The 55,194-nt window shown below is 34.0% G+C and overlaps 7 protein-coding genes and 1 long non-coding RNA gene across 12 annotated transcripts in view; 3 read left to right on the top strand and 5 right to left on the bottom strand.

Annotated features, from left to right (window-relative positions):
* LOC133793558 (protein FAR1-RELATED SEQUENCE 5-like) overlaps positions 1 to 508 on the bottom strand; it is a 1,197-nt gene extending 689 nt beyond the window's left edge. Inside the window, exon 1 of the mRNA XM_062230883.1 lies at positions 1 to 508. This exon is cut by the window's left edge and continues 689 nt beyond it. Within this exon, the coding sequence (XP_062086867.1) occupies positions 1 to 508 (508 nt within the window).
* A 2,379-nt stretch (positions 509 to 2,887) lies between these two features.
* LOC133793556 (uncharacterized) lies at positions 2,888 to 5,123 on the top strand. Its single transcript, XM_062230881.1, has 3 exons — positions 2,888 to 2,914; positions 3,806 to 4,326; positions 5,031 to 5,123. Exons 1-3 carry the CDS (start codon positions 2,911 to 2,913, stop codon positions 5,121 to 5,123), a joined length of 618 nt encoding a protein of 205 aa, XP_062086865.1. The 5' UTR covers positions 2,888 to 2,910.
* An 85-nt stretch (positions 5,124 to 5,208) lies between these two features.
* Positions 5,209 to 6,495, top strand: LOC133798769 (uncharacterized). Its single transcript, XM_062237244.1, has 2 exons — positions 5,209 to 5,660; positions 5,744 to 6,495. Exons 1-2 carry the CDS (start codon positions 5,242 to 5,244, stop codon positions 6,204 to 6,206), a joined length of 882 nt encoding a protein of 293 aa, XP_062093228.1. The 5' UTR covers positions 5,209 to 5,241; the 3' UTR covers positions 6,207 to 6,495.
* Positions 6,496 to 6,641: 146 nt separating this feature from the next.
* On the bottom strand, positions 6,642 to 10,253 carry LOC133793555 (uncharacterized). Its single transcript, XM_062230880.1, has 9 exons — positions 10,233 to 10,253; positions 9,886 to 9,945; positions 9,723 to 9,773; positions 8,216 to 9,112; positions 7,884 to 8,121; positions 7,586 to 7,822; positions 7,277 to 7,521; positions 6,865 to 7,196; positions 6,642 to 6,783 (listed from the first exon to the last, which is right to left on the bottom strand). Exons 1-9 carry the CDS (start codon positions 10,251 to 10,253, stop codon positions 6,642 to 6,644), a joined length of 2,223 nt encoding a protein of 740 aa, XP_062086864.1.
* Positions 10,254 to 17,698: 7,445 nt separating this feature from the next.
* On the top strand, positions 17,699 to 18,163 carry LOC133793554 (uncharacterized). Its single transcript, XM_062230879.1, has one exon. The coding sequence runs from the start codon at positions 17,699 to 17,701 to the stop codon at positions 18,161 to 18,163; it is 465 nt and encodes a 154-aa protein (XP_062086863.1).
* Positions 18,164 to 24,382: 6,219 nt separating this feature from the next.
* LOC133798768 (uncharacterized) lies at positions 24,383 to 25,390 on the bottom strand. The gene is made up of 2 exons (XR_009875994.1): positions 24,875 to 25,390; positions 24,383 to 24,772 (listed from the first exon to the last, which is right to left on the bottom strand). It is a non-coding gene; the product is annotated as an uncharacterized LOC133798768 (long non-coding RNA).
* A 9,499-nt stretch (positions 25,391 to 34,889) lies between these two features.
* LOC133794061 (polycomb group protein EMBRYONIC FLOWER 2) lies at positions 34,890 to 47,285 on the bottom strand. Of its 3 annotated transcripts, none has more exons than XM_062231237.1 (20): positions 46,840 to 47,285; positions 46,698 to 46,753; positions 46,292 to 46,403; positions 45,947 to 46,106; positions 45,785 to 45,853; positions 45,183 to 45,322; positions 44,899 to 44,961; positions 44,640 to 44,761; positions 43,559 to 43,632; positions 42,907 to 42,959; positions 42,728 to 42,781; positions 42,572 to 42,631; positions 41,716 to 41,762; positions 41,497 to 41,618; positions 40,352 to 40,475; positions 39,355 to 39,403; positions 37,833 to 37,916; positions 37,080 to 37,159; positions 35,831 to 35,920; positions 34,890 to 35,342 (listed from the first exon to the last, which is right to left on the bottom strand). In XM_062231237.1, the coding sequence occupies exons 1-20, from the start codon at positions 46,963 to 46,965 to the stop codon at positions 35,210 to 35,212; spliced, it is 1,818 nt and encodes a 605-aa protein (XP_062087221.1). In that variant the 5' UTR covers positions 46,966 to 47,285; the 3' UTR covers positions 34,890 to 35,209. The 3 variants fall into 3 exon arrangements, with proteins under 3 accessions (XP_062087221.1, XP_062087219.1, XP_062087218.1); XM_062231235.1 differs by having other exon boundaries at positions 40,352 to 40,484; positions 43,559 to 43,623; positions 46,840 to 47,283; XM_062231234.1 differs by having other exon boundaries at positions 40,352 to 40,484; positions 46,840 to 47,282.
* An 825-nt stretch (positions 47,286 to 48,110) lies between these two features.
* Positions 48,111 to 53,216, bottom strand: LOC133794060 (large ribosomal subunit protein eL20). Of its 3 annotated transcripts, XM_062231233.1 has the most exons (6): positions 52,874 to 53,216; positions 51,786 to 51,861; positions 51,115 to 51,232; positions 49,593 to 49,708; positions 49,172 to 49,235; positions 48,111 to 48,906 (listed from the first exon to the last, which is right to left on the bottom strand). In XM_062231233.1, exons 1-6 carry the CDS (start codon positions 53,079 to 53,081, stop codon positions 48,565 to 48,567), a joined length of 924 nt encoding a protein of 307 aa, XP_062087217.1. In that variant the 5' UTR covers positions 53,082 to 53,216; the 3' UTR covers positions 48,111 to 48,564. The 3 variants fall into 3 exon arrangements, with proteins under 3 accessions (XP_062087217.1, XP_062087215.1, XP_062087216.1); XM_062231231.1 differs by lacking the exons at positions 51,115 to 51,232; positions 51,786 to 51,861; positions 52,874 to 53,216 and adding an exon at positions 49,988 to 50,821; XM_062231232.1 differs by lacking the exons at positions 48,111 to 48,906; positions 49,172 to 49,235; positions 49,593 to 49,708 and adding an exon at positions 50,546 to 50,897 and having other exon boundaries at positions 52,874 to 53,203.
* Between the last annotated feature and the right edge of the window lie 1,978 nt (positions 53,217 to 55,194).

Genomic DNA, 55,194 nt, shown 5'->3' with positions numbered 1-55,194 from the left:
AGAACTCCTTGCAACTCCATTTACCACTACACTTAATCAGATTAACCCGGAATGCAACCTTACAATGGACTCTGGTAATTTTCTTCGGTTCCGTTTTTTTATCCTGCCTATTTAAATTTGCCTCTAACCTAGACCCTTCCCTAGAGCACACCCACTCTCGCTCACGAATCTGGCCAGCGCTATTCTTCCTCATGTGACCTTTTCGAATGCTAAATCCAATCACTCTTCCATATGCATATATAAATTCCTCTGCAAGTTCCAGTGTCTCAAAAACATGGCCTATTAGGGTGTTCTTACTCAATTCTAGTGGGTTTTCAAAGATTCTGTACTTTGAAAAAATTCCCTCTCCTTCCTCATCCAACACAGTTGGGTCCTCATAATCTGCCAAATCCGGTCCTGCAAACGTTCGTGGTTCAAAATTATTTTGTCCATATAGTTGTTCTATTTCTTCCATTTCACTGATCTGCAATTCCCCATCCACATTCTCTTCTCCATTATAAAAAACCATTTCACTTCCCGCTCTTTTAAATATAACCAAAATAAAGGATTTCAGTGTTAAAGAGTGTATAAATAAATCAACTCCTACTATGAGTTTATCTCAGGAGGTATACTTTCACATAGGTATCAATATAAAACAATCGTATCACATTTATAATTAGCAAGATTTATCATTTCTTTTCAACTAACTTCACTCATATGCTAACATATTGTAACTCAGTATAAACTTTACCAATTTTTAAATTTTATGTTTACCTTTGGTTAATGTGAAACGTTCAACAACTCTAGAGGATTCCATTTTTTAAAGATAAAGCATGCATTGAATTGTTTAATCAATTCCACATAAAAATTGGTAATGAGGTTAAAAGTTACAATGAATATCAACGTTTTACACAATCTTGAAGAGTATATGGTGTGTGTAAAGGTTAATTACATTGTAATTTTATAGATAAGGTGGGAGGCATATAACCTAGGATGGAGTCCCTGAGAGTGATTTTCAATGGCCCTCTTTTTGCCGATTAACTCCAGATTGCTTCACAGAGGACTTGGCCTGAATCCATGCAACATTGTTTGAATTATTAAAGTTGTTTGGTTTTTTCAGGTATGAGGAAGACAAACACGAATTACTTGTGCCTTTGTTAATGTTTGGGTTAGAGTGTAGGATAAAACAATTAATGAACACTAAAAATATTTATTTTCTTTTAACTACTCCTATGGTCATTATGACCTGTGAAACATGACCGGTATATCCAAAAGAATATCACTCTTTTCATTTATATTAAACCAACCTGTGAACATTTAATGTGAACATAACTCATATCTAGTACATCATCACCACCTGTCTAATTTCCCAATACTAAACCATGTCTACCCAATAGTAATCCGCCACATCAATTAAAATTTTATTACTAGTATAATTGTGTTTGTGATCCTTTATTTTTAATTTTGTTACCGGTGGTATTTATTTTGTGTGGGCTTTTAAATTTTTTTTTTAATAAAAATTATAAAAACTTTGTCAGTTAGAAATTGTAAAGTAAGCTATTGTCAATCTTAATTAATGCTTTGTTGTTATATAACACAACAGGATTTTGTATCAATAATAAACAGTGTGAGTGCAGATAATTATTTTGTGAGAAATGCGGTAAAATTTTATGGCGACCCAATATAGCAGTAGACTTGCTAATATTAAAACGTGACACACCTAAAAAAGTGTGACATTTAATACGTTTAGTTTTAACTGAATCCAAATAAAAAAATTAAAACTACATATTATTTAATATTAAAAAAGTTTACAACTGTAACAAACTTTAATATAAAAAAATAAATTAATAAAAAATAAACTTAATAAATGTCAGACGTTGTAAGATGTGAGAATTTGTCTTTTTATAGTATTTGTATTTTTTGGGAGCCTGCCTTGCATGCATAGTCAATTTTTGCGGCTCAATAGGCATGTGCCAATTCGGCCATACTTGGATCTCTACAAATTTAGCTACATATTCAAAATGTGTATGTGTTAAAGGTAATAAAGCTAGCTATCTTTTTTTTTTTTTTTTTGTATATACCGAAAATTTTTATATATATTATATCACATGTGAGTCTGACACGCTTGTTTTATTTCTATTAAATTATAATATTTTGTCTAAAATCTCAGCACATCTAATAACCTAAAATTAATTTATAATATTTTGTCTAAAGGTAATTAATTTATTTTATTTTATTTTTTGAAACTAAAATTAAAATAATAACTAAAAATAATTTTGAGTAAAAAGTGCCATATAAGATTTTTTTTTTTAAATATTGGATTAAAATTAACAAAAAACAAACGTAGAACTTATTGAATTTTTGTTGTTGTTGAGCAAATCAAGTAATAGATTAATTTTGGTAGATTTTATCAAATAAATAATCACGTAAAACAAAAATAGTAATTTTTAATTTATTATTTTAACAAAATTTTAATTTATTATATTTGACAATTTAAAATATATAAGATATTCACTTCTTTTAACCACAGTTTAATTTTCACGTGTCTTTTGAATAGAGCACACACAGTAGTCTTGAGTAGTGGTTTGTATCAAATATTGTGATGAGATTTCTTGAACCAACTACAATAGTTTTTAAGCTATTAGATGTGCTGAGACTTTAGAAAAAATATTATAATGAGAAAAGCTAAAGGGAAATTTTACCCTTTATGCATCATAATATATTTAATTTTTTTTAAATGACAACATAAAAATTCTCCCCATATTATGCCCCCTCTTATATTTTGGACACAAATACCCTCCTCCCCTCCTCACTCAAATTTAACACTTCACTCTCTCTATCTCTATCTCTCATCCCTCATTTACAGCCATTTTTCACAGCTCGGAGGTGGAACGGATTGGATGTTTCTTGGCGTTTTTAAGAGAAAAAATCATGGGTAATTATCATTTCATTAATTTACTTATGAATATGAAATGCCATAGTTAGAAATTAGATTTGAACTGTTCCGCAGTTGAGTTTGTATTTTTTTCTGCAACTTTTGAACTGTTCTTCGGATCTGAGATTTCCAAAATCGATAGTACATCGATGCTCCATCGATTCCCAATCGATTCCATGTCGATGCTAATGCGAACATCTAAATTAGATGATATTTTCGATGTAATATCGATGGTGTATCGATGTTGCATCGATGTCATATATGTTGATTTGGTTCAGCGTCGATATGGACTCGATATGGAATCGATGTGGCATCGATATTACATCGAAATTGAATCGCATACATAGGGCAACCATCAGCATCGATTCCACATCGATTCTACATCGATTCCATATCGATACTGAGGCAAATTTCGACGTTAGTATCGATGTAATATCGATGGTGTATCGAAATGCCATCGATGCCATATATGTTTATTTGGTTCAGCGTCGATGTAGCATCGATGTGGCATCGATGTAACATCGACGCTGAACCAAATAAACATATATGGCATCGATGGCATTTCGATACACCATCGATATTACATCGATACTGAGGCAAATATATAATTTCGATGTTGGTATCGATGATGTATCGATGGTGGTATCGATGTTGAATCGATGCCATATATGTTTATTTGGTTCAGCGTCGGTAAGGCATCGATGTGGCATCGAAATGGTATCGCATCGAAATGGCAACCATCAGCATCGATGATGCATCGAAATGTCATCGATGTGGCATCGATTTTGAACTACAATACAGATTTTCATAGGCATCGATTTACCATCGATTCTTCATAGATTACACTTTATTTTTATAATTTTCTTATGTTTTTTTTTTGTAAATTTGCAGGTTCCAGAGTTAATATAATTGTTTCTTACAACGGTGTTTGGGAACAGAAAGGAGAAAAATGGAATTTCAAAGCTGGTTCGAACACTATAATACATGTACCAATTGATGTTGGTTACATAGAATTATTGGAGAAGTTGTATTCAAAGTTGAAAGTGGATAGGTCATTGTTTGACTTAAAGTTGGAAGTGCCGTTTACATGCAATGATTTTAGTGTAGATCCCATTGAAATCACAGATGATGAAGGAGTTAGTGCTCTTATTCTTGAAAATTCAAAGTCCTTAAAACATCGGGTTCCTTTATGCGTTAGTTCGATTGCAAAGAACATTGCTCTTATTGATCCATCTCCTAGAGCGAGTGTTAATATGGAAAATCATAATCAATCATGCACGGCTATTCCACAAACAGCTACTGGGCCAAGTGTATGCATGGGAGGTCCTAGTCATAATGAAACTTTTTTTCCCTCAACAAATCTCCCGCATGATGATGGGTATGAGTATGAGCCTTATGTCAATGACGATCCAGTTGCCCTTTTTGGTGATGATGATGAAAGAGTTGAGGGGTGCAGTAGTTCTGATGATAACTCAGAGGATCAGTTGTCGATGCTACATGTGGTTCAAGTAGATAATTTAAATGTACGACCATTGCCAAGTCGTCAAGAAAGCCAAGGACGGAGGACTGCTGGATCAGAGAGCAGTCGTCCAACTACACAAGATGATGGAAATAGATGGAGTTCTCCAGCGTATACTGCTGAAGATATCCCATGCCCCTCTTATGTTATCCCCACGTTATCTGGGGTGAGTTGTGGAGTAATAGAAGTTGGGAAAGTTTTTGAGAACAAGTTAGAGTTGAAGACGAAGGCACACTTGTATGCAATGAAGCAGAACTTCGAGTTTGTGGTGAAGAAGTCAGGTACTGAAGTTTGGTATATCACTTGCAAGGATCCTGATTGTGGGTGGAGATTGAGGGGGAAGAGAATTCCTAAATCTGATATGTTCGAGATAACTCGTTTCACCAACAAACACACTTGCTCACTTGACCTCCGACATAAAGGCCATCGCCAAGCTGCACCTTGGGTTATTGGTCATTGCATAAAGAAAAAATATCAGACTGGATCGAATGCGTACATGGCAAACAACATAAGAGAGGACATTAAGAATGATTATGGCATTGAGTTATCATATGGAAAAGCTTGGAGATGCCGAGAGAAGGCTCTTTCTTATGTCAGAGGGACACTGGAAGCATCCTACCAGAAGTTACCATCGTACCTGTTCATGCTTCAACAGAAAAATCCCGGGACGTTGACAGATTTTGTCACTGAGGAAGATCGATTCAAATATTGCTTTTTCTCACTCGGAGTTAGTAGAAGAGGGTTTCGTACATGTCGTTTTGTGTTATGTGTGGACGGTACCTTTTTAAAGACAAAATACGGTGGGCAGATGTTATGTGCAGTCGCACTGGATGCAAATAACCATCTATATCCAGTTGCATTTGGTATTGTGGATAGTGAGAATCATGATTCTTGGAAGTATTTCATGTCAAAGCTAAAAGAAGGGATTGGGGAAGTCGAGGACCTGGCGTTTGTATCTGACAGGCATGCAAGTATTACACATGCCTTGGAAACTATTTTCCCCGATGCCTATCACGGTGCTTGCTACCACCACATTAGTATGAATGTGGTTGCTAAATTCAAGACTGATCATTGTCATGTGTTGATGTATAATGCGGCATATGCTTTTAGGAAATTCGAGTTCCACGCTAACTTCGAAAAAATCAAATCAAAAGACCCAGCCATTGCTCAATACCTAGAAGGAATGGGTTTTGATAAGTGGTCCCGTGCTTACTTTCCTGGAAATAGGTATGTCATTGTCAATTGTATTTTAATTTTTGAAATCTTCTAAATGTATGTTACTATTAAATTTTAGTTTTCCTGGATACTAGGTATAATATAATGACAAGCAATTACGCTGAAAGTTTCAACAATAAGACCCGGGACGCTAGGAGCTTTCCAATAACTACATTCGTCGAATTTATTCGCTTCACACTACAGTCCTGGTTCTGTAATAGGAGAGAAACTAGCGAGAAGACAACTACCACTCTTGCACCGACCTATGAGAAAAATTTGGTGGATATGGCTGAGAAAGCTCGATTCTTGATTCCTTATGCAATAGGGAGGCATGAGTTCCATGTGTTAGATGGTGAGCTGAATGGTGAAGTCGACCTCCTGAATAAGACATGCACATGCGGCGTGTTTCAGATTATTGGTATCCCATGTGCTCATGCACTATCTGGATCCCTTAAGCGAGGGGTGAACTTTTATTCGTTGTGTTCAGATTACTATAAAATTGAGACATGGAGGTCCTCTTACACAGAATCTATATATCCTACTGGTAACGAGGAATAGTGGATTGTTCCACATGACATTATGACAATAACAGTGAGAACACCTGCGCAGAAAAACCCGGTTGGTCGTCCAAAGAAGAAACAAGGTAGGCCTAAGACGAAACGCCATCCTTCCAATGGAGATAAATTGGTTGTTCCACGCAAGTGCAGCACTTGTGGAGGTCTAGGCCATAATAGGGCAACTTGTAAAGTTCGTGTTTGAAATTTATGGCATCAATGTTAAACTTTTTATTTGGGTACTAATGGTCTTTGTTACTCTTTTTATTTGTGTATTGATGGACTTTGTTACTCTTTTTATGTGTGTATTAATGGACTTTGTTACTCTTTATATTTGTGTATTAATGGACTTTGTTAATCGAAACGACATTTTTTATATACAATACTAAGGAGAAATATACTATTGTGTGTCATCGAAATCAAAATAAATGTTCTAACATCAAGGGTACACATTCTCATAAAAAATGTCGATGCATAATTTATCCCTGAAGTACTGAATGTTGTCCTCGATGGCATATGATAAGGGAATGTCTCCAAGAATGAACTCCAAGTGTTTGATGGCGAATACACCGCAATCTCCGCTGAAACCAAGAAATCTTTATTGTGAGTGTATTGAAAATTAAAGGAGAACATTATTGAAAATATGAATTTAGTACGTCTACCTAGTTCTAGACTGTGGGACAATATCAGTGGACATGCACCGCCAATCAAAGTTTGGAACGGTGATCTTCGGTCTAGCTATTTTTAACTTGGGGTGTCCTTTAAACATACCAGAAGCGTTGAGTAAAGATGGAAGTATCCTAGTCCAAGGCTCCATCAACTCAGACAACTTATTATGGCTAAAGTTAGAATGATCTGAGCCAAATACAGTGATCATCCAATCAGCGAAATTTATTTCGCAAAGGACCCAGTGCCGATTTTCCATGCACCAGTGGAAGTAGACCTCGTTGCAATCACCCCAAGGCTTCTTGTACTTTTTGGCAGCGTCGAGATGCTGCAAATAAATAGAGTAACATTAAGGAAGAGTGGATTGTTAAAATGAGATAAATGTTCTAACAAACATAAGAGACTTACAGTTTCTGCCAACCATTCTTTTGCCACCTTCAACTTCAAGAACCAAACAGGGGTCTCATCACAACATTCCAACTTCCTCGGTCTGCTGTTATCAATCTCACCGAGTACCCATCGGTTAAAAGTTGTCAACATTTCTTGATCCAACACCTTTAAAGGAAGGATCGTAACTGGGTCCTTGAACTTTGGTTTCTTGGCTGCTGGAGTATAGTCCTCGTACCTTACTGGTCTCTGTCTAGTACGCTTACCTGTAAAGGAGCAATTAGTATCTAATCTTTTTAAAACAAAAAAAAACTCATGGATTAGTCGTACCTAAGTCCGTCTGCACTGGCTGAGAAGGTGTGACTTCTCCAACAGAAGGCTCGTAACATGAGGGGAGAATGTCATACTCTACATCATCTGTTGGAGTGGGTGCATGAGTATGTGCAGGAGTAGGTGCAGGAGTAGGTATACTACCTAGTGTTGCCAGCTTCTCTAATATGACTTCTTGATTTTTAAGGACGATACCTAGAGTGGCCTTAACATCGTCCACTGCACCTGATAGTCTGGCTATCTCACCCAACACCTCCTCATAAGCCCCAGGAGCAGGAGCAGGAGCAAAAGTAGGTACTAGTATCTGGAGCAGACTCTGTCGGGGCATCCTCCACAAATATGCCAGCCTCAACGGCTATCTCAGCCACCGCAACAGCCTCTGCCTCAGGATCGTAAGGTCTTCCATCCTCTGGTGCAGGCTGGATCATATTCTGCAGCATCGCATACCTAGGAGCATCCCCCTCTGTCCTCTGATATACGGCATCAAAGAAGTCTCGCTCATTTGGTCGAGGCCTTAGGATAGAAATGCATGACAACTGTAATGGAAACACAACAATCAAATTAGAAATGACATAAGTTGATTAGTATAATTCAAAATTTCTTGAATTATTTAAATGTTTTATAACTTACATGTCTCCTCACAAGTACATCCTTCAAATGCAAATGCTTCGGCTGGCCTATGCTCTCCCACTGTAGCATCCTAGGGAACTTGAATCCACAGGGCTTGGCGTGTTCCTTCTGTAAATCAAGAATCGTCTCGTACGCCCAATATTGCAAGGCTGGTGGATACCCCTTGCAAGTGTACTTTGCCTCCACCTTAAAACCCTTAGAAGACTCCGCCTCAATGATCTTCTTCGCCTTCTTACCTGGTATTGTACCACCAATCGCTTTCATATCTCTATTGAATTGTTTCACAGTTGTATCGAATGAAAGGGATCCCCATGGATACTTCTCAAAATAATCTAAATCCTCGACCATCGACAATGAATCTCGCCAAATAGCATTGTCGTTCTCAGCGTCCAATAGTATCCCCTCCACAAAGTAAACCAAACCGAGCTTGTACAAATCATCAGGTACATCGCACATACTAAAAGCTCGTTCCAAGATACTGAACCGAATGTCTTTTTCGGGTTCCACACTGAAATATGTATCAACTAGGCGGGAGGAAGTAATGTGAGGTTCAATGTCAACGGCAAGTGGTGGACAGGAGCAGCTCAGGCCGGTGATAATGGCGAACTCGTGCACCCCAAACTTACATAAGTTTGGGCCCATCAAGAAGTGCACCTCATCGCCACGCGGAGACTTGACCTTTCGCAAAAGTAGTGTGTGAACCAATGCTCCAGAGAACGAAAAGGGAGGGGCTGTGAAGAATGGTCCAAAAACAGACTCATTCACCCTCCCCAACAATCCATGCTCCTCAAATCTTTTCTTCAATTTTGTTAACCTCCCGGAACCCCTATAGGTCATACGACCGACATAATGATCCTCCATAGGGATCTCAAGTGGTGGGATACGTTTGGGTGGCATCTGCAAAATATCAAAAAAAAAAAAAAGAATTAGTTGAATTTATAAAAAATATTCAATCTTTTGTTCAGCATCGAAATGGGCTCGATGTACCATCGAAATAGCATCGATGGAGCATGGAATCGATGCCATATATGTTCAGCATCAATATGGCATCAATGTGGCATCGATAAACCATCGTTTGCCATCGATTATGCATCGGTATCGACATGGCATCGATGTAGAATCGATGTAGCATCGATGTAGCATCGATGCACCATCGATGGCCTTTCGATGGTACATCGATGCAGCCTTTCGAGTTCACATCGATGCTCCATCGATGCCATGTCGATGCTGATGCGAACATCCAATTGAGATGTTATTTTCGATGGTGTATCGATGTCGAATCGATGCCATATATGTTCAGCATCGATATGGACTCGATGTGGCATCGATGTGGCATCGATTATACTTCAGTATCAATTATGCATCGATTATGAAAGAATCGACATGGCATCGATATACCATCGATGGAGAATCGATGGAGCATCGACTACTCACTGTATGTCATCGATGGAGCATCGATGGAGAATCGATGGAGCATCGATGTGGAATCGAAAGAACATCGACCCACAAAATTTTTGCAGAATTTGCAGAATGCACATAGAATCAAACCCATTTTAAGCTACATTTTTTGCAAAATAAAGATTAACAATCAAACCCATTTCATCGATTTATACATTACGATTCAATTTTTTTTTTTTAAAAACACATGAAAACCGAATGTCTTATCTTACCGTGGCCGGAGATGGAGAAGACGGTGGCGACGACGACTGTGGGGAGAGAGAGAGCTTCACCTGAGATGGTGAGAATGTGACCCGAGAGAAAATAATGAGATAGAAATGAGAGAGTTTGGCTGGGAAGAGGGAAGAATATGGTTTGGCTGGGAAGAGGAAAGAGTTCGGTTTGGCTGGGAAGAGAGAAGGTGAGGGGTCCTGATGGGTATTTTTGTCCAAAATTTTAAAATGGCATATATATGAGAGATTATTTTATGGTGGCATTTAAAAAAAATTAAGTATGTTATTACACATACTGTCTAAAATTTCCCAAGCTAAATATCACGGTAGAATTCTAACCCAAGTACATGTGGCATCACAGTTGTCATATTTTAATTATTTATTTAATAGTAATGAAATAAACAAAATGTACTGGGTATTTAGTCTCCCAAAATTTTGTCCTTTCATTTTTTTTTTCTTGGAAAACCTCACCGTTTCTCCCAAAACAACTCATCGGTTTCTACCAAACAGAAAAAGAAAAAACTGAGTACTTGAAAATGAAATGAAAATAAAAGAAGACTATGTTGTAATATACAAATATGTTAGTATATGTATGGAATTGTAATGCTTGTTTCTTTTTTCCAGAAGTTGTAATGCTTGTTTATATATTTTGATTCTGTATGGAATTGATTTGTATGATTTTTTTCATAATTATTTAGTTGCCATTTTAATACTCAAATTTTTTTTCTTTTCTTTACCTGAGTCCCATCCCCAAGAATTCTTTTTTTTCCCTCTTTTTTAGTTCTCTCTCGAATATGAACTAATTTTTTTTGTACTCAAATGCAAAAACATTTTTTTATTCATTTTTCTTTCCTTTCCTTTCTACAATGATATGAAACTTTCTTTAACGGGAGAGAAAATTTAGAAACAAAATAGAGATTAACGGCAAATAATAAATTTGATTTGCAAAATTTGTATTAAAGAGATAAAAACAAATATTATATATATGTCATGTGCAAAGTTTTTACTTTCTTGTGAAAGATTACTCTAATTATAAAAAAATAAATATAAAAATACTATAGACCCAAATCTTTTAACATTCTTCTGTTGTTCTTTGGTCATCTTTTTCAACCAAGAACCTCTATGAAATTAATAGATACTATAAAATTTGGTGGTTGTAAATAGTTATTTTATTTAATTTTTCCTGTAAAAAAAAATTGTGCCGAAATTCTAGATTAAATGTCAATATAAAATGGAATAGGAGACATAATAGATCAGTTGAAAAAGAAGAAGAAATTGAACAGTGCATTTGTGGGTCCCAACATGATTTGCAGGAAAATAAATCAATTTTCAAAATTTTTATTTCACGTGTCAATTATAGCAGGTTGACATTTGGATTGTTAAAAATATATTTTAATAGAAAGAAAAAAAGCATGTCAGACTCACATGTGATATAATATATATGAAAATTTTCGGTACATACAAAAAAAAAAAAAAAAAAAAGGGTAGATAGCTTGAAATGCCACATGCCTAGTGAGCTGCAAAAATTGACTTTGCATGCATTACTAAAATATTATCTCCTCACCAGTTTGATAACAAGTGGACGTAATACTATATAAAAACAAGACATTAATTATGAGTAAAACAAATTCATGTTATTTACATTTTACCCCATATTTATCTCAGTAGTTTTGGTGGTCACATTGTAGAGTCCAAGAACTTTACTTAGCTAATTGTTTAGTAGTATTATAGTATGTTTAGTGTTATCTTTGTTACTATGGATTTTTGGTTCAGACCGGGAATTATTTGGACACTCGTAGTAGTACTTATAGATTTTCTAAGTTTAACCTATAGTTAAGAATATTAAGTATAACCTAAGGTTTGATTAATGTGACTGATATTAAGGAATATATTTATTATATTATAAGGTTTAGACATCAACCAATAGGATTTTAAGCACATGTTATGAATGGTGATTAAGGATTAAAGATTTTTGAGGATTAAATATAATAAGGAGTAAAGTTTGAATGTTATAGGGTCAGTCAGCAGCTTTGAGTACGTTGAGGGCTTAGTCAAGGCTGTTTACTCCATTCAAACTTAGCTAAAAATGTGTAATTTCGTGTTTAAATATTCAGCGTGTGCCGATATAACGCAGCTATAGGGGGCGATATGTCGCAGCACGTAAATACGGAAAACACGAAACGATGCACGGTCGCCTCGGGCATACTGGCCCAGGCGATATATCGCCTACATGGGGCGATATATCGCCTCCTTCAGCATGGATTCAAACTCTTTTGAATTCATTTCCTTTCAGCCATTCAAACTCCTTCAACAGTCCAGCATCTTCTGAACGAGTCTTCAGCCTCTGCTGGACGATTATTCAAATGATTTTCACCTAAAAAGCCATTATCTTTATTCAAGTAAAATCAAGATATTTTCATTCCCAAACTCTATAAATAGGACCTAGTACCCAGCCATAATTCACCATTTGCTCTAAGTTCAGAAGCTGCTAGTGTTAAGTGAGTGTGAGAGTGTAAACACTTGGTTTGGGGAAAAACTATAAGCTTAAACATCATAAGCTTATCAAACACTTTGGGAAGTGAGTTCTATAGTATTTTGGTGGAGGTTAGATTGATCTTGCAATCTTTGAGGTAAACCCAAAACTCTAGTTCATTTCTGTATTTTATGTTATTTCCTTTCTCAAAACCTTCTACTCAGTCCCCTAACCTTATTCTTATTTTGGTTAGGGAATCCAAGCTCTTAAGCATATAAGTCGGTAAGTATGTTTTTTTTTGGTTTAGTCTTTCCATCTCTTTCATTTCATCTCCTTTCTTTAGACTCACTCTGTCTTATGGTTTTAGGAGTGTTCCAAAAAGTCCCAACTCAGTCCATTTTATCCCGGTAACTTTGGTAAGGAAAATAGGCTAGAATCTATATGTTTATGTTTATGCTATTTTATGTGTTATGTTTTCATATGTTATGAATATGTTATTGATGTGTATGTTGTAGGCTTGGGCATATGCCCTATTTGACTAACAAGACCCCAAAAAGATTGTGGGCATAAGCCTATTTAGCTGGTAGGACCCCACTAATCTCATGGGCATAAGCTTGTTTAGTCTATGGGACCCCAAGTAATAATGGCCATTATAATAAGTGAATTATGTGTTATGATATGTCTTTACGTTATTATGAAATTATGTTTATGTTTATGACTATGTGTTAGATTTTCCTTGCTGGGCATTAGGCTCACTCCTTTCTGTTTATGTGCAGGAAAATAAGCTTTAGAGGCGGTAAGATTCGTGACGCTTGGAGGATGTGTATCGATGGTGAATGGAGTCAAGGGGCCGAGCGTTGTTCGATTCGAGGATGTAGTTTCGGTTTTATGTCTTTTTACATGTATATAATAAGTTTTTTTATAATTGTATTTGTTGGGGTTTTATGCCCTAATTAAAACTCAAAATTCTTTGTAATCTCATTTTATTATCAATAAAAGAATAGAAATCATTTTTTGACTTGGTCAATCACTTTGCTCACATGTTTTATTTTCATGATTATTTATTTAATATAAACTTCTATTAAATCCCGAGCATATAGCTAATCTTATTTATAGTGACGTAATCACAGTGGAATATAAATATGATTATATGTTCAAAAATAAGTTAGTCCTAAGATTAGTCAGTGCACCGGATTTACACTGACTTGCCAATCTACGATATGATCTACTTACACATTACAGTGTTATGTTCTTTCCAGAACATTAGCAAAGTAGATAAGATCGGATGTATTTGTTACATCGGACAGGACCGATATTGACAGTTGATAAGATAAGTAAACATACCGTTATTATCTATTCTAGTCATATCATATAGTTGACCATAGGTCAATTCAATCTCAATTCTGAGTGGTTAGTATTCTAACTGATTGTATTATTTGAGTTCTTTGACTTGTTCGTTACCAGCTTACCCTACGGACTAGCCCATACTTACATCTTGGGAACTCGGTAGTATAATTGAGTGGGAGTGTTAATCATAGATATGAACATCTATAGCTTCTGATGAAGAAGTGAAACGATGGTTTCCTTTTAGTTTGGTTCAAGGTGTTAAATGATAGAGATCTCATTTCAGTAATTAAATTAGTTTACTGAAATATCATTTACAAGGAACTAAGTGTTTTAAGGATAAAATACAATGAGGGGTAAAACGGTATTTTAGTCTTATCTCATTGTAGACCGTCTATAGAGGATTGAGTGACAATTATGATTGTAACAATGGATAATTAATAGCGTATCTATATTTGTTATAGAGCGTTCTATGAATTCAAGAGTGCAATTCCAAGTCTATAGTGGAGTCACGAGGAATTAATAAGTTAGTAAATTTATTTGTTAGATTTATGATAACTTATTGGAGCTTGATTTCATAGGCCCATGGTCCCCATTGTACCTTGGATAAAATCATCTAGATAGTCTCAATTAATTGATTTAATCATCAATTAGAATTATCAAAGTTGACCAGGTCAATTTTGGATAGTTTCACAGAGTTGTGTAATTTTGAGAAGAAAAGAGAAATTATGGCAGATTTATTAATTAAGATAAATTGGTATCTAAATTAATAAATAAATTTAAATCAAGGTTCAAATTATAAATAATTAATTTGATAAAGGATTTAAATAATTATTTAATTAATTAAATCAATAAAAAATAATACAGGCCTTGATTTTAAGTCCAATTGGCTTATAATCAAATGGGAAATTTCACGGGCCTATAGCCCATGATAATTTCGACCTAGGGCTTCAAAATGGCTGTTATTTTATTGATTTTTTAATTAAATTAAATGGCCTAATTGAGTCTATAAAAGGAGTGCTTATAGAGAAGTCAAAAAAAGGGTTTTTGATAAGTCAGATTTTCTGATAGTTTTATATTCTCTCTAAACACAAGTCATTTTCTAAGCCTCTTTGTATTTTCTCTTCTTCTCTCTATATCTATCTCATGTGTTGAGAATTGCCCACACTAGTCTAGGTGGTTCTAAGGATACATTGGAAGATCGTGAAGAAAATAGAAGATCGGTTCAGTTTCTTGATAATACTCTGCGACAGAGAGGATACAAGAGTTAGAGAAACTGAAGGAAGGACTCTTAATTCCGCTGCGTATACTGTAAGTATTCTATTTTTGTTTCTCTTTGAATTCAATTTTAGAAACATGTTTTAGGCTATCTCGTATTAATTTGTTTAATATTAGATATACATGAAAATAAATAAAGATCCTGTATAAGTTTTTTCCAACAGTATTAGCCTTTATTTGACCATTCAAATCCCACCATAATAACAGAGTTTTCCTTCACTCACATAATAAAAGGTTCGGTTTCTTTTATTATTGTATTACACGATCATAATAGAGAATGCGGTCACCCACACAATAAAAGGTTCAGTTTTTTTTATTATTGTATTACTCTTTATTTGACCATTCAAATCTCATTGTAATAATAGAGTTTTCCTTCACCATATACCATACAACTCACTGGGACCCACAGAGAAGACTGTTCATCCACCATCCCACTTACTCTTATTTATTCTATAAATAACTAAAATTTTCTCCAATATTATCCCACTGCAATATGTTCAAAGTCCCGAGGAAATTTAGAGAAAAGTTGGAGTGTACCTTATACCCCATCTACACACATCATTTCAATATGTAAGAAGCTTCTAAATAAGAGATGAAGGAGACGTGGACGCCTGAAGAATTTCAATGCACAAAATGTTTCCGGCTTAACCATTTTCAAATTGGTAAAGTAAGATTTCCAACTATGTTACACATTTCTATTTCAATCCTAACGTCTGCTTTATACAGGCAAACCAATCGACCTATAGGGGTCACTAACAATTATGAAGGTTATTCAAGTAGATTTACTTTCCCACATTTCTTTAGCATCTAAACAAATAAACTTATATAATGTGGCCTCGGCCACACCGCGTCCCAATCAGCACAAACATTCACCTACCCGGCAAGCCTATAAGAATTAGTAGGTGGTGGTATAGGTCGTCTTGGTGCTGAAATTGATTATCTTTATCAAGGCCGTGGAGTATCTGCATCTCATCAGTCTTGTAATTTCAATAATATGTTTAATATGCAACCTTTAGTATCAAATACGGTAATCTTTATATGTAGTATTTTATTTTATTTTTGTAAAAGTATTTCTATTAAGCATTACCTCCATGCATTATCATATGAGAATGCAAATTAATAGTTGTACATGTTTTCTTATCTATGGATAAGAGGTATAAAATGTTTGTACAATGTAAACGTTTGTAATATTCAAAATTCCCAAAATAATGAATAAAAGTATATGGAGAACAAGATTTTTGAACTTTATTTTAGATGATATAATTTGTTAGATATTTTCCAAAACCTACAAGAGGTTTGATACCATTTATATTTCTTAAGCACTTCCTTAGCTAATATTTAAATGATATAGAGAAAAAAAAAATTTAATGTATGGTACAATGTAAAATTCATAGGTAAAATAGAAAAATGTGTTTCTTGTGGAGGTATTTTAAAAGATGAAGTAGAGCACCGGATCAGAGTGCTCTTACATACTAACTTAACCCAAAATCTTTGTCTCACTTTATAGTTAATCATATATTAAAGATTACTAAAGATATAAATATGGATATAGAAACATGTGAAACTGCTCTCATGCACTGTTCATTAACAGTACGAGAGTTTTCAGTACATGGGTGTACATATTAGTAAGTTATTTTATATTTGTTATTCAGGCCCATGTGTGGTTGAAACACGTGTAAAAAATAAAATCCATACACCATCCCATCAGTGCTACTAATATACTATACTTCCAATTAAGTATCACTACCTACATTATCTTCTAATAAACCACTGAAGAAAACACACAGATGAAGGTGGAAGCAGTATCCCCGAATCCACATTTCCCACTTGTTGTTTAACTTCTCCTCATCACACAATATGGAGTCGGACTCCTCCATCGATTCATGCAACAGGGAGGTGTTCCCAGAGGAACGAAGACTGCATCGGGGCTCGCCGGATCCAGAGGAGTTCGGACAAATGGACTTTAAAATTGCTCCGGATGATCCTGTGGAAAGTGTGAAGGACCTAATGCAACAGCTCCATGAAAAGGAGTTCCAACTGTCATTGGAGAGGACTATCCGCCGTAACCTGAAAAAAATCAACCTCAGTTTGAGGACAAAGATTGATGCTTTGGAGAAGAAGTTGCAGGAGAGGTCCTCCCACTTAAATATTCATACTGTTCAGGCCTCAATGGACTACAATGATGTCATATTCGACCAGGGGAAGGTAGTCGAGTCATCCTTCCCGGATATAATGCATGACACGGGGGGCGTTAAAAATATTCGACAGGTTCCACGTACTGGGGATCGACTTGTTCCAAGGCAGTAATTTAACAAAACTCCACAACTAACATCATATTGCTGGATGGTAGTAGGTTCGATGGCAATAGTGCAGTCCCAATTAGGTGCCGTATAAATGTAAAAAAATAAATTGATGGTAAGAAGTTATGGTCTTGTAAGTGGAACTATGATGTTTTTGATGCTTCTGTTCTTCATCCATGTAAACAGTATACCCTTTAATATAATGAACTTTGATTCTATCAAAAAAATGTTGGTAACTAATGATTAAATGAATGTAGAATAATATGGAGAAGTTGGTATTGATAATGATCTTCTCCTATGATTATTGGGATCCTATATGTTGTTATAAACTAATTTGAGTAATTGATGCAAAAATAATAGTTGGAACAGACGTGAGTAAAACAGAATAAGTTGAACGGCATTTAAGACTCCCATTGGCATGTCTGCTTATCGGTTGGTTTTTGGTAAGACTTGCCATTTATCGGTGGAATTAGAACATCGAGCATACTGGGCAATGCGAAGGTTGAATATGGATTGGAATGCAGCTGGGAAAAATAGGCTAATGCAATTGAATGAACTTGAAGAGTTTAGGAATGAAGCCTATGAGAATGCTAAGATTTACAAGGAATGCACCAAGAGATGGCATGATAAGAAATTGTCCCGAAAAGAATTTCAACCCGGTCAGCAGGTATTATTGTTCAATTCACGGTTGAAACTTTTTCCAGGAAAATTGAAATCGAGATGGTCGGGTCCGTACACAGTAGTAACAATGTTTCGGTATGAATCGTTGGAGTTAAAAAATCGAAATAATAAAACATTCAAGGTGAACGGTCAACGTGTGAAGCCATATTTGGGTGGTCCTATTGATCAAGCCAAGTCAATTATTTTGTTGAAGCCTCTCTGAAGAGGAGGTCAGCGTCCGGCTAAATGACGTTGACGACAGCACCATTGGGAGGCATCCCAAGTTCATTTAAGTTTTTTCGAAATTTTTGTTGAGACAATTTTTATTTTAATTATTAGTTTTTGGTTTATTTTATTTTTTTGTAAATATTATGGTTTTGTCATCGTCAAATACGTGGAAAAAAAAAGAGAGAAAAAAAAATTTTAAAAAAATAAAGAAAAAAATAATAAAAGAGGAAATTGTGGTTTCTAGAGCTATCCTGCGACCGCAAGAATCATCTTCTGCGGCCGCAGGATCAGAGAGTTGGGCAAAATGGAAGTAATCCTGCGACCACAGAATTTGCATGTTGCGGCCGCAGGTCCAGAGCTGCACGCCGATTGAGTCATATTCTGCGACCGCAGGAATGGGGTCATGCGGCCGCAGGATCAGAGAGATGGGCAAAATGGAAGTAATCCTGCGGCCGCAGAATTTGCATGTTGCGGCCGCAGGTCCAGAGCTGCACGCCGATTTAGTCATAATCTGCGACCGCAGGAATGGGGTCCTGCGGCCGCAGGAACCAGTATTTCTTTAAAAAAAAAACAACAAAAATTTAATAATAATAATAATAATATTAGTATCTGATTTGTTTTCTATCTCTTCATAACCATAGTCTCATTCTCCTTCTCTCCTTCTCTCATTCTTTCCTTATTTCAAATTTTTTTTTCAAGAGGCAATCTTAGGCCAACTCCAAGGTTTTGTAAGTATCACTCTCTTCTAATCATTTTCACTCTCTCTCCATTATCATCTACCATTGTAAGTCCCCTTCCTATTTCTCCTTTTAATTTCTACATTGTGTTCTTAAGAAATTTTTTCATGATAATCTATTCAATCCGCAATTCTGTGTAGTGTTTGATAAATATATCTTATTTCTGGATTTTTAAGATATTATTGAAATAATTTTGCATGTGAGTGGATTTTTATGTGGATTGAGAATCTTTGATTTTGCAATTGGGAAATTTTGACCTAATTTTGGGTCCGAATTTTTCTTTGTGATTTTATGAAATTGAATTGACATTGGTGAAATTGAGAACTATAGTTGTTTATTTTTATGTTCAATTTCATTGGGTCTTCAATTTATTTGGAGAATTTTGTCATTTTCTTATTATAAGGGGTGAATTTGGGGCTTTTGACATTTGAAGGAATTGATCATTGTTTGTGCTTGTTTTGAGTGGGGAATTTTATAAATTAAACTTTGATATCACTTTTGCAATTGGTGCCCTTGAATAAATTGTTGGTGGAGTGTGCATTCTTTTGACTAGTCCTGGTTCTTGAGTCATAATGTCTAACAGTAGAAAACGCACTAACACAGGAAAATCTAAGAAACGTCAACCACCTCCCCCACCCATAGAGAATGAGGAAGACCTAAATTTTGAGGATGTGCCTAGGTTTGTCAACCCAACAGCCAATTCTAGGTACGTTCAAGATAAGGAGCGTAGCCTCATTCGAGAGAGAGGGTTTGCTACCAATTGGAAAGATGAGTTTATTGTCCCTGAGGAGTATACATCAGTGATTAGAGCCCATAAGTGGGAGGTTTTCTGTGCACCTCCAATTGCTGCTATTATCCCTGTTGTCAGAGAATTTTATGCTAATGCTTTTCATCATGATTATACCTGGGAAGCAACTGTTAGGGGCAAAATTGTGAAATTTCACAAAACTGATATCAATAAATTTTTCAAATTGCCTACCTTAGAACATGATGAATATATGGACTTACAGGATCAACTTTGTGAGGAGAGTACTTGGGACACTATCTTGCAAGCCTTAACCCCGCCAGGTACTGAATGGACCTTCAATGGCACTCATCGAGTGGGGTTTCCCTTCAACTTATTGACTAGGGAGAAAAGAGTGTGGTTGTATTTTATTTGTTCAAATCTGACACCCACCGAATCTTTTACCATTGTCACACCTAGTAAAGCCGTATTGCTGTATGCTGTTTTACACAAGAAATCCATAAATGTTGGCAACATTATTGCTTCTAATTTAAATGAGTGTTGTGCCACTGGTTATGTAGGGCTTTATTTTCCTAGCCTCATCACTAGTTTGTGTTTGCAAGCAGGGGTCCCCATTAATGACTTAGAGGAGAAATTGCCCCCTCTAGTTTATGATCTGGTTAAGATTAACAAGGTCAAAACTTTTTCAGCTGATCCTAGTGCAGGTACTTCAAGGCAGGCTGCTCGTCCACCACCAAGACCTCAGAATCCCAACCAAAGGTTGGACGCTTTAGTGTCACAGTTTCAGCAGCACCACTTGTGGAGTGTCGGTGTGGCACAGAACCAATATGCCTACAACCAAGCTTTCGCCACTCATTTTGGCATAGACACAAGTGGATTTCCACCATTTCCACCACCACCTAATTTCGCATATCCTCCACCTGAGGGGGATGACGAGGCCGGCCCTTCAACCTGAGTCGAGTCAGGTAAGTTTCCTTTCCTTAGTTTTTATTTAAACATTGGGGACAATGTTTTTGATAAGTTTGGGGAAGGGGGATTTAGTTATTTGTGTTAATAGTTAGTTGAGTCAAGTAACTGTTTCGTTTGATGTTTTGTGTTTTGTTAAATTATTAATTGTGTTGTGTGTTAGGGTGTCTAGAGAGTCTGTCGAATCAAGATAACAATGATTAGCCGATGAGAATAAGTGAATGACTTGTAATATAATTCGAGAAAAATATGCTTGATTGTAAAAACAATCCGTGTGCATGGTTTGACCACTTCTTTGGATTACTTTAATTCATTGAATCACTGAATATTTGATCATGATTGGTAAATTCTTGCATTTAAATAAATTTACACTTGCTGAATTTTGAATGTGGAAAGAATGTATGAACAAATTCTAGAACTTGCTTGCTTACTATTTGAGGCGAAATCATAGACAATGCTTGTTTAGGAAAATGATTTAGGCAATTTTTTGGAACGTTTGAGCCTTTCAAGCCATCCTTGATTAATCTATCCTTAGTTACCCTTTTCGAGCCTAAAAGTATAACTTTTTACTGTGAACCACTTTTTTTGAGCCTAATTGAACACTTAATTATTTTTTTTCATTCCCTTGATCTATACCATGAGCATATAAACATATAAATGGGGATTGAATTGTAATGGGTGTTATTGTTTGATTTGGTTGTGACAATAGAAAAATAAAAGATTGACAGGAAAATTCAGGAAAAAAAAAAAAACATTGAAAATAAATTACACTTCTTATGTTTGTTCACATTGAAAGACATAAGTTTGGGGAAGTGTAGTTGAAAAAAAAAAGAGAAAAAAAAAAGATACAATTAGTGTGAATTCTTCTCAATCTTGGAAAATAAAGGGTAGGCGCGGGTTGTTTGGATTACAAAGTGGATATCCGGTGTGGTTTGTTTGGATTATATGCTTATGGTATATATGAGCCTAAATGACTATTTCATCTACCGGTACCTAAGCCTCTCAATACAAGCTTTAAAAGACCTCTTGATTCTTGAACATGCATTGATTTTTATTAGTGGAAAATAATAAGTTAGCAAGCATATGGAAATTTGGGATTTGATGGATTGATGGTGAGAGTTCAGCATGTGTAAATTATTTTAAATATGATTTATTTACTGTTCATGATTGAATAGACAAATAGACCAATGGGTTAAGGTAAGTTGAAGAAGTGGTTGGATTGAAAATCTGGATTACGTGTCTGTTATTGTTCGAAAATTATATATGCTTGTCATTCATTAATTTTGAGGCTTTAAAATTTGTGGGTATCTTGATTCATTTGTTTAGTGTTTTTGTTTGTTTGTTTAGTGTTTCTTAAGTTTTGTTTTCTTTGCTCGATGGCGAGCAAATGTTAAGTTTGGGGAAGTTTGATAAATGAGTTTTAGACTCATTTATCTATGTGTTTTTCAAGTAAAGTATTAGGTGTTTTGATTTGTTTTGTTCTATTTTACGTTTGTTTTTGTATGTTTTCAGGTGTCGAAGGACTTAGGTGACTTAGGTGTGGAAACATGGTGGAAAAATCGACAAAATGACAAAAAGTGGTGGAAAATGTGTTTCAGAGTACTTCCTGCGACCGCAGGAAGTGTGTCTTGCGACCGCAGCTTCAGAGGAGTTTTGCATTTATAGACCATTTCTGCGACCGCAGGAATAGTGTCCTGCGACCGCAGGATGTGTCTGAAAAGGAGAAAAACGCAGATTTACTCTTGGATATCTGGACTGAGAGAGAAGGCTAAGGAGGCTGTGGATTGATCATCTACTTTTTCTTTTCTTTTCTTTTTAATTTTAGTCTATGTTAATTTCATGTTTATGGATTTCTTAATGATAAACATGAACTAAATTTCTGTTTAGGTTTTCTAATTGACTCTCTTGAAACTCTATTATGATTTAATGCATTTATTTATTTCTTCTCCATCTGAAATCTATTCCGTTTGTGTTTATTGTTTATGTAATTGATTGATCACATTTTACATATGAATTATGAATTTGAATCAAAATCTGAAAAGTGAGATTTGAATATGCTAAAATTGAATAGACACATATTTCAATTTACAACGAGAGTATCAAATTGGTTTATGTGATTTATGGCTGTATTCATTGCTTCCTATTGTTTGAATTGACCATAGAAATATAGGGGATTCACATTAGGTCCAGTTTTCTCTTTCTTAATTCGAATAGTTAACCCTTTTGTATGCCTATCATTTCAGTCAGAAGAATTTCATTAATAATTAAATTAAAGAATAATAGAGTGGATAGTAGAGAAGATTAGGATTCCTAATTGTTTTACAGTGAATTTAATCCTTGTTCTTGTTATTATTTAATTTCTGCTAGCTTTATTTATTTTTGTCTTTTTGTTTTCAAAATTCACAAATGGGGTTTTTATTAGTCAAATAGAAACTAAAAATTAATTATTTGGTAATTGATAAATCAGTATTCGTGAGACGATACTCGTTCTTATCGAGATTTAATACAAATTGCGATTACGTATACTTGCGTAGCTTCATTTTCGCAACAGTTTTCAGGTTAAGTGTTAGGGGTTTAGTTTAGTTTTGTTCTATTTTACGCTTGTTTTTATGTGTTTCAGGTGTCCAAGGGATTAGGTGACTTAGGTGTGGAAGCATGATGGAAATAATGACAAAAGAACATAAGTTGGGGGAAAACGGTGTTTCATGCTACTATCTGTGCCTGCAGTAAAAGGATTTTGCGGCCTAGACTGGGAGAAAAGGAGGCACTTTTGCAGACCTGGGCTGAGAGAAGAGCAATGGGATCATATTTTGGAGAAGAATTGTTATCAATATGAATATTTTGGAGTGGGATTATATTTACCTTATGATTAATTTTTTGAATATGGATTTCTTAATGATGATCAACTACATTCTGTATTAGGGATTTTAATTGAATCACTGGAAACTATTTTACGAATTAAAGCAAAATTTTATTTTATTTATTCCTCTATTCAAATCTTCTCAGTTTATGTTTCTTGTTTGAGAATTGATTGGCCATCAAATTTCATAACCTACACGATTTTTAATCAAAACTTACAAAGTGAGATTTGGATATGCTATAATTAACTGGACATAAAATTGATCATTCAACTTTCCGAATATGATTATTTATGTGGTTCTTCAGTTATTGTTCTTATTGCCTCCTAATGCTGAATTTATCATAGAAATATAGAAAATGATTCGTAAGGTTGAGTTTTATATTTCGTAACTAAAATATAAATAGATTTTGTTAACTTGCCATCTTAATAAGAATAAAGAATAGAACAAGCATCGATGAATATTAGAGTGGATAGTGGATGAGATTGAATTCCCTAATTTATTTTTCTATTAAATTAATTTCTTGAAGTGTTTCTGTTAGTGTTTTCAATTTATGGTTCTGAGTTTCAATTGTAATTATTTTGTTCATGCAGTAAATTTTCCATTTTACAAATCAAACATTCCATTAACCAATTATAAATTAATTTTCTGGTAATTGCTAAATCAGTCTGTGTGGATGATACCCGAATTTACCGGTTTTATTACGAATTGCGATTACGTATACTTGCCTAACACAAAAACCTCGCAACATTTTCATTTTGTGCTTATTCCCTTTCAAACAAAGATTTAATATGACCGCTGTGATATTTCACATAGGAACCAAATTGAGGTCATTTTCTATGTTCTCCATTCAAGTTGGACAACTAACATTACAAATTTGTCAGGGACAACACGCACACAAGTTAAAATCTCTACAAATGTTAGTCTGTACAACTAAAAAATATCTTCACATGACTGTCCACCATCCATATATTGTGTTATGTGTTAGAAAGAAATATTCAACCGACTTGTAAAAATTTGAAGTAGAGAAAGAGCAAAATGGCCCGGTATCGGTCCCAAAAGATGAAGTACTTGTGCAACCAATTCCATCATATACAGGCGGTCCCAAAAAATAACAACTGTCAAACACTCCCCTGTAAATGCACTTAAAATAACTTCCTATTTAATCCCCCCCTCATTCCCTGGTTCTTCGTCTTCTTCCACACATCGAAACCAAGCTGAACTTTGCCCCAAATTTTGTTGTGCGTAGAAGTCACCAGCCCAAGAGCAATGCGAATCCTCTCATTCGCAGAATTAAACTAACATGAAAATCATTCAATACATATTATAACTCAGTACATCCATATTAAGAAAAATTTTGTAATTAAGGACAAACAAGATTAAAAAGTTATTTAACATACCCCTCTTCGACATATATAAAAGACACTTACAACGGAGTGTTTGAAATAGACCTCGTGACGACCCTCAATCCGGTTAATGACGTGGATGCCACAGTCATATCCATTTAATTGTTGAAGAACTCCAACATTTGTCTGAACCTGAAAACGGGTGAATGAAAAAGAAGGCCCCATTTTGTCGACTATTTGGTCAGCAAGTAAGTAATCAAGCTTCTCCATCTGAAGATCAATTAACAAAATCATCAACTTCTAAATTCATGAATATATTACACTCCCACCTTAACTAGTTCTCTTCCAAATTTAACAATAAAACATTTCATTAAAATACCATTCTTATTTTGCAACTATTAACTTAATCCCACACCAAAATCTAAGTTACACTTACCACCATTTTCACAAGACCACTTCCAGTTGACGACCCATGTTTGTCCAACATCGAGTCACATATTTCTACAATACCATCACCGATGTGTACTATAAAAAGCAACCAGTGTTCTATTTTGTCATTGTGGATTGGAATAAAAATCTGCAACTCATAAACATAACATTACTAATATTAAATATTAGTGCACAAGAGAACAATACAAAGTTTGTAAGGGGAACATACATGCTGACATTTCTTCAAATCACCAAAGTAAAACTTCCGCGCAGAATCATCACGACCATTGTCTGGGAATAAACTGCCAATGCTAATTCCAGCTACCTGTGTTGTGATATAGTCGAATTTAGTATTTATCGGGCCCAAACAACCAAACTAACCAATGAATAGACCAACCTACTGTCAATCTTGTATTCAAATACCAAGCTCTTCCGTCTTCTGCTGACACTAGCAGAGTTGCACGTGTGTTCACCTCGCAAACAACATTCAACACCTACATAAGTAAAATAATATCAAAATAAATTATTAAACCAAAAACATAACATACTTGAATTAAACATTCATGTGCTCCAACTGTTTCTCAAATCTAATTCTCTACTACTAAATGCATATTCAATTTTATGCATGAACCCGACTTTATACAAACAGATGCAAAATTAGTTTATTATAATATTTCAACAAATTAAAAAGGTTAAGTGTTAAACCTCACCTCACCCATCAACTTCATACCCGGACCCAAGCTTCTAATTAAATCTCTACTGAGGAAATTAAAATCCGTCTCCACCAATATTTCACTGCATACAATCAAATTATTTGCTACTTACAATAATTTAGATATATAAACTGTCATTTATTCTCCATAATTATATAAATTTGACTCAAACGAACTTACTCAGGTACAACTGGGTCAAAAAATAAATTCAACCAGTGACGCAATATTAGGATCGTCAAGTATCGGGGCACTTGCATTAAACGGACCAATCATTTTCATCTAAACATCACCCTTTAATAGTGCAGAGCTAAGCGGCAATGACTGAGAACTACTCTCACCCTACATATACATAATATTCGGTACTAAAGACAATAATATTGAACAATTAAAAAAAAATTAATATCATCGTTACCTTTCCAATATGGGAACTACCACCTAATGCACCTGCCCGATGATGGCTTGTTCCCTTAACGTCTGTAAATAATGTCATCGGCTTTATCGTACCTACTCTAGCCTTCTGCATTATCCACAATCAAATATAAATATGTCTTCAAAATAATGCTTTTGTATATACAACAGAAATATAAGAACATTCAAATTCAAATTACTTACTTTCATCGACATCTCACGCTGCAGTAGAGTTTCTCCAAATTGGGATGACATCTTAAAAACTTTATCGTCAAATTTTCCCCTCTTCATTCCCCCACAACTACCCTCCGTCTTATATAACCTTTTCATTTTTCTTACATAAATTAGTAGAACTTAAAGAATCAAATTTAATACCACTCAAACCAGAAGAAGAAGTGGGGTGATTCAACTCCCCGGATTGACTTTTACGCTTCGGTACTTCACCACCATGGATATCTCCAACCTTAGTTTCATACTTATTACCCCCTTCGACGAAACGAACTCGCTGGATATCCAAATCAACCCATTTCCCTTCATCATAAATCATTTGGTTCACGAGTTTCGCATCATCACAATTGCTGCCAAATCTTGTAACCATTTCACATTCATACATTCTTCGCTCATCATCTCTACGTTTCCTAAGATCAATTAATGTCTGCAAATCACCCATTATAATCCGTACACTATCCTTCACCTCCCGATACTCATTCCGTAGGCTTTCCACAGAGTTTAATATGCGATTAAGAAATAACTCTTCCATACTAAGTCTCCTGAATTTTATCAACTTAAATTTCAAATTTCCTTTATCAATTATGTCATCAAAACATAACAAAATCAATAACCACTAATATATAACATTTTATAGTTTTAGACTTTCAAAGAACAACATCTCAACCATTCGATATCAGTTTTACCTCCAAAACTCTATGATACTCACCTTCACTAAATCTATGAATTTCCCTAGAGAAGTTAGATTAATAAACACAAGTTAATGGAAAACTGACACAGTAACAAACATGACAGAAAATCCATTTAGATTAAATTGTCCTGATATGAATGAAAATGGGAAAGAACGAACATCTAAAGTTTCACCTCATATTAATAATACTTAAAACTGCAATAGACACATGGTCCCTTAAAAATGAACAAAAACAGAAACTTAATTATGCAAAACGTTGAACCATTGGGCAAACAAATACAGGTTAATTCTCAGTTTCTCTGTACCATAAGCCTCTCTTGCTCTCTCTCTCTCTATATATATAAATTCTCCTGATAAGTTCCACAAATCCTAATCTATACTGTAAGTAACACACTTGCAAGCAAGAAAACACAACTCAAATAAAAATAAAACCAAGAACAAAACAAACCCATACGGCAAAGTAATTTTTTTTTGCATGTATAACACAAAAGGTCCACACTTTGCAGGGAAAAAATCATAGACAATAATAAGGTGACAGAGTGACACTTTGCAGTGGGAATACCTTGTTTTCTTCGCCTCCCTCAACGAAAACCAGAAAAATTCCCTCTTCTCTCAATACCTGTATAGCTCAAGCTGAGAAGAAGAAAATAAGGGTCAATAGAAAATATGTAGGTATCCAAAAGACCAAAGCACGTTTTCTTATTAATAAACGAAATAAAATAAAAATAGATCGAAAAGAGTTATTTTTATTTTTTCATATATAAACTTCATATAATTAATTAATTAATAGTGATAATAATAAGCTTACTGAGATCTGCGTTTTTCCATGAAGCTGACAGGTTGAGATGTGTAACCAGAAGCAATGAACTCTATGGTTTCTCCAAGAACAGCCCAACCCTTGTTCCCTTTAGGAACTCGATGAAGAAGATGAAGTTTCTTCTTATTATTATTATTATTATGATGATTAGACCAAAACCGCCCTAGCCAAAACGACGTCGCTGCAACAACAATTAGCTAATATCTGACAAAAACATTTATAGCTTCTTCCAGTTGTAATAAATACTATTTGTTATTTTGTCTTCATGTAAACTATATATATATGTTAAACCCATCTAACGTAATGATAACACACATAATAATAAACTAATACAAACCCCCTACAACTAATATATGATAATACAAACCCCCTACAACTAACAGCCTACAAATCTGACTATAAAAATGGTAATGATAACAATAATAATAATAAACTAATACAAACCCTCTAAAATCTGACTAAATCAGAGTAATGATAACAATAATAATAATAAACTAAACAAAACTTAAAATAAACTAATATATAAACTTAAAAACCATAGGTGCGGGCGTTCCGTACGCCCGCACCAAAGAAACCCCCTACTTTTATATACTAATTACATAATATACTATTTTCCCAATCACATCATCACTCTTTCTCTTTCTCTTTCTTCTTCTTCCTCCTCCGTTACATTTTCTCTCATCTTTTTCTTCTTTCTTCCGCTTTACTTTTTCTCTCTTCTTCTTCTTCTTCTTCTTCCCCCATCTCCTCCGTGCCCAAGCTTGCCCTCGTCAATTCCAATCACCAAATCGCCAGTGTGAAAACAACAATGTCAAATTAACTAATTATAATTTGAAACTTGATTTAATATTATTTATTTATATTGATACTAATTTATCAATATTAATAAATTTGTCTAAAGATTCTCTTTTATTCTCTAAATCTTATATCTCTGTAAATTTTCTAAAATTGACCTAGTCAACTTTAAAAATCCTAATTGATAATTAAATCAACTAATTGAGACATTCTAGATGATTTATTCAAATGTGATGTGGGGGCTATGGATCCATGAAATCAAGCTCCAACAAGTTACCGTGAATTAATTTACCAATAATTTCACTACCTTATTAATTCCTCGTGACTCCATTATAGACTCGGAATTGAACTCTTGATTTCATAGAACATATTTTCAAAACCATAAATACGTTATCCATTGTAATAACCATTACATTCAGTCAATCCTCTATCGATGACTTACTAACGAGCTGGGTGCAAATTACTGTTTTATCCCTCATCAGTATTTTATCCTTAACTCCCACTAAGTTCCTTACAATGATATTTCCGTCAACTTAATCACAGAAATGAGATCTCAATCATTTAACATTTTGAACAAAACAATTAAGGAAATCATATTTTCACTTCTCATACAGAAGTTATAGATTTCATATCTATGAATAATACTCTCACTCAATTACACTACTAAATCTCGAAGATGTAAGTATGGGCTAGACCGTAGGGTAAGCTGGTAACGAACAAGTCAAAAGATTTAAATAATATAATTAGCAGAATATTATCACTCAGAATTAAGATCGACTTAACATATGGTCAACGTTGTGACATTGATTAGATTTGATAACAACGATACTTATTTATCAATCAATAATCACTATCAGTCCTAGTCCGATGTAACTAAATAAATCTGATCTTATCTACTTGGTCGATACCTTGGACAAGACATCACACCCCGAATGTGTAAGTAGATTGCTTAATCAGTGAAAATCCAATACACTGATCTAATCTTAGGACTCGTTCTTTTGAACATATAATTACAACTATAATCCAATGTGACCTAGTCACTATAATTGTAACTATCCATATGTTCGGGATTTTATAAATGTTAGTATTATTTCAATAATCATGTAATAAAACAAGCAAGCAACACGGTTGTCAAACTAAATGATTTCTACTACTTTTATTGATAATATGAAATCGTGCTACATTTCCGACATGGTTTTATAAGGGCATAAAACCCAACAATATGTTTGATTATGTGTATTAAATATGTTTAAAGACTTGCTTTTGATAAAAAAAAATATGGTATTCTTATAATTTTGACCTATTGAGGGTATATTTGTAAATTTTATGTGTTATGTGCGTTGTAACCATATTATTATATGGATATGTGTTATTTTCGGCAAGAGTGGATCATTTCGAGTGGTGTAGCGGAAAATCACAACGGGGAAACAACCGGACTTGGGTCGAGCCCTAGGGGTAATATGGGAATTATTACTACACTTTAAGTGTATTGGTGAAATAAAATGAATTGATATAGTTACAAAGATTCCCTCCCCCTAAAAAGCAGAAGGTAAATAAATATGTTGCAGTGGACAAAAATAAATTTACATAGAAAATCATGTATTTTATTTTTAAAAGTGTAATTGAAGATAATGAATAATATATCTTTGTAAATAATATATTAGTGTGATTTCACAAATATATTTACAAGAAGAAATCATTCAAAATAGAGAAATATAAGGAAAAATAAATGAATTCACAAGATAAATATTAGTATGACAAATATATTTAGAAGAAGAGATAACCCAAAAGAATAAGAGAGTAAGCTAATTGCGGGGTGGCTATATGAGAAAAAAAATAGAATAAAAACTTATTTATTTAATTCAAATAATAAGATATATATTAGTTTTTGATAAATATATTCTAAAATTAAAATAAAATTAAGATTTATCTATTAAATTGTTTTTTTCCCACAGGTGTTAAGAAATGAGAAGTTATAAAGTAAATAACTAAGAGACAAAACAAAACAAAAAAGATTAATAATTAAAATACAAATAAAGACAAAAATAAAATACATAATGAAAATAGACAAGTGAAAATGATGACAAAATTATAATTTCTGCAGTGATTTTGATGGTGCGCTTAGGGATATAAAGTATTGGAGTATGGTATCTCATATGCTTCAACTTTAGATAGAAATAAACATAAATTGTATTCTTACTCTGAAGCATTTATCTTTATTGGTTATCCTCCTGGTATGAAAGTTTATATTTTACTAAATATTTGCACTTAACAAATTTTTCATTCTCGTGATGTTATCTTCCATGAGCATATTTTTCTTTTAAAAAACTCACAATCTGCTACTATAATTGATAATCTTTTTCTCACAATTTGCTTCTGCTTGCATATTTAGCCTCTTTAGATGACACTACACGACCTCGTGATACCAAGCTTTCATCACAACCAATTGTTGCTTCTTCAAAACAAGCTACAATCGAGACACCAATACATGTTGATACTTCAAAAGATGCAACAGTCGAGACACAACATGGCCATGCTGAAGCAATACCAACTTCTAAATTGAGCAGACCTCTTTTTCACCCAAAACATTTAGAAAATTATACTTGTGCTTTTGATAATGTCACTCACTCCACATCTCACCCCATTTCAAATTTTTTATGCTATGACAGGTTCAATCCTTCATTCAAGGCAGTTGTTCTTGCGGCTCATAGTCTTGCAAAACCCACCAACTTCAAAACAGCCAGCCAATCCTCTGAATGGCAGCAATCAATGAATGCTGAGTTAGATGCTCTTGAAAGGAATAAAACATGGCAAGTTGTCTCTTGACCTCCTAGTCAACACACCATAGGAAGTAAATAGATTTATGAAATCAAATACAAATCCAATGGTGCAATAGAAAGATACAAAGCACGCTAAAGGTTATACTAAAAAACAAAGTATTGATTACCTTGATACATTTGCTCCCGTTGCTAAATTCAATACATTAAAATTATTATTAGCTATTTCAGCCATACTGAAGTGGACTTTGCAACAATTGGATATCGATAATGCATTCCTACATGGTGATTTAAATAAAAATATTTACATGAAACTTCCCAAAGGATATAATCCTCAAGGGCATCTTCCTCTTAATGCTGTTTGCAAATTAACTAAAAGTTTGTATGGTTTAAAACAAGTCTCTAGACAATGATGTAGTAAACTTAGCACATATCTCATAAACATTGGTTTTTACAATCAAAATCTGATCATTCATTGTTCATTCGAAACACTTCAGGTACATTTATTGCATTATTAGTCTATGTTGGTGATATTGTCCTTGCAACTAACAATGATGCAACTGCCACTCAGTTTAAACAGCAATTAAATGCAACTTTCAAGCTAAAGGAACTCGGTCCTTTGTGTTTCTTCCTTGGTCTAGAAATTGGGCGATCCGACAAAGGTATCTCGGTTTCTCAAAGACCCTTCACTCTTCAATTTCTCAATGATACAAGTTACCTAGGAGCAAAACCATCATCCACACCTATGGAACCCAATATCAAACTCAGCCAAGATGAAAGTGAATTGATACCTAATCCAAAAATGTATAAAAGCCTCATTGGTAAGTTAATCTATTTAACCATCACTAGACCTGATATTTCTTTTGATGTCAACAAACTTAGTCAGTATTTAACAACACCTATAGCACTTCATTTACATGCTGGCAATAGAATTCTTCAATATCTAAAAGGTACACCTGGACAAGGGTTAATCTTTCCTTCTATGTCTTATTTACACTTAAGTGTAATGCTAAGGACACACTCATTTTGCATACTCAAAATACACACAATGATGTGGCATGCATCTTAAACCACACATAAAAATAATGGGTCTGACCTTAAAAAATTGAATGGTTTAAGATGTATGCCACATCATTGTGTACATTTTGGGTGTGCAAAATGAGTGTGTGCCTACCATTATTCTATACTTAAATGCTTATGTTGAATTTAACTTTCTTGTTGGTTTACATAAAGTCTTTTCATATGTCAATTGGATTACTTGTCTTGACACAAAACGCTCTATCTCTGGCTATTGTGTTTTTTTAGATCACTCACTCATTTCATGGAAATAAAAAAACAGCCAATTGTTTCTCGATCGTCCACTGAAGCTAAGTATAGAGCAATGGCAAATACAACTTGTGAACTTACATGGCTCATTGCAATGCTCAAAGACTTTGGAGTCAATCACCAAGACCCATCAATACTCTATTGTAACAACAATTTTTCCATCCACATATCCGAGAATCCAGTATTCCATGAGCGTACAAAACATGTCGAAATCGATTGTCATGTCGTTCGAGAGAAAATTCAAGCTGGTCATCTCAAACTCATTCATGTGGACTCCAAAAACAACTTGGCTGACATTCTCACCAAACCTTTTTTCCCAAGTCATTTTAATGAATGTAAAAATCTTTACATATCATCTTGAGGGAGAGTGTGAAGATTAGTAGTTTGTTAGCCCAACTGATTATTGTTGTAACAACTAGCTATGCTTTATGTAATAAGCTTTTACTGATATTGAATAAAGCAAAACCTCTTTTCCTTCTAATACAAATAAACAAAGAATTGCTTTTGTTTCTAGTCTACATCCCCAAAAATAAAAAAAGCTCACTTAACCAATGGAAAATAAACTAATTAAAAAAAAACCAGTAGTGGAGTGTAGGATTAAAAAAAATACTGACCTATCAGACCAATATAAAACCCATGACCCAACAATCAGTACAGACTGAGTCAATTCAGTTCAGTAGTGACTTGCAATTGCAAAGGCTCCCATCATACATTGGTGTGGCCATCCAGACTGACTTGTGAGAAAGTAGCTTCACCAGAGAAGTTGCACAGATGGAGAGAGAGAAAGATCATTCCTTCAAAATCTTCGAAGAAGAGGAACTAGAAGAAAAATAAATAGAATTATTTGTATAAAAGCTAAAACTTCAACCTAATAACCAATAGTGACGAAATATAGATTGGGCCAAAAAGAAAATTTAATTCTGTAATTTTAGAGGTAGCAATATGTATTTTTATGTATATTTATATTAATTTTTTTTTAAAAATACAATGTACAAATATGTAGAAGAAAAAAAAGTTAGGGGTACCATGACAACTCTCGATCTCTCTAGCTCCATCATTGCATAACTACTTTTAGTATTATCTATATATGCATAAGTTGGAATTCTATTTTTTTTTACATGATGATGTATTATAATGTAGTTAGGGGTATCTTCCACAAATTTTCAAGAAATTCCAAATAATTTAGATACCGAAATCAGAATTCAAAATAATTTGTTTGTATGCGCGTATAAATATTGAAACAAACATATGTGCAATAAGTTGTTTGAATCTAGATTTCGATATCCTAAATCATTCAGAATTTCTTAAAAATTTGTAGGTATCTTGTAAGTAAATTATACACCGTCATGTAAAAAAATTAAGTTGTCACTTATGTACCAAAAATATTAAAATCCTTTAATCACTATTCAATATTTTTTTATCAACATATCCTCTATAAATTAATAATCATTAAAATATATTTTTGTCTAATTCCAACTCGAGATGATAAGTTAATAGATTACTAAATTTATAAGATAATAATTTTAAAATAATTCTAATTTTGTACAACCATAAACATATTCATGACTTCTATTTATTATTGATCAATATTTTTGATACGTACATACATTAATTCAATGTATTTTTATAATTATATTGATAAATTAAAATTTTACAACTAATGGTATAAATTTATTAATTTATCTAAAAAAAATTAATATTTCGATGGTGCCAGTATTACTAATTTATGCATTCAAAATAGTTCTAAGAAAAAGAATAAAATTCACAAGTCATATGAGTAGCCAGCCATTATGGTCCATGGTAAACAAAACTCCAAAAATTATGGCACTATTTGAACTTCATCGAAGTAAACGAATATAGCTAATTAGCCATATCAAGACACAACTTCAATAAGAGCCATAGATAGATTAATGAATTTCATTTGAGTAGAACTCTAGTCATACCATTGACCTCAGTATTTAATAAAACTCATTTTACAAAGTAAAGGAATATGTTTTACAAAAGTACTGAAACTTGTAAAATAGTAACTCTGTAACTCCGAATTTTTCTTCATTGCCTAATAGTGTTTTCTTCACTAAAACAAATGATTGCCTACTCCGTTCCACTTGGAACAATCCAGTGGCAATGTCCACTGTTTCCTTTTTACCTTTGTACTTGGCCAGGATTCAAACCCCAGAACAGCCAAAAAGGTTGGGAGAAAAAAAATTATCCTCTAGTCTTTGGATTGGGATCCCAAGCCTGATTTTGGCATCTCTCAAGAATAACGTTACAGTTGTTCATGGTACGTGGGTCAAGGAGGGCATGATTCCAAAGTTTGATCATAAATATTCTCCAACACCTGTCAATTCAAGAGCACATTATCACACATCATTGATTATAAAGGTCGCATGATGATGCAAACTGAAACCATATATCCACTACTGTTTCAGATTTCAGAAGCTCAAAACCATAAATCTTTTATCACTTCGACTTTAGCACCCCAAACAAACTGGCCTTGCTACAACCACATCAAGCTGTAAATTGAGGTCCCAAGTTTGAAGGAGAAAGCCCTGCTCTTATTCCTCGTTCACATTAATGAAAATGAATATACAAATATGTACGTATGTGTATGCTATCATGCATTTTAAAATGATACCTAAAAACATGTAAGTTGATAATTATAACAAAAGCAAGCATCCCAGCATGCGCTTTCATTCTTGTTCTTTAAAAAAAGACAACAGCACATGGCCAAAAAAGAAAAGGTCCACAAACTTCAAGGTGGAAAAAACAAAATTGAGAATGAAAAAAAGATAACGAAACAAAAATGCAGCTAGTAAACGAAGTTACCATATCAGAGATGGATTTTTGACCAGGTCGGGTCCATACAAATTTGAAAACGCTTCACATGCCCAAGGAATATGACCATCAGCGAGTACCCTACATTGCAAAAGCAAAATATTTCAAGAAGCTGAGAGCACTTATTTACACACTGATATGAACTGAAACATGTTATAGTACTGATAACAGCCAAATCCAGCAGTAACAACTGTTGAAAGCTCCACCAAGTAACAGTATGTTCAGTTTGTTGGTTCACCAATACCATTAGGAAAACGAACCGCCATTTTTTATTTTGAAAGCATAGCAGTTTTACTTATTTATCAGTAATCACTGTACAACAAAATTAAAGGAGCAACATGATCAGAATCAGCAATTACAGCTTCTATTTTGTTTCAGTGTAGCGCTCGCACATAATTTTTTGTTACAATGATCTTCCTGCCGAATCACACAATCTTTTTGAGCAAACCATGGGTCTTGACTTAACCTTGTGGCTCGTAGTGATAATACAACTCATCTAAAAGTGTTGATCACAAATTCCAAGAATAGTGTGATGATCTGTGATTTGCATTTCCAGAGACAGTGATATTTCTTTTCTTTATCTAGAGAAGATATCATTGATACTTAGTGCCAAGCGTGGCTAAAAATGCTTGAATACTACATGAAAAACGGGAACATGGGTGGGCATGTGTGTTGGATGTAAGAGGTTTGCTTAAAACACTTGACATTTGAAATAATATTTAACATGTTCTAAGGGGAAGCACAAATGTCCATTGTGATATTAGGTTCTAGGGATGGGCAAAATTACACGTGGTTACGACTATATGTAGTTATCAGATCCAAATGGGGTGAGAGAAAAAAACCATTCGAACATGGAAACCCACCCTGTATACATAAGCATACAATAAAATTTATATATTTAGATATGATTATATATGTATAGAATTTTATGTAATTTGGATAATGAGTTCCAAGACTATATGACTTTGTATTTTTATTTTTTTTTAAATTTGGATATAACTTATTATGTTGTTTTATGTGATGCTATGTCAATTTTTTTTTATTAATTGATTATTTAATAGAATTATCTCCATATTGTTTTACTTTTCTGAATCTCTGACCGTTATCATTCCTAGTAGTTCCAGTTCCACACAAACAAGGAAAATAATAAGAAAAACACAATTTAGAAATTATATTTTGAAAAAAAAATCCAAACAAAAGAACTTCATTAAATGAATAAGCAAAGTTGATAGAATAGTACCGTTGCTTCCGGACGAACGAATTCCACATATGCATCATTTGCTTCTCATCTTTGGTCACGTCAACAAAATCATCAAGCATCTACAAAGTTGTGGTGTATCAATGCCACTTAGCCTGTAGAACTTCCCTAACTATTTGTTTTTCTTTTTTCAAGTTTTCTGCTGAACATTATCTTTACTCTTTTTTTTCTTTTGCTTTTTAAAGTTCTCTATTAGAGTTGATGAGCTTCCTCAATAAAATCGCACATTCCAAAAGATGACCATTAACATTTAATCAAACGAAAAATAGTCGATTTGACAAGTTCATGGATTTTGCCTAAACAAGAGAACCCAATCCACACTAAAATAGTATGATCGATTCAGTAGAGAAGAAAAAAGCAAACACTAGGAAAGCTAAGTTGCAAACTAGGAACGAAAAAATCAGAGAAGACACAATTGAGACATCAAAACATGTAAATTGGTCCCTTTCCTGGCTAAATCTGGCATGCAAACATGAAGCTTAAGTTCAAACAGCAAAGTAGTGATGGTGGTTGTTGCAGTAATAATGATGGAGATTGTGGTAGTTGAGCTTAGCTAAAACAATGTAGTGGTGGTGGTTTTAGTGATGATGCTGGCTGTGCTTGTAGTGGTAATGAAAGTGACAATGGTGGTCAAATTGTGATGAAAAGTCTAGCAAGTATGATGACCAAAGCTTTGTAATGCAAAGAAAATTTGACATATTATGAGAAAGAGAGATCAGCCACAGTTATACATACCCTTCGATCTTCTAAATCTGCAACATCATCATCAACTTCATCCTCACTGTCCCTATCTGATAACACTTGTTCGATGGACATCGGCTTCAAGCAAGAGAAGAGAACGGAAAATAAAAGAGGCCAGTTTTAGATGGACTGATGCATGTAAATTGATCAGAAGTAAACTGAAATCTTTGATGCAAATGAAAAATCAAAACGTCAACTAAGAAGATTCATGCAAAAGCTAAACATGTTGTTATTCCTCACGCAAGTCAAATCTACCTTAACAAATAACATCAAAACATGGATTGCAAATTATAGAAAAGAATAACAAATAATGTTGTTTAGACAAATAAAAGGTTCACGAAACAAAGGCATAAAACTTGTTACCATGGCAAATATAATTAATCAACATTCCAAACTTTCAATAAGATTGTTTATGAAAACAACACTCACAGTATCTTAAAGAATTTCAAAATAATACAGCAAAAATTCTAAATAAACATGAGAAGGTTCCCATTCATTTTACTTGTGCAAGGCACAATAGGAAGAGAGCTTAACATGTTATATTGTATTACCATGCTCAGGGGATGCTTAAGTCTCCCAGGGGCTTTTTGAGTATTGTAAAGTGACTTTGGCTAGTTACAACATTGCCTTTCGACTAGGGCTTACTTTTTGCTGCTAAGAGTTGGTCTAAGGCTTGTAATAGGGGAGCATTTCGTTTTGAGGGAGGGGCAAATTTACTGGAATTTAGTTACTGAGCTTATTAGCTCTTGGGAGAACCCGGGCAAAGGAATTTGGCGTATCTTTTTTCTCCAATTTTCAATCCAATTTCAATTTAAATTTTCCATCTTGACTTGTTTGTGTGTGCAATTCATATCAACATGATCACCCCACTTCCTTGATTGTTTCCATTATAAAATTAGAAAGCTGTCTCTGATGTAATAAAGACTAGGGCAAAGATGGCATTGTCCTAACAAAAAAACCTTAAAATGCTGCTATTATTGTATGTTGTATCAGTTATATTGAATTTGAAAGAAAAAAAAAAAGGATGGGTGAGGTGAGGTGGGGTTGCTCTTCTTCTCTGTAATAGATGACTCCACACATCAGGCAAAAGAATATTATGCCATCATAGCATTCACCACAACTGAAAACCAGTAAAACAGATAAATATTTAACAGTCACTTGGTTATCAAACTTGGGTGAATATTGTAGTACTAAGAAAGAGAAAGTGAGTATGCATAAACAAGCCTATGCTCTGTACCATGAAATGACGAAGAAGGATAATAAAAAGCACACACCAGCACAACAACCCTATTAAAAAACAATGGACTTACTAAACACATCAATTTTTTTATTACATTTATCTAATCTACTATGACTGGCAATAAAATTGGGAATTCAAGTAGAACATCCAAAAATTGCAGACACAAATGACTAACAACAGTTCAAAGAGAGAATCTTCAAAATAAAAAAGGGAAAAATAAGAATAAGAAAAATTTGAAGGGAAAAAAAACATTAGATAATATGAGTCACTTGTTACCTGGGCTCTGTGAGAGTGAAAGAACTGTCGCTTCCGCAAGAGGGCACAACTAAAAAAAAAAAAAGAAATCTAGATCAAAAGAAAATTCAAATTTATCACTCTGCAACAATTACAACAAAATTAAAATAATACACAATTAAATGCCTCTAGTGGCTACCTTGAATCCAAATAAATGTATCTTATCAAACAATAAATAACTAAATAGATAATATATAGGTGATACATGAAAAAGCCAGTGGTTATAATCGACTGCATATTAACACAAACAGTGCATGCCCCAGTAAAACAACCAGAATCATTATCTGAACCAAAATTGAAGTCAATCAGTTATTATATGTCAAACTAAGGCGGTTTATGTTTTCTACACTTAGCACCATCCTCTAGAAAATTATCCTAGATCCTTTTGATACTAGGTCCTACAGCCAAACCATAGATATCTCTAAGGTGAGAAATTCTAGAATATAAGTGTAATTATATATATGTCCTTTGTAGATCACCATACTAGGCTTACATGTAATGAAAACCCCAACAATGTTGAATGTCCAACTAAAGCAATATGACCAAATAAGGAAGTTCAAAAGTTTTACCTTTATTAATGTAATTAGAAAAAATTCTATATCTTCTACCATTCCACAAATTTAATGGTGAGATGTGCACATGGCTACTTAACAAGTACAAACCCAAAAGGAAGCAACATACACAAGCAAAAGCAATGGATTCAATCATAACAATGCCCTGGCCTAAGATTTGCTCTGACTGACTAGGTAGCCTAGTGCGGGAGATCAGTGAGTGAGGGCTCTCAATATACTTGAGTGGAGGTCAGTCTAAGACAAAGGCCTCTGTCTCTTTTTTTTTTTAAAAAAAGCCTAGTACAGGAGATCTTGAGAGTGCACTACCTTACTTTTATGAGCCTACTGGAAATGTTTAGTACAATTTTTAAACTAATTCACAAAAAGTTAAATAATAGCATGAAACAGAGGAAAGCAAAGAGACATACTTCCTTGGGTCCGACCGTTCGACAGATAACTTTCTAGTCCTTGCGAATTGCAACATAGCAGGAGGTGCAAGAATATTTCCAGAGGTTATCTGGGTGCAAGGAGGCTCAGCTTGCGGTAAGACACCTGAAACTCCTGCAACAGAATAGCTGGTTGTAACACACTCTGAAGCATCAAGGCTAGAAATATAAATATAATCCCCACCTATGTTACAAGCCATTTAATCTTTACTGGAGTGAGCAATTGAGACAAAGGTTTTAGTTTTCAAAATTTTGTAATAACAGCACATAATGAAAGAAAAAAGTATATGATTTCAGCTAAAAAGTGGAGCAAGAAAAGGTCTAAAGGATTCTTTACAGGACCAGCGCATGCAGACATATAGTGTAATGCAATGAACTAGTCCCTGTGAAATAGATTCCTGGAAAGCGTGATAAAATTGGTAGGTATCAGCTCAATCACTGACAATGAGCAATCTATTATACGTGTAACACACACAAATTCCATTAGATCAGTAAACATCTGATCCACCCATTCCAAGTTGCTTCAACAAGAGAATTGCAAGAAATTTGTTTGAGGCATCTTCATAAGTTTTATTTTATTTTTCTCAAAAAAAGATTATGTTACAACTTATCATAGTACACATCCATGCATCTCCTAGATTTATAATTTCTTGAGACATAGAAAATGTATTTCAGAATATGCCTTCCTTGTCAATCCCCCCACGACCAATTAAAAGGAAAATATACAACAACTCTTTGATAGGCAGCTTACAAGGAAAACCCTTTCAGTTGGGTTTACGCGGTGGGGAACTCTCACTTTGAAGCATTGTTTTCCCATTATTTTTCAAGATATCAATTTTTAAAATGAAATAAGGAGTTATATTGTTTATTGTTCATGTTTGCAGAGCTCTAGCTGTTTTACCCCTTTTTCTTGTCAGCTTTCAGATTATTCCATTCTCTTCTTTGAATTGGAACATAGACAAACACAATTTTTTTTCTTGCACTGTGTTTACCTCCTCCAACAAGTTCATTGCTAATTATTACAGACTACATAACATCTGTATTCTGAAAAGTAATCAAAATCACCAAAATACTTTACATATAAAAAAAAAAAAAATTACCCAAGTGGAGAAAGAAAAAAAGCTTACCGTCTGCCTTGTCCAGAAGTTCATAGGCTCCTGCACGCAAATCCGGCTCTATGACATATGGATGCACATGCTTTGCATTTTGAATTAGGTTCTTTGGTCTCTTGCGTTTAAGCGGCTTTGAACTGAATATGTATGAGCTTATCCATTTTAGTCTAAAGCAACAATAATGTCATTTCAAATAGCAATATAAAAAAAAATGAAAACGAAAACAAAACTTACTAGTAGGAGAATACTTCTAGCTTAGGGTCAACACCATCTGCAACAATCTAAAGATAGAAAAAATAAAATGTATTTGAAATTTAGTGAGAATGAACACTTGATAGTTACTAAAAAGATTTCACAGAACTAATAACATCTTGAATCAGTAAGATATGATAGATTCTTAATAATGCCTATGTATTAGTATCATTTCTTATTAAAAATCCAAGGTATTAGCAGTCAATAAAGACAAAAAATAAGGACACAGAATTTTCGTAATCTAATAAGCAAAAGGGTTTGTAGCCAAGAGTCGTAATATACACAAACTTCTAAAATGCATGTCAATTTTATAACACAAATGAATATTCTTTCCACAAATTTCCAACCATTCTGGAGCTTTGTCATGCAAAGAAATAGATTCTAAACTGCATGCACAACCACTCCAAATTTCTCATGATTAAACACAACTGTAAAAGCACTACAAAATAATCAAGCATCTTCTGGACCCAGAGTTAAAAGATGATTTAAGTCAATCCAGTCAGCAGTTCTAGTTTACAAACAGTATAAATGTATGAACCACATATTTCACAGTTTAATAAATGTATTTCATCTCTAAAATTGGGAGATTATTTAACCCCTCAATCAACTTTGTACAATACAGATATCTTTAGCTAAGAGCTGCCACTGCAGCATACACGTTCGTAAACACACAACCCACGTGAAAACCAACTACAGTTATACCAGTTAAAGTTGTAGAGTAATTTAGAAAAACAACCATTGAAGAATATCAGATTTCAGGTCGCCCATTATCAATTATAGTTGATAGCATTAGAGTGCATTAAAGAAACAACCAGATCTATTTTGAAGATTATCAGACCTCAGATCGCCCATTATCAATTTTCACAGACACATTCACAGCTTGGTACTCTTCAGTGACCTACAAAATATCCCATTAGCTCCGTAGTCAAAAAGACAAACTCACACTTCACCATATCTAAAGGTATTGCCACCAAGATTCTCGATGATTACCAACCCAAAACTCAAAATTGAAGAGGTCATGTGATGAGGTCAAGTGATATCTCAGGCCCTATTAAAAAAAATGCATACATTAACAAAATGGAAACTCACCGATCAGTAAATTTATATAATAGCAGTTCACAATAGATTAAAAGAAAGAAAAATTGTAAACATTGAATTAAGGAAATTCTCAACCTTAAAGCTTGCACACTTAACCAAGCAGAATGGACAAGAAAAATCTTCTGTTACTGCACAATGAAGAATTCATGAAATTACATTACATAAAAGCTCAAAATATAAGAAAGGAAGAGATAATATATAAAAGTAAAAAAAAAAGTTAAATAAAGATCAGGAAGATTGGAAAACGTGTAAAAATATAATTCTTGGAAAAAAAAATATAAAAAATAAAATCACTAATGCAAAAATACTTAACTTCCTGCTCCCTCCCTCCCTCACCCTTACCTTCACCCTCATCCTATTCCTCTCCCTCAAACTAACACAATAAAAAATGTAAATTCTTTTCAACCTTAAATTAATAAACAGATATTTTGCTTTAATAAATGTTCATGTTTGGCATTTATACCAGAAATCAGTAATATTTTAGAGTAATAATCACTGTAAATACAGTATTTTTCAAATTGTGAGGGAATACGAAAATATCAAAGAAACTCCTGGGATTATATTTTCGTTATAAAAAGATCAATTATCTAAACAAACCCCTACGGAATTATGAAATGGTGTATATACATATATCTATATATATAACACAGTAATTGATGATATAGTATAGAACAGTAACACACCAACCAAGGATACACTATACAACAAATATTAGAGCATGTAATACCTTCTGTCCTTTGCAACTTATTGTTGTAATATCTATAGTTGAAGATGACATTTCCTGCTCTCAACCTGATCGAACTAGTGACATTTTTATTTTAGTAGAAGCCATACAGGATTTGACACAATAATTCAGCATATGCATGATCAAATGACAATCACATTTCATACTAAGAAACCACATTATCAATTTCATAAGCAGAAATGTACTAAACATTGACATTTTTCATGCCAGATCTTTATTTTCTCTGTCACGTAAAAACCAAACAACTTGAAAATAGAAATGGCATAAGCTAAAAATAAAAAGAAATGCAAATACGTGTGATTGTTTTGATTAGAAAATAGACCTTACACACCGAGATCCCGAATGGATTGGATGGAACCCTAAGACTGGCTGTAGTATTAGTAGTTCTATAATTCTAAGGCTACGAACAAATTCAAAGGAAACCTAGACTAGCTGTAGGAAACTCTTGCAATACTCAGGTGAGGGAAAGAGGGTGTAATTCATAATTGCTTAGCATGGCTTCCCTTGGAGAAAGGCATATTTGTGGTTGAACAAAGTTAACATCCTACTCTTCTTTATTTTCTTAGTTTGTACGACTTAGATTTGAGACCTATGTAGAACTCAGATCAAAACTGAGTTTTTAATTCAGTGGTAGTCTCAACATCTTAGATTTGATATTTTGTTTCCAATTAAGAAAAGCTTTTAAGTTTTTTTCTAAGTTCACTTGAACTGGTTATTCATCTAATCACTTCTTAAATATCCGTATCAGCTATGTAATCTTAATCAACTTATTTTTAGAAAAAAAATTAATAATAACTTTCATAAGTTAATAGATATGTCACAAAGTAATGTGAAAAAGAAAACCCAGATGAGTTTCCTACTTACGTGATTTGCTTTAATTTACTAGTAATTATACAGCAATGCACTAGTAAATATGGAGAGGAAAAAATATAAAAGTGAATTTAAAAACGAAATAACATCATCAATGTATTCTAGAAGCAATGAAATTAGTATAATAAACATATCTTAATAATCTGAAAGCTGTAAATGCACATAGAATATATATGAAGAAAGAAAAGTTTACCTAATAATATGAGACAAAGATGAAGAAGCAATGTCATTAGACATGTAAGAATTGTAAGGAGATTTTTCTTTAGCACCCAATTCCTCTGCTGAAACAGTAACTTGAACTTGCTGAGAAGTACCCTTTGAGAGGCAAAAAAAAAAAACGCAAAGAGATCTTCATTAATAATAGTTTGCCAGAATCAATGTAAGAAGAGTGTAAGCAAGAAGAGCAAGTTGTGATATATAAAATCAAATAAGAAAGTGAGAGTAGAACAAACCACGGTTTCTGAATTATATGGAACTTCAATAGAGATGCATTTTTCCTCATTTGAAGAGCTCAACTACAGGAAAAGAGAAGAAATGTACCATTAAGAGAAACTATGCATGAAAACAGAAACTTTTACCATAAACAAATCCTTTTTTCTTTTCTTTTCTTTTCCTTTTTTTTTTTTTTGCTTGTTAGTGGGGTGGAATGACCATTAAAATTAACTGTCAGTTAATAAGTTGTACGCCTTTTGTGATAACAAAGAAGTTAATCTCTGGGCATTAGATAACAGCATACCTTCATAAAGCAAGAGTTCATATCTATAGTTGAAATCATTTCAGCCCTCTGCCCCAAACTAAAATTTGGAGAATTCTCCCATGAGAAATAAAGTGACTCCAGTTGTATCTTTCCCCAAAGGCAGTTTCCCCCGAGTTTTGCTGTCAAACACAAAAGAAGTTAAACGGATAAAAATGATCACATAATTGGAAATGTTTATGGGAAATGAGTTATATTTCAAATAAACAAAGTATATTTCATACTTGACACGTGCAAAGCTGGAAAATAAAAAAATAGCAGAGAAATAGTTATTATTTAGGATAATGTTGAAATAAAATAGAAACCAAATTACATTCTTTATTTGATAACAAAATATTGGTAGGTTATCTTTCTATGAATATCTTCATAACATTTGGCAATTTAGACAGCAATAAAAGGTTTCTCTACTATTTTTTTATTTTGCAAATTCTCTGTGTTTCATATAACACAAACAAACAAACAAAAATATCCCCATTCCGAACTCCAAAAAATTAAATTTGGATTCATAAAAATACATACATGCTTATTTATATGCCATACAGATAGTTTGTCCAACAAAGACAATTAAGTTATTCACAACTTACAAGGAAATGAAGCCACATTAATTGGACCCTTCGACAGATTAATTCCACCAAAAGAATTTTGAACTCCAGCTGCAACAAAATAACAAGAGACCAACTCTTTGAATAGATCCTTATACAGGTACAAGTAAATTCATTTCAATGAATTACAATGTTCATGCTTACCAAAGCTGACAAGCAAAATAGAAACTGAGCCAGATCTAGCCTCCACTGCCAGCTTATGAATATCAGGCAGTACAAAATTTGCTTGAGCTTGATTTCTCCCCTCAACCCCAGTGGAACTGGTTAACATGCATGCTCGGTTGAATCGATATACGGCTGTGTTCTATTTTTTTCCAAACAAAACTATAATTAGACAACTAAGAACGGTCGACCATAAAGATCTTCCTCCAGACCGGACAATATTTGGAATAGAAACAGTGAGAATAACTAATCAATTTACTTTACCACATTGTAATTCTTAAAGAAAATAAAAATATTTTTTACTACATGTACAAGCTTATGCTTTACCTCTGCAGTTGCAACGTCGGAAACTAATCTTGCCAAAAAAACGTACATAGGAAACAAATCCGGAGTATGTACAGCATTCTCGATCCTTGAAAGGGAAACAGTCATTTGTATTCTACAACTCAAATACAAAAATTCAATTAGTCCCTAAAAAAAGTTAACAATAAAGTCGAACTTTTCAAAGATTTCCACCATATGTTGGTTGCCCTTCACATTGAAAAAAAAAAATCCACAACAGCTTATAAACTAGAAGTAGGAATGAGAAACTACTAAGAATGTAGACAAAGATGCATATATATGATAGTTTCTTTGTGTGTGTGCGTGTGTGAAGGCGAGAAGAAGGGTCGAAACTTGAGATATATACTCAAAACACCAAATGGGTCTACCCTCTACAACAACAAGCCATTACCTCCTTTTGTGCTTCGCCTCTATCTTGTAACTCAAACATCTTTGCAGAAACGACGGCTACAAACGAGAAAACGACACAAAAATCAGAAGAAAAAAACGCAAAACAACAAAAAATAAGGATAATAGAGAAGAAGCAAGCTTACATTTCTGATAGCGCGGCGTTGAATAATGTTGTAAAATTCGACAGGCTTACAGTAAATGGAAAGGCTCTCTTCCGCAGCAACTTCCTCTTCCGCCGACATACGAGCCCGCGACTCCTGCCGGCACATCTGAAGCAAGGCCGTAAAGAAAACCCTCCGAATCTTATGCAAACAAGATTCGACCTCGAATTCGAAGAACGTCAGGCAAGTAAAAACGTAGGTTTTGGTCGAGCAAACAGAGAAGGGACTGCTAGGGCAGAGGTAGGAGGAAGTAATAGCTGTGGAGTTGTTCTTCGTCTTCGTCTAAATTCTACTCTACTCTCTCCGCAACCTGTAGTTGTAGCTGTAGCTAACTCCCTCCATCTGACACCAAATCCCTCCCTCCGGTCTATCTCTTCTATTTTCTTTCTTTATTTATTTTTCAAAATTTTCTTTTGGTTCAAAGCGTTGGGTTGAAATTTATGCTACTTTTGGCGCACAAAACTAATTGGGATTTTTCACTCTATTGCCCAATAATGAAAACACTATTATTATCACTATTATTAATAGTGATAGATTTAACACAAAATATATATATATATATTAAAGCACTAAACTTAAGACAATTATAGTCTTACTGTTTTATGTTTTATTTCTATTAGTAAAAATTCGTAAGATAATTTTGTAATTGGTTGAGTATTAAAAATTGTTTTAGTTAATATTAAAAATTGTATAAATATTTAAGGATTAAAAACAAACAATTGCATTATTTAAATTCATGTGTTTAATAACAAATGAGTGAGTGCAAAATTAAATGGAAAACAGAGTTTTTAAAGCACTCACTCCTCAAGTAATAATGCAATGCCATTTCAAAAAATATTAATAATAATGCAATGTATTTTTATTTACACATAATGATAGTATATTTTTTATTTCAACCAATCAATCACATTCATTCTTAATTTGATGCAACAATTTGTGTCCACTCCACTCCACATATCATTAGCCTTTTTCTTTCAATGAATTAATAATAAACACTTCTTAGTACTCAACAATGAGAATTGTAAACTAGAGAAGCTACTAAATAATTTGTTATAAATTTATATTTTCAAACTTCCTAATACTGCGGATTCTCATATTGTCATTATCTTCATATTTTCTAAAATCCAATGACTATAAATATGGAATTTTAAATCTCATCAACTATTTCTTTTAGAAAATGACTTCGTAACATTGTAATTTGTACTCATCATCCTATTTGTCCTATTTGTACTTGGAGGGACAAAAGCAAAATAAAATAAAATAAAATTAATAAATAAATAAATAGGTTGCATCACATTCACATGTATAAAGGGTTATATAAATCTAATTGGATTTGGAGCAGAGGCATCCCTAAACCCTAAAATAAAATAGATCTCAAAGGACACAGGTACGTACTCGTACTCGTACGAGATTGAAAAAGAGATCCTAAGATCGCCTCCAGCAAAGCAAACAATACTAAGAAACAATACTGACAACTTTAGAGAACACCTGTTATGTTGAACCCTTGTCTCACCTATCTTGGCTTTTGTCGGATATGATAACTATTTTATAAATTAAAGACTTCAATAACAAACTTTTCAGATGAAAAAAATACTCAAAACTTTCAACATATGACTAAGAAAACAACACGAAACAGAGTTCGGAGCATGTGAGTTACCGAGCCTAATAGTAATAGTAATAGGGGCAACAATCCCAGCATTAAGAAAACTACATGAACAAGTTTGGCCTTGATGCCTTGTATGTGGTCTTCAGCTTCCTGCTGGGTGGCCTCACTTTCTTAAACACCAAGGGGAACTTGATCTTCGAGTTATGGAACTGCTTAGTGATCTCCCTCTTGCACAGCTTCGCTGGTATTGTGGCTGTTTTGATTATTTGAATGCAGGGAAACCTTACTCGGTGACGAGAAGCCATCTCCGTGTACATTTGCTCCACACCACCATTGAGGGTGGTGTCTCTATATTCCTTGTACATGTTGTGGTACCCTGTTCGGCTTTGATATCTCAGCCAGATCCCATAGTTCTTAATAGTGGTCGGATTTTTCTCAAATATCTACAGTAAGAGAAATCTAAGCTGTTTAAAAGACTAAATTAAACACAAGTGCAAAACAGGAAGCTTAACCTCTCTAGTCACAAATGAATTCAATCTTCAAAATAGTTAACAACTATCTTATAAATATATACAGAATACCATCAAACTCTCTTTCTACACAAACCAATCTTATTTGTAAAGTATCAATCACTGATATAATCATTTTAAAGTTAAAATTCCAATCAAAAGACAAGATTCATAAACCGCGAGAGAATACGATGGATACCTCGTTAATTGCTAAAATTTGACCATTACTCTTCTTAACCTTCTTCAGCTTCCTCAAGAAATACCTGCTCGTAACAACACCAAAAGAATTCATGCATAAACAAACATGTAGACTCGAACGAGCATTGGTAAAATGAGTTCTTTATTTTTCTTACCCTGATTAATTACCAATACTAAACTTGAGCATTTCTAAAAATCAACAAAGAATATAAAGAATAATTGCCATGCCAAAGCGACAAAAAATCCAATGAAGAGCAAGTTCTTTCTTTTACTAAGGTCCAAAAACCAAAATGGATCAAAATAATGCATAAGCTAAACCTAAAGATTAAATTTAATGCCTACCGTTTCTTAGTTCCAAACTTTTCAATGTTATCATAAAAGGTCCCAAAAAAAACAGTAAGTAAAGATAGAATGCTGCTCACCAGAACTTGGATTTGGCACGAACCTCATTGGTTGCCCAAAGCTTCATCCTGTAAATCTTAGGGTGCTCATCTATTTCAGATGGTAGGCCTCTCCCCACCACCTGGTACTGGTGAAACTGGAATCATTCAAACCCAATTCAAATTCGAAGACCCAACTCAAAATGGATCAAATCACTCACCATTTGCTAAAAGGTAGAGATAATCTAGTTAATGAAGGCATTACATTATAGCGAAATACTACGTGCATATATTACGCAACGATAAATCCTACATATTGTATTGCATTAACTTTCTCAAATTTTTTCAGCGACCAAACGGTAAACAAAAATTGTGCACAAAATTATGGTCAGGACAAGGATTAAACGGAATATGTGTTCGTAAGAATGATTACGTACCCTGAATGTGACCATTTTGCCCAGTGAGAACGAATTTACCTCGAATCCACGCTACTCCACGGCTCACGACCTTCACTCTCTGACCGGGTTTTATATCTTAAAAGACTAAAGAGAAAACGAAGGCTTTTTCTGGCAACGGCGAAACCCGAGGGCCTGTTTGCCTTGTTTACCATACGACATATAAGATATGAAACGACCTCTGTAGTCTGTACAACCCCAGCTTGAACTCAAAAACTAAAATAAATAATAAAAAAACAAAATGAGAGATCTCCACTTTGATTTTCTTCTTTATTTTCATAAAAAATAAAAAATAAATAAAAATTCTGTCTTGCATTGAATAACATTCCATACAAAACAAGGCCAAAGGTGTGTTGGGTTGGCAAGTTTTGTTGTAGCTAAATATGGAGGACTTAGATGTGATTTTTTTTTTTTTGTGAAAGAAAACAAGAACAATTGCTCCTTTTTATTTTATATTTTAACATAAAAATCAAGTGAAGTGTTGATTTTTGTTTATTTACATAATAATAATTTAAGACAGACCTACTAAGCACCTGTCAATGCTGTTGAAATTAGACCCCAACCAAATAGTTGTGAGACTTTCTATGTTTATGCTCATAAAGGCCAGATACAGACATGTACATTATTGACGAACAAGATTAACCTCTCAAGTAAATAGCTAATTCAATCAAGTTTGGATTGGAGCATGTATAATCAATCTATCTCGAGATATCGTAATCACTTTCGTAACTTCACACAATGAATAAAATACAAAACAGACACAGCAATACGAATCTGCAAACATGTATACGACCCCTTTTACAAACTATACAAATCTCCACGACAGATTGATTTACCAATCATCAGCTCCCTTGGTTACCCCGAACACAATAGCCAGTGTGGCAAGAATAGCCTGCACAAAAAGAGTTCATGGTAACTAATTAATCTCAATCTCAAGAACCAAATCAATTCAAAGAAACATAATAAATAAAAAGAGTTCATGGACAGTTTAATAAGAAAAAGAGTTTACTTAGCATAATAATAAAAATACTTGGTATATGTGCAAAATTAGCTGATGCAACGATTGCCTGCCTAATACATCAAAAACATTTTTAGAAAAAAGTACTCACAGCAACTATGCATGCGATGTATCCTGGTTTCTCTCGGTAGTCCATCCTCCTGGAACAGATATAAAGCACGGCTCCAGCATACCAGGGGATTCCAGCAAGGAAGAAACCAATGATGAACCTTCAAAACAACATCATCAACAAAAACAGCACAAGGAGATCGCAGACATATAGCAAACAAAGAAGAAAAATAAGGGGGTCCCAACAAGACACCATATCCAAATTTAATGCCCCATATGTTCCACGATGTTATTTTACATTCTTTAACTATTTCAGGGACCGCACAATGAGTGATGGCTCTTTCCTCTCTCGTTGAAACATTCTGCGATCTGATCCCAAGTCTTAGGTACAGCATGCATTTTACAGACCTTTCAAACCAAACTAATTTGCAGAATCAGCAGCAGTCTATTCTGAGAAGACTGCATTTGAAAATAATATATTTGATTTGTATGCCTAGTTGTCTCATGCACTGTGCTTCCACTCCAAAGATTGCTACTTAGAGGTTCCTTATTAATATTTACCAGTTCTTATAAATGTATGAACTAGAATTGCCCAATTAGAAGAAAAAAACTTGGCAGCTACCAAAGAAATGACACGGTAACCCGTAAAACAAGTACCGAAAGAAAATGTAAAGAAAAGAGGGATAAGCAATTGATATATGTAAGAGAGCTTACAGGAACCAGCCGAGGCCCATACCACAGCAAGGAAGACGACGCTCTCTCACAGGTCTCCCCTCAGCAACTGCATAACCTGCAAACACAATGAAGATCTGTGACAACTTACACAAAAGAGATTTATCCAGCAGAATACACAAGGTTAATCTATATTACAAAGCAGTGATATCACAAAACACATATTGAAGTCATCCGAGCATTCACTAAAAGTTTTCTTTTTAAAAATGAAGTGTAGAATAGATCAAATAGAAAATAGTACTAAATTACTGACACCACCAAATGTTTAGCCTGATTATGACAAGTCAGCAATTCCAAGTATCACTCCATAGGTTTATAACTTTACTAGAGCCGTGTGATGCTTGGGTTTATGGAAAGAATAGGGAAATACCAGAAAGAAGAAATGAACATGAATTGACAAAGAATTTATGTGTGGTTCAGTACTAACTAAAAGTTATTATCACATTTTTCTAAGTCGCTATGCTTCCTATAAATAAATATTTCAAAGAATTCATGAACTTATTTAAGGAAAAACAACATAAGAACTATGTTACTTACATGTGGGTCTATCTTAATACATAAATTTCACCAAACGCAAAATCCATTGAAGCACACTACTTCGATTATGAGGAAAAGCAAACGCACGTGTGTATGTGTGTCAGTGAGTGAACCTTAAAAGAAAAAGTGGTGTTGAAAAACAGTTCAAAAAAAAGAAAATCATCCAACGGAGAACAATGATTCTCATTTCAATATCTTTCGTTTTCCAGATCTGCTCCGTCCATGACCACCAAACTCTCTGCAGTTTTTTCTCATCCTCAACTGGATGCCGAACAATGAAATGAAATAGTAAGCAAAAAATAGTTCAAGTTCAACTACTAATGAGTAGAGCTCAAATCGGATACTAAACAAAGTTAGTACAAATGACCGAAGCCCACAAACTATCCGAAACAGAGTACTTAGCAACCAAGTAACAGCAGTCAATACCAATAGAATACGAACTAGTTCCTAATTCAACAAAATCAAACATTTTGTTCCCCAAATTTTCATACAATCAGCACATATTTTAAAGGAAAGGGATTGTATGTGATTACCGGGAACTGTTTGATATCCATGATCATAGAAGTGAGGAGATGGATTTCCGGAGCGATCGACGGCTCCCGGCGGTGGTACGGGCTGAGGGAATCCGATGGCAGGCGGCGGAGGACGAGGAGGAGGATAATTGGCTACGCCTTGGAAGGTACCGTACTGATCGGCGGAGGTTCCAGGTGGTGGGTGGTTCTTCTTGTCTTCTTCGGTCATCGTTTAAGATGGAGAGAGAGAGAGAGAGAAGGATAGGATAGGATGATGAAGATGATGAGTAATGAGGCAGTAGGGTGAAGTCAATGTGTGCAGAGCAGAGGCTAGGTGACAAGTATGTGATGTTGTTGTGGAAAATAGATGAAACTGGAAGGAAATGATTGCGAAATTACCAGCACGTGACATACACGTGCTTCAACGTTGTTGAACTGAAACATTACGCATTACCTAACTGTCTCCTCTGCTTTCATTCATTAAATCCATATTCAGAAACGACAAGACGTTTGAAGTCTATCCAATCTAATCTGATCTACTTGCGTTCAACGTCTACGATTTTTTTTGTTTCACAACAACGTGTAGTTTTGAAGAATCGTGTCCCTACACGTGGAAAACTTTATAAAGTCCACTCTTACCACGTTTTACTTGATCATAAATAATGAGAATCAAATAATTTAGTTCCCTAAGGTTATGTTTGGTAGGTGGAGGAAGAGGTGGAATCCTTGTCTTGTATTATGTTATATGTTATTTATTTAAATCGAAATAAAATTATTTTATGTTATTTGTTTGACTACAAATATAATGAGAATGCTATTTTTATAATATACTACTAAAAAAATAGTATTTTTGTGAGATTAAATTTTAAATAATAGAATTGTTTATTAACTTTTTAATTATAAAATTAAAAGAAAATTCGTCTTATGGTGGGAAAAATATATATTTTTCTCTTATTTTATATGAGTTTTAACTTTTAATTTTAGTAAATACATATGTTGACGCGGTTCTTCGCCAACAGGTAATTAAAAAAATAAGAGACTGGGATTAGTGCTAAGTAAAGAACCGAAAAAGATGAATGATCTTAAAATGAACTGACAGTACGAATACTTTTTTAGGTGGTTCAAAGGTTAAAATCATTCTACTCCACCAGCCACTGTTATTGATATATTTCTGGTATTCTTTACAGGGTATTTCTTTACACAATAGAATCCAACCATTTCCAACTCCCAGAGTCTCCATATTTATAGAAGAGGACATCTGGGGGTTGGCAAGAGGGGTCATCCCGTGACCTTTTACCCATCATGTCACTTCTGTGACATTCATGATTAATTCCTAAAACCTGACAAATGGAGTGTGGTCTAATCAGTAGGTAAGAGAGATAATGGGCCGCACGGCCCAACCCAGTCGTGGGTGCCTGAACACGACGTTTATGCTGCGTGTCCGAGAATTCAGGGATATATCAGACACGTGATGTCTGATATATGCACGTTTACATTGCGTGGTTGACTTTATAAAGGGTCATGGCTTCCAACTCAAGCTCGGCCTCAAGCTGGATGCCTTCTTAACTCGCGATCTTCATACCTTTGACTCGGATCCTTAGTGATCTTAATAAACCTTTAGTCACCTCGAGCTAAAGAGGTAGGACCTGACAACCGTAGATCCGGACATGTGGCATCCACGTGGCTGATATAATTATGTCACATCTCAGCTCGTTAATAGCCCGTGAAAAATTAGGGCGTACAACATATGTGTTGTGCAATATAAAATTTCATTAACTGATTAATGAACATATTCAAATAACATATGTCAATTAGTTTATCACATTAGCAACTCGTACCTTGTAAACTAACATATCGCCCATCTCCAATAACAATTTTATTTTAAATCAATTTTATGTTCGTTTTATCAACTTTTTCACTTCAATTTACTATTTTATCTCCAATCACTACTTCTAATATTACTTTAAACTGTACTTTAAAAGATAATATTTTACTTTTATTCTTTTTAATCATCAATAAATAAATATTAATCATCAATATTCTATTTTTATTCTTTTTAATCATCAATAAATTTTAGTAACAATTGTTGTTTTTTTTTGTATTGTTGTTGTTTTTTTTAATTATTCTAGATTTAATTTAGTAATTTTAAATTTGATAATGTTATTTGTTTTTTATTTTTGTTATTAATTTTTGTGTTGTATATTTTTTATTTTAATTATTACTATAACATACATTTAAATTTTATAAATGAAATATAATTAAAATAACAAAAATAAATAATTAAAATTTGTAATATTGTATATGAGGATATATTTTTATTTAAAAAAATTATCAAGGGTAAA

Source organism: Humulus lupulus, chromosome 8 (assembly GCF_963169125.1).
Source record: "Humulus lupulus chromosome 8, drHumLupu1.1, whole genome shotgun sequence".
Classification (NCBI taxonomy): domain Eukaryota; kingdom Viridiplantae; phylum Streptophyta; class Magnoliopsida; order Rosales; family Cannabaceae; genus Humulus; species Humulus lupulus.
This window is presented reverse-complemented; position numbering and strand designations above follow the sequence as displayed.

Coding starts and splice junctions, on each gene's coding strand:
- LOC133793556 (XM_062230881.1), top strand. Junction 4,327..5,030: donor CTTATGTCAATGACGATCCA/GTTGCCCTTTTT, acceptor TTCTTATGTCAG/AGGGACACTGGAAGCATCCT.
- LOC133798769 (XM_062237244.1), top strand. CDS start 5,242: ATGTTATGTGCAGTCGCACTGGATGCAAATAACCATCTATATCCAGTT. Junction 5,661..5,743: donor GCTTACTTTCCTGGAAATAG/GTATGTCATTGT, acceptor CCTGGATACTAG/GTATAATATAATGACAAGCA.
- LOC133793555 (XM_062230880.1), bottom strand. CDS start 10,253: ATGACAACTGTGATGCCACAT. Junction 9,774..9,885: donor CTTCTCCATCTCCGGCCACG/GTAAGATAAGAC, acceptor CAAAAAATGTAG/CTTAAAATGGGTTTGATTCT. Junction 7,522..7,585: donor GCCAGTGCAGACGGACTTAG/GTACGACTAATC, acceptor GCTCCTTTACAG/GTAAGCGTACTAGACAGAGA.
- LOC133793554 (XM_062230879.1), top strand. CDS start 17,699: ATGTCTGCTTATCGGTTGGTTTTTGGTAAGACTTGCCATTTATCGGTG.
- LOC133794061 (XM_062231234.1), bottom strand. CDS start 46,965: ATGTGCCGGCAGGAGTCGCGGGCTCGTATGTCGGCGGAAGAGGAAGTT. Junction 46,754..46,839: donor AACGCCGCGCTATCAGAAAT/GTAAGCTTGCTT, acceptor TCTCGTTTGTAG/CCGTCGTTTCTGCAAAGATG. Junction 43,633..44,639: donor TCTTTGTCTCATATTATTAG/GTAAACTTTTCT, acceptor AAATGTCACTAG/TTCGATCAGGTTGAGAGCAG.
- LOC133794060 (XM_062231233.1), bottom strand. CDS start 53,081: ATGACCGAAGAAGACAAGAAGAACCACCCACCACCTGGAACCTCCGCC. Junction 51,233..51,785: donor ATGGGCCTCGGCTGGTTCCT/GTAAGCTCTCTT, acceptor GTTGTTTTGAAG/GTTCATCATTGGTTTCTTCC. Junction 49,709..51,114: donor ACATCGCATGCATAGTTGCT/GTGAGTACTTTT, acceptor GAATGATTCCAG/TTTCACCAGTACCAGGTGGT.